At 42.8% G+C, this 72,089-nt stretch overlaps 1 protein-coding gene across 3 annotated transcripts; it reads right to left on the bottom strand.

The window, feature by feature from the left end:
* Positions 1-11,749: 11,749 nt before the first annotated feature.
* flrt2 (fibronectin leucine rich transmembrane protein 2) lies at positions 11,750-62,575 on the bottom strand. Of its 3 annotated transcripts, none has more exons than XM_035908705.2 (2): positions 62,104-62,575; positions 11,750-16,063 (listed from the first exon to the last, which is right to left on the bottom strand). In XM_035908705.2, the coding sequence occupies exon 2, from the start codon at positions 15,607-15,609 to the stop codon at positions 13,627-13,629; it is 1,983 nt and encodes a 660-aa protein (XP_035764598.1). In that variant the 5' UTR covers positions 15,610-16,063; positions 62,104-62,575; the 3' UTR covers positions 11,750-13,626. The 3 variants fall into 3 exon arrangements, with proteins under 3 accessions (XP_035764598.1, XP_006793033.1, XP_035764599.1); XM_006792970.3 differs by lacking the exon at positions 62,104-62,575 and adding an exon at positions 18,379-19,010; XM_035908706.2 differs by lacking the exon at positions 62,104-62,575 and adding an exon at positions 16,190-16,227.
* Between the last annotated feature and the right edge of the window lie 9,514 nt (positions 62,576-72,089).

Here is a 72,089-nt window from a genome sequence, read left to right as displayed (position 1 = left end):
AGAGTGCAGTATTTTCCCTCCACAGTATTAACACCTCCGCACTTTAATCACAAGCCACTCAGCACTTTGCAGAGCAATTGACGAGGTAAGGCGCTGGAGTGTTTTTTGCTTACATGTTTACAGGCAAACACCATCATCATCATCACCAAGTGTTTGACTAAGCAGATGAGTGAGGAACAGCGAGCCCGTCATAAAAGGATGGCGCTGATTGAGCGGTGTCCAATCAGCAGCTGCTTTTATTCCTCTGTGGTTTTCAGGGGTTGTCTGCGGCTAATGACTCACCATTGGAGTGCCTCCACGTCCCATGGAGAGATTCAGATCTGCAGGCCAAGCTTGAGCGCTATCAGATGCTTGTGTGTGAACACCAGTGGCGTCTGTAGCATATGCTTAATTGGCAGTTTGAGCCTCTGCTCTGCTGTGTGTTCCAAGTCATTAACATGTAATGTGCACTCCGGACCCGGGGCTCGTAAGAACCATTCCTAGTCGCCATAACATTTAAACAGCTTTAAGGGCGCACTTCCCCCAGCTGTGAGACAAAGAGCTTCTGCTTTTTGTCGTGCGCAGTCTCCTCTCCAGTATCGCCGTGTGAACTGTCACCACCTCTCCCCCAGCGAAAGCCTCCTTTCACTGCGTTTTCTCGTGGGATCGCGCTCCCGTTCGGGCCGCGGCTGTTTTTTGTCTCTGCTATTTACAGCAAAAGGGGAGAGGAAAGAGAGAGGACGGGGAACAGCGAGAGTTGTTAACAGCTTGTTAAACATGTCTGTTTAATTCAGCACCACTCTCACCCCTCGGCCGGCCTCAAATGCAGCGTTTGTCTTCTCTAATGCTAATGCACTCAGCTTTTATAGTGCAGATATAGAGAAAATCAATTCATAATATCTCGCTGTTCTGTGCTTTGAGTGGATGTGTGAGACTCTAATGAGCTCCCGATTTAGACTGAAATGTTTGTTTGGGGCTGGAAAGATTTGAGAGGAAGTAGGCAGGTTCAGGGAAAAGACAAAAAATAAAAAGGTGTTTAAGAGAATAAAACAGGCACTTTGATTCCCAACAGGTTTAGATATTCTGTGTGTGCAGGTAGTTAAAGAGAGGTGGAAACCTCAGCAGGACATTTACTGTATTCCTCAAAGTAAAGCGAATGCTGCAGGAATCATCAATAAAAACATGCACTGCAGCTAACACGCACACACACTTACTTTGTTAAAAATCATGTGAACAGCTTAGAGCTCATTAGCTACTGCAAGCTCCGGGGAAAAAGAAAACAACTATTGCATGACAGGAAATGAACAAAAATAATATTCTTCAATTATGTGGAAACCAAAATTTTCCGCATGATTTAGAATCAAAATGATCACAAAGAGATAAATATTTGGAAACAAGTGTCTGGATTTTTCCCTTTTCCCCTCTGATTTGGGAAGAAAATATAATCTCTAGTATTCAAAAGAGTATGTGGTCAAATTAGGGATACAGAGTATCTGTGGCAACAGTGTTACCTGCCAGGATTGCTGGATTACCCTAAGACCCTCCCCCAAAAATCTGCCTAAAGTTGGAGATGTGTCTTATAGAGATTTACATGATAATGTTGAATATTGGAGAGACTCATACATTTGTACTGTTCATGAATATTAAGAGACATAAAAGTATAGAAGGTGTCTAAGCCTGCATTCTTTTAAATGGTCAGCAGGGGGCATTAAAAAAGACTTCTGATTGGATAGAAGTATATGGACAAACGGAACTCCGCCCCCTGCTCTGTGACTTCCTTTACAGCTTCATGGGCTCAACAGCGAGTTTCCAGGTGATCCTGAATAAAACCTGAGTGTCATTTTTTAAATCAGCGTCATGCTAGAATCAGAAAGGAGAGCCATCCAGTGTACACTTTGATTTTAGATCAGCGCCCAATGGGAATGAAGAACACGCTTCAAACTGGGGCGTCAGTAACCAGTGCGTGAGATCATGGTGGCGCCGTCCATAGTTTTTATTGTCTACATTAAGAAAGCTAGCTGTAGTGCGTTTTCCTGTACATAACCTACAGGTGTATTTCAACAAGATGAATGTATTTATAAGCGTGTGCGCTCTTGGCTACCTAGCGCCCACTTGCAAGGTGTTAGGATAAATATCCTGGGTGTGATGTAATGTTTACTGTAAGCTCAGTGACTCCAAGCTGACAGGAAAGGCTAAGAAGTGTAACCATGACCCTTTGCTCATATCCACAATCTGATTCACAAACAGCAAGCGTGTCATGAAGGAGTCAGAGAGCGTGAGCTTGCATCATTGACTGCTACTGCTGCCAATAGGATTAGAGCATCGAGAGTGGACGTGATGCGGACGTGTGTTACAAACTGTTAGCCAATAAATGTGCGTCTTCATACCACAGATAATCCTCCAATCTGAAACACAGCATGATCAAGATTTACAAAAGAGATTTACTTTATTTATTCAGTAGAACCCAAAACGAGAGACTGAGCCCATAACCTCCACAGTGCATACAGAGGTAAAGACCTATAGACTCCTGCACAACATATTCCACATGTTCTCCTTAATGATTCATCATTTTTTATATACTGAAAACAAACACTGCCAGTCAGAACCAAAAGCTGCCATCCCACAGAGAGCGTCAGCGATGACGGCACTCTCGCAGCTAAACATAAATAGAATTTCTCAAAGTTAAATCGAGTGAACTGTATTTATTTAAGAATCCCTTCTTTGGATGCAGTTTTTGGATCAATTCAGTGAAGTCGATTACCAAGGACGTGCACAGCAACTCGTGATTTCTAACAGACTGTAAATGAGCGCACATCAAAAGCAACTTTCCTGTGTTACATCGACTGCAGATGTCTGCCTGGCGACAACCACTCAGCACTCTTTCCATCACAAATGGGGGAATGTTTTGCTCATCAAAGCCTTGTTTCTGGGCCAGCAGTACTGCAGCACCACGGGTCTTACTTTCTCCAAGGAGGGCATTTATGACTTCGGCCTGAAGAATGCAGCTGTGAACATGGAGTTCATGACTCGGGGAGATTATGTGACTCGCAACGATCCTCGCTGCGGTCTCGCATCGCAGTTGAGCACTTTCTCATGTCGCTGTGGTGAAACTTGGAGGCAGCTTTGTATGCAAACCTACATTAGCTTATTCGATAATGTACGTAGAAAAGTAGAAAGCTGACAAGATGAATAGTTTAAATATTGTTTAAATGAAACACAACCAGCACAGGTTGCTATTCATTCACCAAGCTTAATCGCCAGTTAAATCAGTTTTTGTTGCTGACTTATAGGGGTGGGGAAAAAAATGGATACTGTGTAGCATGGTGATATTTTGTTTGCTAATAATGTATCGATACAGGGACAGCAGAAATCGATATTTTGTTACAAAAACGTTTTTTTTTATCCTTTTTCTGAGCAAGAATCCTGACATTCCTTCACTGTCCAAATGTGTTTAACTTGTTTTTGGCAGCAATAAACATGACAGTTTACTTATTTTAATTTAAGACATGTTTTATTTTAATTAAGTTTAAAACTTTTTTATTTAATGTAAAATTATATTTTGTTTTAATTTACTTTCAAATTCTTCAGTTGCTGAAGGGGCTGCATAGTTTTCATAAACTGCATAGTTCAGAATAGCTGTAATTGTACCAGATGGTTGATTCAGTTAAGTTGGACTAGACTGTAATACAAACCGTTCAGTTTGTCAACAATCAAACTGAAATGAGAGAAAGACTGAGTGTGAGACTTTGTTATTAGAGAAAATGAATATTGATAAAGTTTACCTTTATGTACAGAATCTGAATATCGCAAAATATTTTAAAAAATTGCAATAATATCGTATCGTGGGATGTATGGTGATTCCCACCTCTACTGACTTACGTTTTTTATTACACTATTGGACGATTTCAAAGCAGTGGTTTGACCCACGTCACACTTGGGTGGGGAGGATGGATAATTATCATCATATTTTTAATCTTGTTCTGAGGAGCCTATTATAGCTCCAGAAAGGGGCAAACTGGCTAATATTATTTCTTTGTCTTTCGATTGGTCAGATAAACACAGCTGAGGTGAAACTCAAACAACAGCTAGTTAATGAAAAGTTTAGTCTCAGGATTTCCTTCCACTGGTGATATTCACCCTCATAGACGCTTCAACCCTACAGAGGTTAGATTTTCTGCTTCTTTAGGTAAGATGTTTCTAAATGTAAGCAAAAGAATAATTATAACTCATTTTCTTTTGTTTTCTCTAAATCAAAACTTCACCCAGGCGTCCTGCGTTTTGAGTCTCAGCAGCGCTTCAGTGATGTCGGTGAACCTCTCTGGGCTGAGACCTTGCACATGCTGAACTTAGATCTAACATGGAAACAAAGAGAGAGAGACCATTTCCTCCTGGTCACCTCCAGAAAGCTGGGAGAACTTTGCTTTCACTATTCATCACCGTCTCCATTCATTATGGGCACTACCAGACGGCGAGTAGCGCTCAAGGTCACAGCTGCTCCGTCCCACCTGGAACGGCGACTCCTCTGACCCACTGGCCCGGCATATGGAAGTGCTATCTTGCTCCGTGTGCTCCAGGAGAGAAAGTTAAACTTTAATCTGGCTGGCTACTGGGGAATTTGCTCAAAGTTTCCTTGGCAGGTGGCGTTTTAATTATTTAAAATGTTCACATTTAGTCTTGCCACAAATGACTTCTGAAGAACAACAACTCGAAGCCAGAACGACCAATTTATTCCATTTCGCCCTTCCTCCTTATTGTGATTGCTGCACATGCATAAACATCTTCTCTATTAAAAAAACTCATCCAGCTCAACATCATTAATATTGTATTTTTTTTTTAATTTCAAGCGTGCCAGACGCACAATTCCTTTCAATCAAGCAAACCAGACAGAGACGAAGTGCTGTTCAGGTCCAAGCCAATTATTCCTCTATACTTGTGTTAGAAGACATCACCTTTCTTATGATAACAGGCTCCCCAAGGAACCCAACACCGCAATGTAAGCTAGACAGAGAAATCACCAATTAGCATACAAATGCACACAAGTTCCACTCTGCACAGCTTCACGGAAAAAAGACAGTGAGCACATGTACATATATTGTGAGCTTGAAAAACAAGCTAAATTACCAGGTCAACGTGAGAGTTTTTACCTGGCAGTGCGACACAGAGCCGTGCTGTCACAGGCGTCCAATCAAAAGCAGTTTAGGCAGCGTTTCAAATACTGTGGATGCTGCAGTTTGTAATAATCTCTGTAAACTCACTGAGCTAGCGAGTCAGGTTACTTATGTTTCTATGAAACATTAAAACCAACATGCTACACTTCATAGATCTCAATAAATATACATGTTTTTCTTTCATGTGAGGCGCACATCCTGAGGGGGGTGCAAGTGAGTTGGCTATAGAAAGTTGAGACTGTGAGTTAAAAGTGCATTCAAACCTCTCAGCACACAATATGCATCATTAATGCTTCCACTTTAAAAGACGGGGTTGAATAAAGAGGGCCTACGTTTGTAAAATGTGCAACATTAAACTTCCTGTTGATGCACAAAGTGTCCAGATTTTAACACGAGGCCAAAATAAGACAAATAATATTAGTAGATGGCAAAACCTATTAAAATGATTACTAACCATCTTGATTCATATCTTAGATACAGTTCACTGCGATCTGCTACCATTGGCCGGTCCGCTCTATTATTGCCTCCAGGAAACTGCCGCAACACAAGCTGACCATTATAAGCTTCACAACTGCACCATTTGTTGCAATTGTTGTCTGGTTGTGGGTTGCATCACACTGTAAACAGCGGGGGCTGCTTTTTAGTGTGTCTGCACCTGTAAACACCACCCAGGTCAGGCAGCCAGACAGCAGTTTTCAGTGTAACCCCTCATCTTGTCACCAATTACAGTGCTCAGCATAGCTGGTGGGCAACTTTTCACAAGTTGTAAAAGGGAAGAAAACAGTTGATATTATAGAGAGTGCTGCAGTTTTTAAAGGCAAGTCTCCTCGCAGACACTAAACAGCTTGTCAGGCCTGATTTAATGCACTCATCTCAGTGCTGAAAATATCTTTATTTTAATGGCGCCGAGCACATTTTCTGTGCTGAGATACAGAGAAAGAAATAAAGGCTGTTTGCAGCTCACATGGCAATCTGGCACCGAAAAATCTAAATTCAGAAGGACAAATTGAATTTACATTTCAAAACGGTCCACTGATCGACAACCGCTGAAAAGACCACCCCGCGTTCAACCCCTAAACACTGCCAGAGGGATTCCTGCAGTGTCAGTGCTGCGTTTGCTTTAAACTCAGAACAACACATTTTAACGGCTGGCATCAAAAAGGGCGAGCACCTTCAGCAAACAGTGTTGCTTCGTAAAAGGGAAAAGTCTCCTTCACCTTCACGCAGGAATAATCACACACAGTGCTGCCTGTTCAGACCCATTTCCCATTCATTTACTTTCCATATAATTTCATCACACAGCAAGGTGATCCTAAATTGATTTGGGTGGTTTTTACTTTATGTTCATTGTGTCCACTCTTGGCAACCAATAGGCGGAGTCCAGTGACCCATTGTGACACACAATTAGCCCGACATATTGTGAAAGAGGCAAAGGCTTCACCTGCATTCAGGCTTTAATTAAACACTACTGAGGGCAATGAAAGACGGGATAACGCTGGAGCGCAGCTTTAAACCAATCAGTTCAATGTTAATTCTGCCAGATGTCGACGTTTGTAATACCTGGAATAAGATTGCTTTAATGACTTTTCCACCATATTGAGGCTGATTAGAAGATGCTTAAATGTGGATCACAAAGTAAGGCTGTTATGGAGCTTTTACAAGGCACAAAATTGAATATTCCTTTAGGGGAGCGGAAAAAAATAAAGCTACTCGGCGCTAACACCTGTTCACGGAACGATTCAAAGGCGGAAATTCACATTTGATTAGTTGCTGCCATATGGAATATGACAAACCACTTTCTTTGAAATGATTTACAGCATTCACAAAAAACATGTTCTAGAAAACTGAGCGTACCAACTCTGTTCCTAGTGAGTACTTATCTCTGGGTTTTCAGATACGTAATCACTGGGTAGGTGACCACTCAGCAGAGCTTACCAAATCAATAGATAAGATGGGTTGTAGCACAAATAAGAGTTTTTAACAAGAGATTAGTTTTCACAGAATAGTCTGTCCTTTACTTACAATACATAAGAGCATAAAAGAAATATATAACAGTGAAATGCTACTTAAGCAGCACTAATATTAAAAAATTTAAGTGTTATAACCCTATAAACTAATTATTATAACTAATGGCCAAGCAGCACTTTATCATAATAATACATGTTATAGGTTTATGCATATAAACGTCCCTCTATAATGCAGAGCGATACTGAAATTAGCTGCCAGCTAAGGGAAATAAGAGATCATATAATTAAGTTAGCAAATTTAACACATAAGGATATTTTTGTTCTCATTTGCATAACCTAACGTGATAATCGTGTGGTTAAAAATCAGATCAATTTCTACACTTAATTATGTGTGTTGCTAATTTCAGCAGCGTCTATTTTATACTTCAATGTAAAATATAAAGCAGCAAGAAAACAATAAAGTCAGTACTTCAAATATACCTGCTCGATTAAATCTAGGTTTTAAGCTCCAACACCGAGAAGCACCAAGTAACCTGTAACTAACACAACAAACAAGCTAAAGTATCGTTAGCTAATTTGACCAGGTTCAAATTTAAGGTCATGTGGTTGATGCGTCTGGAATCTGACATTTAATAAAATGCTATTTAATGTCATAACCAGACCACTGTAACAGCTGTAAACTGTTTTAAGTTATATAACAATAAAATTAGCCAAAATGAATTAGCTTAGCAAAATTTGACAGTTCTCAGTTCCATTTTTATTTACTCTGAAAAGCTGTTTCTTAACTTTGAATACTTTACATGGTTTGGACGTTTCTGTTAACATATAATTTTCCCTCCTGAAATTGTACTTTTAAACATTTGCTACATTTCTTGATGGCAGTTCTGATTTTTTTGCAAACATTTGTACACATCACTAAAGATTTTAATGATTAATCCAAGCTGCGTGAATAATTTCTTTATGACTAGCTTCACCTCAGTGAAGAAGCCAGTCCTGGAAAATGCACAGGGGGGAGATTATACACTAAATCTTTCAAAGCAAGAGTTGCACAACACAGAAAGAGGGAGGAACAGACAGCGGATGATCTGAATGCCAAAGCCTCGATTCTTTTAACCACTTGGCCTCCACGTAAAGCCGACGATTCCGCAATAACAAATCACATTTTGACATTTGGGGATTTTGAGAAATATACCCATTTCCAGCTCAAAATACCAGAGTGGCACACCCTTTTGTTTCAGCTGTGGTTAATTGTCATAGTGAATTAAGACTCCGCTAACGTGGGCTTCTTAGCAGGCTGGAGGTTACAGAGGCCACACTGGGATGCGGTCACGTGGAGGGAAAAAAGTTGGACTTTGGTAAAACACAGGGATTGAGAGATCGAGCCCATCCTGGGGTTTAGTTGTGCCATACAAGCAGAATAAGAGAGTCTCCTGGATTCTCCCCAGCTGAATGCTAAGCTGCAGTGGCTACGCTAAGACGGCACAAGCTTCCCATATAGAAATAAGAGGATAACTTGGCATGGTGCGCACAGCACAAATCTTTGACACAGAATTGCCAGTGTCTGACCCAAAATAGATTTCGCTCCGAGTGTTTTTGGGGAACATGTAGAGCAACAAGAATGCAGGATCACTCCAAAGAACACATTCACTTCTTTGCTGGATACAAGGAAACGAGTGATCGCTCAAATCCAATGGCTCTTTTATTTTCAAAAAGCTTCACTTAAGTATTTACAGTTTGTGCAAAAACATTTAAAGGTTTCAAGGACTTTACATTGTAAGTTCAACCTCAAGGCACATACATGGAACAACATCAATATTTCATCATGAGAACAGAAATTTAACTTTGGTTCCTAAGAAAACGTCTCGGTGTGGATGGCTAACGTAACACTGTGTCTCGGATGAGAAGCCAGAAGCCAGGATGGCGACGTATCCCAACATAGCCATTTTACATGCACTGTAAGTTTCCAGCCTACTTCCTCTACACCAAAGAAAATCTCTGCGTACGGTTGCCCGCGCTGCATCTCAACCGCGTGTGGCGATCGACTGGGAAGAAGAAATATTTGAAAGTCCAAACCTCTGTGTGATAACAAATGAACGGCTATGAAGCTAAATACAGTACATGCAAAAAATTCTTGAATGAACATCACTGGCTAATAGATATTTGCAGCAAAGGTTCTGCCTGCAGGAAGAAAAGGGCGACCTTCCACCTTTTCAATTTCACGTGTTCTGTCTGAGGTGACCTCTCAATGATTAAACGTAATTATTCCAACGTGGATCAATGAGCTTCTCGGCACCCTGAAACTGTAATAAGCCGACATTCGCAGCCGTGTGTAAATTCCATTGGCTATGGCACTGCAGTCTCTTGATCGAAATTAAGAGTAATGTATGCTGCAAAACAACCACCAAAGCCTCTTCCCAGTCTGGCTGAATCATTAGCAGTGCACCGCTTAATTTCTGGCACTATGGATGAACAGTCTCTTCGTTAGCTAGTGTGTGTGTCACGCTTCCTGTTAACGCCGTTATTGTTGCTGCAGTCGATCGGAGAAATGTGCTTTCTGTTCTTGCTGCCGTCTCTTTATGTCTCATGTTTTCTACTCCCCTTTCTTCCTCCCACTTAACTCCCTCGCTCTCTCTCACTCTCGTTAATTATTCATTCCTGCATAAAAGGTAAGGCAAATATCTGTCTCCGTTACACATTCACAGACAGGGGGAGATGCTAAATGTTGCAATGGATTCACCTGGCTTGCTTGATCGTGGGACTAAAATAGGGCTTTATATTTAAAATGAAAGAAAAAAAAATCCCAGCTGTAGCATGTTCAAGTGCTGCGTGGGATTATGGTCAGCTGTTAAAGCATGTAGCGAACAGTACATGGTGAACTGTCGGTTAGGTACCCAGCAGGGGAAAGCCGAGCACAGGTCAGGGCAGCCTGGTGTGTCTCGATGGACAGCATGTATTGGGTTGGCTGATATGTGTATTAGTAGAAAAAGATTTAAACAAAAAGTAGAGATACTTTGATAACCACAGAAGATGTAGAACAACTTGAAATAATTTTTAAAAATTATTTACATACTTGAATAGGAGCTGAGGAGTGAAAGACGGGGTTTGCCGTTTTACAAAGTTCACTTTTTTTGCTGAGACTGATGAGAAGACTCACATGACTTTCATGTCTGTATAGCTCAATTCAGTGATAAGCTAAAACTGTTAAGTTCAACTCACCATTTACCAGCACCAAAGCCAACACCACTAATGAGCACATTAGTTCACATTTGTTTTTAATCTGTGCAAAAATATGAAGTCTAAAAACAACATTTTATAGTAAATTTTTTTTAGCGTTAGCCTGAGCACGCTAGCTATTTTCCAGTTGTCAGACTTGAAGCTCAACTAGGATAATAGGCATCCAGTGACAGTGTCCCTTATAGTGAGCAGAGTAGTATGATTGTTCCTTTTTCACATGATTGATATTGTGATTATTTTGGCTAAAAATATTCCCAAAAAAATACATTTGGATATGATGACAAAAATAAATTAAAAAACCAGATCGACAAATCAATTCGCTATCAATCATTCTTAGCTTTAAATAACTTATCTAAACCACCTGCATATTAATTTAGAAGTTGGGGAATAATAGGTGGTTTCTTACTAAAGTAAGGAGAAGATTGATGCCATAGACACGAAGTTGTAGTCGAGAGCAGATGAGCTTAGCTTGAAACAGACAGGGCTACAGCTAATCTCGCTATGTCCAATATCTACATTAGATCACATTTGTTCAATCTGTACAAAAATTAGAAGTCTAAAAATGACCTTGTGGTTTTACAGCGTAAAAGACTTCATAGACTTGTCTGCGAGTGCAAACAAGCTGTTTACATGTTTTTACTTTCCAAGCTAGGTTAGGCTAGCTGGCTGCCGGTGCTAGCGCCTTTTTTTTAGCATGCTAACAGGAAAGTGGTGATAATTAGATGTTTTTAATAAATTTTACTGCACAACTATCATGACCAAAAAACAGAATTGACAATAATAATGTTGTTGTGATAGCTATAACATATTTGCTATTGATCCTTGTTCAAATATTGCTATGCTAGCTAAAACGCTTTTCTGAGAAAACAAAGCTACTGATTCAAATCTTGCTGAAATTATATATCTTGGGTTTTTGTTTCTTTTTTTGTGCAAATGAACAAAGAGCTGCAAAGAGTAAATCTGTGACCTAAACACACAACAACTGTACAGCAAAGAACAATTAGGCTACGTGATAATATACGATATTCTGAAATGTTACAAAAAGTTTTTATGATGAAACTCTAGTAGATTTTTTTTCAGCTAAACACTCAGAAAAAAAAATTGTCATTAAAATCTCTGTCATTAAAAAAAAATTAATGACAGAGATTTTATCTTTGAAAAAGAAAATTACCACTTCCATCTAAAAAACAAATGAATTTTCAATACGTAAAAATTATTTTAGGGTGACCTTAAATTACATTTTAAGATGGATGATTTAATTCATTAAAGTATTCAATTAAAGGTTGAACAGATTTTAAGCACTGGAATTGCAAACAGGCCAATTTATCACAATCTGAGCTATTGCTGGAGTCATAGGAAGAGTGCTTACTTTTAATCTCAACGCTTCGGATGGATGGTTGTGCCGACTCTGTCGGGTACAGTGCATTTGAACAGCTGAATCTGTGTGCCTCGCAAAGAGTTAAAAACTACCTCTCAGCATGAGCTTCGGGCAGCCATGTGAAAATAAGGCCTACATATTTCTCTCCCTTTTTTGGTTGAGGATTATGCGAAGGGGGGAAAGAAAAGGGAAGGAGCTCTTTAAGCTTGGCCCCTCAAAATAAAATCTTGTCAAATCAAATAAAGCTTCCTTAAGAGGTGCATAATGAAGACCTCACAATGGCACCCTCACATTCAATGCAAAGAGAAGCCACCAACGCTTACAAGCCGAAGGGCAGGGAAAGCGTTTTAACTGAGCCGTGCACAGATCGGAGCGAAGAGTTGGACGCTGACACGGGAAGGCAGACAGAGTGGCAATCATCCTCTCAGAGATGCTGTTGTGAAGTGAGCAGCTGCATTGTTTTGGCTGAGCAAAGCGTGAATGAAAAAGGCCACACTATAAGTGCGGACAAAAGGATAAATAATGAGAAGCTAGATGAAGCGCTCGGTCGCAGCGCAGTGTGCGATCATGGGCGGGGTGCGAGTCCATTGTTGTAATTTCCTAATTTATCACAAAGTCTAATGGACGATGGGACAAGGTTGAGATAAGTGGCTGTATAATTAGTGTTATGTGTGAGCCATATCAAAATTCATCATGCTCTCCACACACACACACACACACACACACACACGCATCATCTCATAATGGACCGGAGTGGTGAAAATCCATATCATTTAGCCAGCAAACACAGAAACACTGTTAGTTTTAAATGATTCCACATCATTAAGTAGCCCAATGAGCAAAAATACTCGACACAATGCTGTTCAAGCATGAGTAATGTTGTCTGGGTAATGGGCTCGGGGGAAATGGTGGAGGTAAAGTGATCTCTCTGGCCTGACTATGTACCACACACACACACACACACAAAACGCTGAGGAAAACTGCCCCCTTGTGGCCTCACTGGCCAAAACATTTGGGGGGAAAAGAAGCTGAGCGAACGAATGTTTCTTCGAAAGGAAAGGATCAGCACATTCAAGCATGATTTTAGAAACAATCATTTTTCCAGAGCCGTCCAAAAGCCACCAATTCTACCTGGAAACAAACAACAAAGATGCTTTTAGTGTTAAGGAACTTTCAGCCCAGGCTTTTCAACAACACCGATGATATTCCCAACCTGCACGGCCGTGCACAACCCCCGTCACACGCCACCACCGCCTACCTCTGCTCATTTCCTGCCTTGCTGCCATTAATAAGAACATGCACTTTCTTTTTTTTCCTTTTTAAACACGCCGTCACTGAACCAGCGCCATATTTCCTCTAATCAGCAGTGTTTGGATTTCCCCGTCTGCCGTGTTGTTCTGGGGAGGGTGTTTTTATTATTCTTTTGATTTTTTTGCAGGGTTTCAAAGTGTGAAAAGGTCCTATTTTTGCTTCTGTGGTTAGCAAAGGATCCCAGCCCTCCTAAAGCGCCCCCTCCCCCAAAAAACATTTCCAAGGCTAACAGCAATTTTTTTTTTTGTCAGAAGCTACACCCAGGGTGCCGTGATTGTACAAATCCATGTTCATGTACAGTACTGACCGTTAAAACAACTTCCAAAACCCTGCTGGTTATAAAAAAAAGAAACACTTGTATCTGTTTTTCTAGGAATAAAAAAGATAGCAGAGAATCCCACATTATTATCCACAGTATAAATTACATCGTAGACAGAACTTGGAAATATATATAATACAGTTATATTTCACTATAATTTTTTATATTTTTCAATGTCTAGACAAACAGTGTGTGTGTGTTTATGCAAGTCTTTTTGCTTTGTGTGTGTGTGTGTGTGTGTGTGTGCTGCTGTACTGAGTGTCTGCAGCATCACGTGTGGCAGAACTCTGTACTGGGCACGTTGCTGCTCTTGCAGTAGGCTATGCTGTTGTTACTGAGGTGACAGTCTCTAAATCCAATGCCCCCGTTGGGAGTGTAGATGGGCTGGATGCGGAAATCTCCCTTGAGCAGCTGCTCATTGTTCAGCGCCACTATCTGGAAACTGGTCTCAGTCATCTCCAGAATGGAGTTATCCTTCTTGGTTCCAGCCTCGCAGTAGTCGTCTTTTCTCCTGCCGCGGTTGTATTTCCACTTGGTCGAAGACGACCGGTTCTTCCTGTGCATGTGCCAGCAGAACAAGCTGAGCAGCGTAACCAGGACGATAAGAACAGCCCCTCCTATGATCCCAGCCATTAGCAGCGTGGAGCTGATGCTGTCCTGAGGAGCCTGCTCTCTGCCCGGAGGCTTGGTGGTCACCGGCGCCTTGGTCCTGGCCTCGGAGCATATAGTATCCTCCCCAGGCCTATAGGAATTAAGGGTGTCCAGGACGTGCACGCAGATCCGATACACAGACCGGGGATCCAGGTTGGTGAGGCTGATGCGCCGCAGGTCCCCGCTCACCGTCCTCTCCTGCATTCCTTCGTTGATTTGGCTTTGGCCCCTTTTGACCCAAGTGACCTTGTAGGCGGTGACAGTAAAGTAGGAAGCCCAGCTCACGTCGATGTTGGTGGAGTTGACCACGTGGAAGGAGATCTGAAGAGGGTCCTCGTAAGGAGGCAGGGGTCCGGCAGGGTTGTTAAGTAAGGGGGGCAGCGTGGGGGAGGGGGAGTCAAAGTAGTAAGGGATGGATGAAGTGATGAGGGTGGAAATCATGGTGGTGACAGGGGTGGTGGTGGGTGGGGGAGGGGGTGTGGAGCGGAGGGTGGGCCAGGGCGGCTGGTCGGGTTGAATGGGGCACTCGATAATATCCAGCGTGAGCTCTCTGATTGTCATGCCACGCACCTTCTCCGGACTCGAGCACGTAAACCCGCGGGCGTTGACAGAGGAAGGCAGCGATTTGAGCCACACCACCACCCATTTCACGGTGCAGTCGCAGCGCCACGGGTTGTTTCGCACTATGAGGTGCCTCAGACTGGACAGGCCATCGAACACACCTTGCGTTAGAGTTTGAAGCTGGTTGCTGGAGATATCCAGTCTTTCCAGCCTGTTTAGACCCGCAAACGCCGCCACGGGGATCTGGTCGATCTGGTTCTCCTGGAGGCTAAGTTTGACCAGCGACTGGCTGGGCAAGAGAGGAGGGGGGAAAGTCAGGGAATTGCGGGCCAGAGCCAACTCGCGGAGGGTGGCCAGGTCCTGGAAGGTCCCTGGTGCGATGCCCTCATCGGTCAGCAGGTTCCCGTCCAGCAGGAGGCGCTGTAGACGTGTCACATTCTGGAAGGCCTCCTCTGCAATGACAGCAATGCGGTTCTCATCTAACCGCAGCTCCTTCAGGTCTTCGGGAAGACCAATGGGAACGCTGCTTAAGTGGTTCTTGGTGAGGAAGAGGAGTTTGAGGCTTACCGCCTCCCTGAAGGCCCCTTCTTCCACCCCTACTGTGGAGATGGAGTTATCGTCAAGGTGTAGCTCCTCTAGTTTAGTCAATTGGGCAAGAGCTGCCTTGGAGATTGTTTGGATATTGTTCTCCTGGAGGTGCAGGACCTTGGTGTTTTTGGGCAGATTCACGGGGAATTCGTCCAGCTGGTTGCCGTACAGGTACACAGTTTCTACGGAGGCCAGATTGTGAAGTTCCACAGGGAAACCAGCATTGTTGATCTGGTTGTTGTGGAGGTAGAGGACCTTGTAGCCCTCCTGTATCCCCAGAGGCACTGATGTCAGGCTGCGTTCGTTGCAGTACACAAACCCTTTGTCACAACGACACTCTTGCGGACAAGAGGCACCTGGGCTGAATTGCATTTGGAGGCTTAGGATGACAGTCAACCAAAATTGCAAGAACGAAGCCCAATCTTTAATCCAGGGTCCAGCCAGAAACTCCATAGTGGAAAAACAAACAGGGGGGAAAAAAAGGCAAACCAACAATTAAAAAAAAAAAAAACTGGCGGGAGGGAATAAAAAAATGAAAATCAGAGAGGCAAATGACGTATATATCCACCAAAAACCAGACCCATGAAAATATATAAAAAAGTCCAACTAAGATTGTTAAGTAATGATGCAGTTAGCTGGGAAAAGAGCAGGAAACTGTGGGAGTAATCCTGTAAATGCTAGTCCTCAGCCGAAGAGCGATGGTCTCATTAGTGGTGGCCAGGCCTCTGACTGACTCCATCCATGCTGAGACATCAGACCATAGCAGGACTCTTCTCTCGCTGCTCCATGCAGAGCTCAGCCAGGGCCAATTTGAGCGCCACCGCAGGCTCCGCTCGCCTGTCCGTCACACACTGCTGGTCCCAGACCAGGGCAGAGTCCAAGGGGGGTGACATTTGGATCCAGAGACCTGCGGGAAAACAAAGAGAAGCTAGATGAGTATTTTCAGAGGTGGCCTGTTCTCGGAAAAAAAGAAAAGAAAAATAGGGGGCCTCCCTTTTCCCTCTGCCTCTTTATTTAAAATACAAACACATACCAACTGACTTCCATTTTGCTCCCACTCTTCCCTTCTTTCCCAAGACAGACAGAGGCACAAAACATTGCACTGTGGAATTATGCACTGACTATGTAAAAAAAAAAAAAAAAGACTGATAAATATTCTGAACAGCTCCTGCACATCCGGTTTCACAGACATAAAGAAGGCTTTTATCCCTTGCGCTCTATCAAAGGCGGTAATAGAGCACTGCAAGGACACACACTCGTGGATTCACAGGGTTTCTCAGCGACATCAGCGCTGCTTAATGGAAAACATGCTAAAAAGAGGCGAGGTTAATAAAGATAGGAGCTCTCTGTGTGCCAACGTGGACACGGAGGATATTTCCTGGGAAAAGAAAACAATGCCGAACAGAAAACAAGCTGCAACAGCCTCTTTTCTGCTTCCCAGCTGCCTGAGCAGATTCTCGAGCAGAGGTACACGGGTAAACACACGAGTGCTTACAGTAAACACAGCCAATTGTTTTTGCCGGTGGCCCGAGGAAGAGCTCGTTATTACGTGCAAGGCCTGAAGCTAACGTGGCCAAACTGGAGATTTTGAGGCTGTGGATGTTTGGAAAACAAAGACAAGGCAATCGAGGAACAGAGGCGCTGCATATCAGCTCCACCCCCCCTCGCGCCCCGGATGGAGTGACAAGCACAAGCTGTCAAAAGAAATTGGATTGGAAAATAATTTAGCCCCTCCACCTGCAATAAATGATCGATACAGGCTGTTTTTCACCTCGGAGAGGTTTGCAGTGAAGCACAAGGCCACTGGATTACAGTAGACCACCCCTCCCTAAAATCCATTATTCCAACTTTTATGAGCCATCAAATATTTCCCTGCCCCCCCCTCCTTACCATAGGTAGCTTTCAGCTTAACTGAAGCTCCACCCGAAGTCAGCGTTGGATGACACACAACGGTGGGAACGACTGGTTGAATGTTAAGCACTGCAACGCCGTGACTGTGGATTAAGGAGCCTTGCAGGGTTATGGGGCCCCTCATCATTCAGCGAGCTCAGAGGAATCTGTTCAGTTTAGGGGCCGTGTTCAACAACTAAATCCAGACTTGGTACATCAGACAAGCAGCTATATTTAGTAGAAGGAGGGGGGAAAGAAAGAAGAAGAAATCTATACGCCTTCACGGCTCCGCTTCCTTAAATTCCTCCGTTTGTTTGTTGACTAGATGGAAGCCCGCATGGGCTCTTTGTGGCGGGGATGGAGAAACAATCCTGTGACACACATCTGTGATCTACTTTTCTAAATTGAAAGAGCTAAATTTAATCAAATAAGCTTGGGGTGGTGGTGGTGGTGGGGATAAGCAACCACATGAGGCGATAAAATGTGCTGCCACAGCGGCAGAATCAACAGCAGAAGGCAGCAGCATCAAGATTACATAGGTGCATAAATAAAATGTCACCAAGAATCCAGATTCAGAGAAACACAGTGTCGAGTTTACTTAACACCACCAAAGAAACAGATCAATGAGCTGCAGTGGCTTGATAAAAAAGGAGAGAAAAACTACCCCACCAACACTCTGCTTTTTTTCCGTCTTGATTTTCTTTTTAATTTAATTTTCAGCCCAGGGAGCACAGTTTCTCACCACCAGATGAACGCTGTGATATGTGGCCAGGACAATCCGATTAGAACTGGATTTAGCCCCAGAAACGCAATTAAAAGTTTAAAAATGGATAAGGTATTTAAGAGGCGATAAGAGGCGGATCAGGTACACTTCAAAGGCTGCCCAGTGAGCGGTGTTCATTTGAATGAATTATTTCAAAGCGGGGAAGGGGGGGGGGGAGTCGAAAACCGTGCAGTGCACAGAGGGTGAAAGCCCCTTTACAAAAAAAAGAGGAAAAGAAGAAGAAAAAAACTCGGGTTTTCACTCGAGTGGGAAAAATGTGGTGCTGCGTGTTTTGTTAGCGCCAAAAACTCGATGAAATGTCTCATGAACCGCACAAATATAAACTGAACAACCGTTTTTCCCTTTCTTTTTCTCTCTAAAAGTGTCTGGGAACCTGAACGCCTTTCCTTACCATACGTAGTTCTGCTGGATGTGGGTTCGGTTACGCTTTCTGTGCTGGAATAACGAATTTCGAGTGAAAAGTGGTTCGTTTAAACGCAGCCCGGGCCCGACGTAAAGCTGCATTTTAACACACACTTTCATTATTGAGCGAAAAGCATCCATCGTACCTTTGCTGAGCCTTTATCCATCGCAAACCCCGCAACCGCAGTCAACTTTTCCCCCGTCTTTACGCCTCCGTCCTTCATGCGGTCCTGCTGCAAACCCGTGCGTAAAGCTCTGTTCGGCGACGCTGGTGCGAGTCGGTTCCTACGAGCAGCTCGAAGCCGGCGACTCTACGGAGGAGCATATTTGCCCGCATGGGTTATGTCCCCTTCTGCCTCCCCGTGTGTGTGTCTCGGATGTGGCTGCGAGTCCGTCCGCACTGCCGTCGGTACTTTTTTTCTCTCCTGCGTTTCCCAGCTTCTAAAAGGAGAGCTCCCTCCGCTTTGACTCAACACCGTGAGCGGCGCAAAAGCACCGGAGACAGCGGCAGGGGGCACTTCTCTCGCCTTCCACACTCTGGCCGAACGATGAGGACGCACTCGCCGAACTGTCCGCCGCCTGATCCGCCACGGGCCATGACGGCCAGCTGCGTCCGTCCTGTGCGCTGTTTTTGGTGGGGAGGTCAGACTTGCCTTTCAGTGCCTGGCGCAGCTCAGACGCGGACTCCCTGCGAGTTGTTTTCTTAGATGGATTCAGCTGATAGTGCGACGTGCCTTCTCCGCTCACCTCTCTCTCTCCCTCTCTCTCTCTCCTGTCCCTCCTCCCCTCCTCAGAATAAAGAATGCATCTCCTCCAGAGCGGCTCCGTGATGGCTTTAAGCCACAGATCCTCCCCGCTGCCCTCACACTGCAGAAAATAGTTTGTCTCTCAAACACACTCTATCCCCACACACGCTATTTTGCCCGGCCTACCTTAACCCTCGCCACTGATGTCAGATCCGAGCTCCCCAACCACACACACACACACACACACACACACACATTTACATTTTAATCACAAAATCCCGAAATTAGTCCCGGAGTCACATTCCCGGTGAAAAAAAGCAAAAGGAAAAAATCAGCATTTCCTTCTATATCATCCTGGATTTTAATTTCCAGTGTGGGGAAATGGGGCTTTCTGTTTAGCTACGGTGCTTCTGTGCTGTTGGCCCGCTGTAATGTCTTAGGCCTCTTTAACCCCTGTTCTTTCTGTGAAGTGTTCCTCTAATTAGCTTAAAGCTGGATAATTAAGCCCAAAAGTACGGCTTCATCTTTGCCCGCAGCCGCTCTCTTGTACTGCCTCAAAGCTCCCAGACAGGCGCTGACAGCCGCGGTAATTTCATCAGACTACATTGCACCCTGGCGTTAATACCGGCTCACCGGTGCACTGCTGCCGTGCCCGCGCACGTCCCCGGCGAGCGCGCATCTAACTGTAGTTGGCTCCTGTATCAGTGCGCCAAACTTTGCCTAATTGCTCACGTGACGCCTCTCCCACTCGTGCCCACGTAAAGTGTGCATGAGTGGGGACGCTTAAAATATATGAAACTCATACGTCACACACACTCATAAGTACAGTGAGGGTGTTGCAGCCTGGCTAGCTGTTAGTGACTAACAGCTTAAAGTGGCTAATGTTAGCCAACAGCTGGCCTGCTGTTGCCACACTCAGGTCCTGCTGTGAGATGAGCTTCTGACGCCATTTTTCTGAAGAGGTCTGATTCAGGTTGTGACTCATTCTCCTGTGAAAGGCCAACTTTTGTACTGTTTTTATGTTCGGATGAAAGAAATGTCAAAGCTACCAGAGGGAATAACCTTCCCCAGACGTGAAATGACTCCATGTTTTTCTGCTTCAAATGTGCGACATGTGACGTAGCATAATATGTTTAAAGCTAACTCAGTGTGAAGTGATTGACATGAAAATAACTGCCATGTCAATCATTATTACTATTAATGATAACTAATAAATGTATCACAAACAGCAACAATTTAAATGTGTCAGTCAGCTCGTATCCACGTGTTATTGTTGTAAGAAGGCCTGATTTACCTGTCTGTGTTTCAAATGTTTTTTTCAGTTGTGCACCTGAAGCTAGGAAAACATGCAAAGCTGCAAAACGCTCTTTAAATGGTTCAGGTTTGTGGTTAGATGCCAAAAGATAAAGTCAGGAGATGATAATGGACGGCAGAAACGAGGAGAAGCCACTAAATGAATCATGTCAACTCTCGCTTCACGTCAGCTTTGACAGGACAGGTTGGGCAGCCCACAGACATGTTGGGAGGAACTTTAAGTCAACAGAAGACAAGAAAAGCAGCAACAATAATATTTAAACAGTAGTTTATGTAAGTATTATGATTACAAACAAGATAAGAATTTTGTTGGAATCGCATGTTGTAAAATGAACGATCCCGACCTTTCAGCTCATTCTGCAGCACATTTAAAAGCTTTTTTTTCTTCCCTAATTCTGACTCTGGGGACAAATGTTTGTGTAATGCTGGGAGAGTGCAGGCTATACCGTTTATGTTTTTGTACAGATATATGCAGAGATAAGGACGAACCAGCCCCAGCAAAGATGTACAGATAAAAACCAACCAATGGGAAACTTCACAGAAACGGTCACAGGCAACTGTGATGTACTCGAGTTCCACGCCGTCGTAAAACATAGACAACATAATCGTAGACAGGCTCCAACTTTTTTAGGTACTCTCCACGAGCATTCAGGAAGAGCAGATCAGCGTAATCCTCTGAGTTTCCCCACGTGTGCAGACAAACGAGATTTATTCCTAAAAATAAATTAGTTCAAGTTTTAACTTGATTTGTTTTAAATGACACATTCTGATTTAAAATGACACCCAAATACGATGTGACCATTTCACTTAACCCCAATAATGGTTTTGATCTTAGGAAGCGCAGACAACTCCAATCCTCTTTGTATAACCTCCCAAATAATTTGCTGACTTTATGACTCTACGCTACTGTTAGCAAACGCCACAATGCTACGCATTCACAACTGCCAACAAAAATATAACTACATGCATATGTGGTATAATTTTTAGTTGAATTCCATTCAGTTTTATACATAAATCGCAACAACAGTCATCCCAAGGTAAGATAAAGACTCTAACAATCAGACGACCCCCTGTGGGGTAACACTTTCTAGACTGTAGGAAGGAAAAACACCCTTTTAAAAAGAAGAAAATGAGGCGCAGCCGTCGACGGTTGGGGATGAGGGCAACGAGACAGGACAAAAGACACACCGAGGAAGGGAGCCAGAGATTTATAATAACTAATGATTAACTGCAGAGTGGTGTCTAAACACAGAGAGAGTGAGAAGAGGTGAGTGAAGAAGAAGCAGTCAGTACTTCATGGGAAGCTCCCAGCAGCCTACAGCTATTGCATCGTAACTACGGGAGGACTCAGGGTCACCTGATCCAGCCATAACTATGTGCTTTATCAAAAAGGAAAGTTTGAAATCTATTATTAAAAGAAGACGAAGGACCTGAAAGCTGAAGGCTCAGCTCCCGTTCTGAATGAAATATTCTAAGTAAACCAGCAGCTGACATTGTTACAATTGTTACTATGTTACCATGTGATGGTGAGATGGGAACACCTACTTATAACTCTCGTTTAGCTCTAGAGGTGGGAATCACCATACATCCCACGATACGATATTATCACAATTTTTAAAAATATTTTGCGATATTCAGATTCTGTACATAAAGGTAAACTTTATCAATATTCATTTTCTCTAATATCAAAGTCTCACACTCAGTCTTTCTCTCATTTCAGTTTGATTGTTGACAAACTGAACGGTTTGTATTACAGTCTAGTCCAACTTAACTGAACGCAACCATCTGGTACAATTATAGCTATTCTGAACTATGCAGTTTATGAAAACTATGCAGCCCCTTCAGCAACTGAAGAATTTGAAAGTAAATTAAAACAAAATATAATTTTACATTAAATAAAAGTTTTAAACTTAATTAAATAAAACATGTCTTAAATTAAAATAAGTAAACTGTCATGTTTATTGCTGCCAAAAACAAGTTAAACACATTTGGACAGTGAAGGAATGTCAGGATTCTTGCTCAGAAAAAGGATCAACATGCTCTGAAGTCAGAGCACAAAAACCTTTTTGTAACAAAATATCGATTTCTGCTGTCCCTGTATTGATACATTATTAGCAAACAAAATATCACCATGCTACACAGTATCCATTTTTTCCCCACTCCTATTTAGCTCATGTAAGTATTGAGCCAAATATACAAAACAGTAATATGTTACTTTCCAATTATTTATCTACTGGAATTTATCCTGTAGTGTCAACTCTGTTCTCCAACCTTGCAAAAGCAGGCTGACTAGCAGTAGTTTGCTAGTTTCCCCGTCCTCAGTGAACTGCAGTCTAAACAGCAGAGTGCTGAAAGTCGTAAAAGGTTTGACAGCTGATTTGTGCCTGAGAAGGCAGAGAAACATGCAAACAGCATTTGTAGGCTATGATGTGTCTTTCATGAACAGAGGTTTACAGCGCGTCGCCTCGGAGGGCTAGCAAACAGATGTCAGAGGCAAAACCACTCTGATCCTGCTAGGATGTCATGCTAATTTATATTAGCTTTCACAGGACAGGAAAGAAATATAAATTACTAACAAAAGAGGAGGGATTCAAATGTCAGCTTTTGCCTTAGAAATACTAAAAGCTGTCAGGATCTGTGTGCTGCGTGAGGCGGAGCCGGGGTCAGGAAGCCGTTCAGGTCAGCAGGTGCGCCTGCCTTTGATCTTTGCCTCCATTTGCCAGAGAGCATTAATGATGGACTCGCGGTGACCCATTTCAACAATGCACATAAGTCACGAACAACCTTTCCAACAGCTCCCGCTTAATCACCCCCGTCATATCGTCCAGTCAGGCCTGTCCGGTGAGCACGTGTCGCTCAAGCCTTCTAAAAGCTACAGCTCTTCCACGAGATGATTCGGTCGTTCTCGGCGTTTGCCTTTCACGTTTAATTTTGCCCGCCGCGTCCCCGAGACAGATGGGCGGCCGTTGCGAGGCCCAGTCCACAACATTTAATTCCTTCATAAATCAAGCGTCTCCGCACGCCATGAATTATTGATAAAGTGAATTTAGAGGAAACAGCCTATTTTTATTTTCTCCTTGATGGACGTGTTTTGCAGCAGCGTGCTACGTTCACGGTCGCTGCAGCGCGGCGGTATGTCTCGTTGTCTCTCGAGCACACAAATGGGGATGAAATGACAGACATTTAGATGAGCAAAGGAAGGTGGTGGGGGGGGGGGGCTATGGGCAAATATGCTGAAGCCATTATCTGGCTTGTTAATTTGGTTTTGCTCGTTGTTGTCAAGCAAAATAACAGAGCAGAAGTCAGATGTAAAATGACCTGCAGAATAAATAATAATAGTCGCAGCGGATCAAATTCATCAGGATTCCTTCTGCATATGTTTGAAACGATATGGGACAAATGCAGGAATATACTGGACGTGGAAATTCCCCTTCAGTTGCCCAGAGACCTTCCCAGGGATTTCAGTTTTTTTGGTGTGGCGTATTTACTCTGCACGCTTGTGTACCCTGATAAAATGCAGATACACACATGACCCGAGCGCACATCAAAGCCTGCTCTGTCCATCTGCTCCTGTTCAGGGCCCCAAACAGTGTTAAAGGAGGGCAGAGGAAGGAGAAGCGTGGGGGGAAAGTCCACTTAGCTATGCAGATATGTTTATCCCATGGTTATGTTAGCTGCAGTCCCCGAGAGACATCATTAGCTTATCACGTTTCTCCCTGCATGAATTTACATCTGGACACCGAAAGGCACTTCAAAGGTGGCAACAACATCAGTGTTTAAAAACCTCCGTGCACGTATTGGCAAGATCTCTGAAAAGCACTAACTGTGGGAAACTACAGTGATATTGCGAGCTGTGATGCAATCGGGGGCCCGCCGCTCCAGATTCCAGTGGCTTAAAGAAAAATATGCTGATTAGGTTTAGAGTGGGAGATCAATGCGTTCATTAATTTCTCAGGCAATGTAATTATGTTTGCCCTCGTCGATTATCAATCCACATGCATCTAACAGCACGGCGCGACTCCTAGAAGGGCCGCTTTTTCACAGCCAAGGGAAATAACTTGGCCGACAACACGATGTATATTATTTCGCCAAGGAGTGAGCTGAGAGGAGGCAGGGGGCTGTGAACAAACTCTTTAACCCTCCAGATTCACTGCTTTTTTTACCACTTTTAATTTTTTGATCTTTAGATTTTTTTAACAGGCACAAACACAAAAATAAGCACACACACCTACACACACACACATAACTATAACCACAAGCTCGTGTATCTCTATATCGTGTACTCTAAATACTCAATTTCCAACATTTTTTTGTTAAATTCGTGGCTCTGATTACGTCATTTAGAGCATCCTGACATCTGAAACACGGGTTTCTCTTTGCCAGGAGCAGCCAATCAGAACAAAGGTTGGAAGATTAAAGGAAAGATTAGGAAACCAAAAAAGCTTGTTTTTTAAATAGCAGGTGATGGGGCGCACCAAGGTCTCGTATAACCAGTGTTGGTCAAGTTACTTGAAAAAAGTAATCAGTAACTAATTACCCCAAAAAGTAATCCCATTACTTTACTGATTACTTATTTTCAAAAGTAATTAATTACTTAGTTACTTTTTAAAAACAGGATTTACAACCTGAATAGGTGATAAAGTGATAGATCTTTCAGCCCAATTCTACTTTTTCTACATAATCCATCATACAAAATGTAATCAAATGGAAAAGTCTCTTTTTAAAACTTGTTTTATTAGTTTTAATCTTTTAACTTTATGCATCAAGCAAACATTTAATTATCTGCAACATTCTCTGACTGGAAGAAATTAGTTTAACATTTAAACCTATTTTCTGCACATTCCAGCTCATAAAATAAAATATTTTGTGTGTTTACACTCAGTCTTTCAAATAGATGCAAGTAAAACACAGCAGAAAATAAATAAAGTCAAAGACTAGCGGTCCTGTTGCTCTATTTTCACCTGTAAAGCAGGAGTGGGGTAGGCGGAGGGTTACCCTGGTGCAGGTGTGCAGCGGTCAGTGGAAGAATCCGCGAGTTTCTCTGTGAGTTTCCCATTACGTCGTAGCTACTCGGTGCTTGTTTGGAAGTTTAGGGGTTTTTCGCTGTAAAAAGAAGTTTTCTTCCCACGCACAACGGACACTAATGTTTTTGTCACTTTTTATGGAATCAAACTCAAAGTAAGGTCAGTACTTCCACGCTTTAAACGCTGCACGCTCATACTCTCTCTGCACTCGATATATGATCCATTGTTGATCTGCACACAGCTGTTGTCACGAACGTCGCACTCGCTTACGTCACTGTCATGAGACATTCTCGCAAAAAAATCACGGTTTTAGTAACACAGTGTTCCTACGGGAAAGTAACGGTAATCTAATTACCGTTTTTGCAATAGTAATCCCTTACTTTACTCGTTACTTGAAAAAAGCATCTCTGCGTATAAGGTAATGGGACTTCTTCTCATATAGAGCTTTTCTACTTTATAGATGTCTCAATCAATAATTCACACACACACTCATACAAGTATTTTTTTGTACGCCCGAGTGCTTTCAATCAATGACATTCGCACTCGTTCATACTCGGATGAACACATCAGGGCTCAGCATCTTGGCTAAGGATACTTTGGCTACTTTGGCATGCAGACCGGATCAGCAATTGAGCCGCCAACCTTCCGATTAGCCGCAGGGACCCATCATAAAAACAAAAGGTGAAAAAAAGAGGATTATTTTTAACTATGAATCATGCAAAGCTACTCTGGTACAGTCCAAGAATGAAACTATGGAGCTGGAAACGAGCATAATAATAGGCCCTCTTTAAAAGCGGAGGAAAAAGTCAAGCCCACAGCGTCCTGTACGAATCCAGCTCCACTGCATCTCCCTCTATAATGTCATGGGGGGTGTTTCGTGTTGGCATTTAAAATGTAAAAAGATTTATCGGCGAGGCATAAAAGTTGCTTTAATAAAATGAGCAAAATGGTCAGCGGAACTGTCGCGGCTCAATCAGGGTCGTTTCACGAGTAGCACCGAAGGCAGCGCGCTCTGAATTATAGGGGAGCCAGAGTGAATGCAGGGTCCTGACTGAATGCTGCCCTGTGCTAATGCCAGGCTGTAAAAACACTGACTTGACAACAAACAAGCCCCTGTAGTTCTGCTGAGGGAGGGATGGGGGGAGAGCAGCAGAGGAAGGGGGAGCGGAGGGAGAGAAGGGGCAGAGAGGTTTGAAATCAAAGGAGGTCAAAAGAGGACTGGTTCTTGATATGTGGCTGCCATGTCATCGCTGCCCTTCTACGATTTAATACCGCTGACAAGTGCCGTGCAGTGTCTAATTGTGAAGATAAGTGGCGGCTTTTTTGCTGACGTGTGCGGCTCTGTGCTGTGAAAAATATCTTAAAAGGTGCCGTCCACCCTGGGAAATCTTTACTTTAGTTTACACAACAGGTCTGTGATATTTATCTCTGCCAGTATGTTGCAGTCAGTGCGTCTCAAAGCACTACAGCAGTGCGATCTGCTCACAGAGTGAAAATACTTTGTTTCTTTCTTTCTTCAGTCCTCCAAAGCCTTCAAGACCATCCCGAATAAAAAAATATTCTGTTGAGCAATAAAGACGTAAGTAGTTATGAATCATTGCTGCTTTTTTGGCCTTGCTGTGGCCTTGTTGCTCCAACACTTTGATTGCTGCTGACATATTTTTGTCTGGAGCAAACAATCAAACTTTAATGGTCCTTAGAAGATTAATCATATTCATATAGCTGACTCGGGCTCATCAGCACAGACTCACTCCAATTGACTGCAACGGGCTGACAATATGTCTGCAGTTATTTGCAAACTATTACGAAAGAGTGTCAGCAATGAATCCGAGTCAGACCGTGATTGTTTGGAGACCGGTTAACCTTTTCAATCAGCTCGAGATCAAAAGTCACCCAACGGGTGGAGTGTGTCGGACACTCAACTTCCAGGTAACCATTTGTAATTGCCATGAACATATTAAAAGCCAAACTAGGAGAACTATTCCAGTAATTCCTTAAAAATTGAAACAAAACTAAATTATAGTTAATCATTTTTTTCCAGGGCAAAACGTGCCTGAAAGGTGAGTGTTCTGCTAATCTATGCTAACAGGTCAGTTAAGGATTTATGACACGACACACTCCGTTAATGGCACTCGTTTAAGATAAGCTAAGATAACTCTTTATTGTCATTGCACAGTCATACATGGTACAATAGTTTAAACCAGAACTAGTTGCTGGAAGTTCAGCCACAGAGAAACTTTGTATAAGAAGATGACTGCAGTGGTCAAAGGTGATTGTTGTCAGGTTGCTGCTGCCTGAAATTAAAAATATGAAATAAAAAAAAATTAAAATTGAACTTTATCATCTCAACCCTGTTTATAAAAAAATGCGTCAAATTTCCATGTATCCTGAACGATCCCTCTGAAACTACAGACACCAGTAATCACGAGTACGTTAGCTTTGTCACTGCCATGTGAGCTTTGCCTTATTAGCATTTCGTGTTTAGGCCAAGCCTCACGGAGCTGCTAGTATTTGCATTTTTAAAGATGACTTTAGGCAGTTTCTTCAGAATTTCTCATGGAGTAAGGAAGTTACTAAGAATTTAAACTGACAGGAGAACAGTGCAGTGTCATACCAGAGTGTTCAAAACACAGTTAAAGCCAAAAACTGTAATTTTAATGTAAAAAAAAAAGGGAAATAAAGAAGAGCGACTGCAGAATTTTTATTCTAATATTTCATGACTACATGTTTTATCTTCACGTTTGAGCCTTTTCTTAAACATCCCCCACAGCTCGTTCGATATTCCTGAGAAGAAATAAAACACCCGGCTGAAAAGCGTAAAGCAGGCCAACTTCGTGTAGCTGTTTTTAGCTAAAAGGCTTGAAGTGTGTTCAACTTTACAAATCCTGGAATTTCACTTTATTTGGTGAAAAATGTGCTTCCTCGCAGGATTTCCTTGACACAGCGCAGGCTTGTTAAAAACAGCCAGGATGTTTAGGAGTAAAAGTAAAAAGACCCGCGAGAGAGAAACTTACAAGAGATCAGCAGAGAAAGAACAGTGGAGGAGAAAAATAGACAGATGCCAGGAAGGAGCAGGTCTTGGGGTCACGCGAAAGATGGGCCTGATCCCACCTCCAATCCCTGCAGCTTTTCTTTTGTTTGAACTCACATCTGGGCTAAATTTCCCCTTCTGCACGGAGCATAGAGGAAGTCTGCTGGGTGGGTGGAAAAGGGTCTCAGGGCCGCTCCTGCCTCCCAGGCTAAACACTTCTAAATACCGTACGTCTATGAGTCACTGAACCAGGCACTGTACAATCCCAGACCCTGAATCAGTGCTCATCACTCCATGATGACTGATGCAGGCTGGTCACTCATGTGACACGTTAGCAAACGCCTGTTTTGACTGAAGACAGATGCAATCAGTTTACCAGGTTCAAAAGATCACAGCAGTTATCACACCAGAGACAAGGTGCAACTCGTGACTTATTTCAACACACAGGTCATGACGGCCTGCGAGGAGGAAGTCACGTGCACATGAGTCTATTGGCCTGTACACAAAGGGTTGCAACACTGATGAAACAGTTTGAGCTGCTTCTCTATGAGGTAATATTTAACTGCTTTATGGGAAATGTAGGTTCATTTCATACTAAGGACTGAAAGCCTGCTAGTGATTCAGTTTCAGCCGGACACACGCCCACGTGAGAGGAGAAATAACTTTGTAGAAGTGCAATAAAATGAAAAACTCTTAAGAAAACAGTTAAGGCCACTCCACTGATTTTACATAAGAGAAAACACTGATGTCTTTCAGGGTCGCCTCGGCCTTTGCCCAAAACATACTCTTTGTTTTTTAAAGAAGCTGTTAAATGAACATACGAATGATATTATTGGGTTGCATTATGGGAAATGTAGGATTTTTTTTGTCTGACTCATAAAAGTTAGAGAATCTAGACTTTGGCGGCTTTGATATTAGCAAAGCCAATGAACAAGTTCATCGAGCTGCCAAAACACAATTACAAGCTTGGTTTACAGTAAAGATGACAAATACTTTATGTAATAAAACACAAGGACTGCTACGCATCCAAAGAGCCCAGCACATATTTCTCTTTTTCATGTTGCACGTGAATAAAATGAAACTTTCAGTGTCTGAAAACGAGGAACTCAGCAAACTGGATGAGTAACAAACTAAGAAGATGAGTCTGCGCTGCAGCGCTGCTCTGACCACCAACTTGATTTGATCAGGTCTGCCCACGTGAGAGGAGAAAGAACTTTGTAGAAGTGCAATAAAATGAAAAACTCTTCACTGATTTTACATAAGAGAAAACACTTGGGTGATGTCTTTCAGGGTCGCCTCGGCCTTCGCCCAAAACATACTCTGTTTTTTAAAGAAGCTGTTAAATGGACATAGGAATGATATTATTGGGTTGCATTATGGGAAATGTAGGATTTTTTTTGTCTGACTCATAAAAGTTAGAGAATCTAGACTTTGGCGGCTTTGATGTCAGCAACGGTAAATGAGTGCAAGTTCATCGAGCTGCCAAAACACAATTACAAGCGTCCCATATGGAAAAGATATTTATAAATCTAATAAAGTTTTTATCTGTCTTGTGTGAAACTTGTATGAAAAGCATACAAGAGTGAAAACAGATATAAGATCCCTTGAAAAATTCTATAATGAAACTTGTATGTTTTGGATACTTACTAACAAAATATATGAAAGTAATGAGAAAGTGGCCACTTTCACGAGTAAATCATGTATGTTTTTACTATTTCTTTTCCATATGGGTTGGTTTACAGTAAAGATGACAAATACTTTATGTAATAAAACACAAGGACTGCTACGCATCCAAAGAGCCCAGCACATATTTCTTTTTCATGTTGCACGTGAATAAAATGAAACTTTCAGTGTCTGAAAACGAGGAACTCGGCAATAAAACAAACTGGATGAGTAACAAACTAAGAAGATGAGTCTGCGCTGCAGCGCTGCTCTGACCACCAACTATATTTGATCAGGTCTCAGCAGCTGCTTAAAGGCTCTGCCTGTGCTCGAATGACAATCTGTGTTTATCTTTGGCTTTCCCCTCCAACTAATTAACTAAATCCCCGGAACACCAAAACACCACAGTCCCCTGAACCTTTTCCTCTTCTGACAGCTGATTTATTAATGCACCGTTTCAAATTAGAGCCAAGTGGAGGACGTCTCGAGACAATTTATGCTCGCACGACCTGAGACACTTATTAATTGCTATATTTTAATTAAAGATAATTACACTACCTAAGCATATAATGGGGGTTTCATTGTAAACCTTCTTTATTTATATAACCCTGAGTAAAATGAAGAGATAATTGTTGTTGTCGTCCTTATTACGATCATTGCTTCCTTTTTTTTTTAAATTCAGCAGCTTAAATTATCCAAACAGTCGCGCACGCCAGGCACAGACGCACACGCGAAGGCTGTTCTTCACTTCCTCTTTGCTTATGTGCTCCCACGTCTTCACTTTCAGATTAAACACTCTGCCAATCTCTATTCCTCGTGGAAATGTTTAATTGCCTGGGAAGCGAGGAGACACTTCAGCCTGCGGTACGTCCAAAAAGTAGGCATTGCGGTGGATGTGCGAAAGGCTCCTATTATCCGTTTGAGCCCTCCTCTCGCCCTTTGGGTGTGGAAAATCCCCCGATGCGTGAGGCAGGACTTTGGATAAATTCAGATTACATCAGAAGGCAGGTGAAACGGCTCACAAAACAGTCAGCTAAAAATATAATTATGCTGTCAGACACCGCTAAGCTACAGCCGTTAATCCTCCGCCACGCCGATGCCGTTTGGTTGTCTTTTCCCATCGAGTGCCGTAATTTAATATCCTTATCCTGCGTCTTAATATACGTTTCTTTCCTCTGGTTAATTCATCATCATCACATTTTTTTGTTGCACTTTATTTATCTTGCAACAATCACACTATTGGACTTGGCGAGCTTCAGTGTAACCTGATGCGTTATGGTATTAAAACGCCTGGCAAGTGTTCTTTTGCTCTTATTTTGGAGTTGAAATTAAACAACATGTCCCAGAGATGCACATGCACGCTTTTTTAAATCTTCTTCTTTGCAGGATCCCAAAGCTGCTCGCTATGTCGTAAACACAAACATGAGATTTCAGTAAACGTGGTTTTGCTGAGGCAGTAGCCCCTTAAAACAATCTGCACTTCCATCTGGTCGCTGTGGTTTCTGCCCCTTGGTCTGGTCGCCTCCTCTCCCTGCCTCCCTGCTCTGCTTCCACTAACTGCCGCAGCGCGCCCACCCCGCTCTGAAAGCCGGCTCACGAAACATCCTGAGGGCGTCTCTAGAGGTGAACGCCTACACGAGAATTAGCACTCCTCTCAGGGTGCTTCAGGGACGCCCGGTGATTCAGAGCGTCTCGTCGAGCCTCTTCTGGCCTCGCGTCCCGTGAAGAGGGAGAACAAAGAGGCTCAGCGAGAGAGGCAGAGCAGAGCGATCGATTCGAAGGGATCTGTTTTCATCGCTCATCCCTCGCTGAGCAACAGATCACTCCTCCTTTCTTGCTCAGGTGGCACGGGGCCCGACCCCGGCGCTGCCACCCTGCCCAGATTAATCGAAGCATGCTGTTGTAAATGAATCACACATGGCTAATATCTCCCCACTTTGCCCTCTCTCCGACACACACACACGCCTAGCGTCACCTATCTTCATTGTTTTTCTATTTCGGGAACAGGCGACTTCACCGGTGCCTCTTATTTTCTAAGGAAGTGATTCTCGATGGAGGTGTGAGTGTAAAGGTAACCGAGGTCAGGTGCTCGCTGGGTTGAGTTCACTGTAAAATTCATGACTTTCCCTTTTGGTTTTTCATTTGTCTCTTTCCACATCTCTCGCTGCTCTTAACTTGGCACAAAGCAGATTAATTGCGCTGTCCTACAAAAGGTAGAAATAAGCCAGCACACCTGCCCCTGTTGCCACTGCGCATTAAGATGAATACATCACGGATTTGTCTTTATTAGTTATTTATAAGACCCACTGCCCAGAATAACAGCGCTAAAGGACAGGGACGGAGCGAACAGGCGCCAACGGCGTTTTTTAAGTAATACGAAAGCGTTGACCACAGTGACATCAGCCACAGCGTCCTGCCAGCCGGCTGCATCGGACTCGCGTCGACACGGTGGATCACGTAAACGTCAGGCGTCATCGAGGCGTTACATCCCCCGGCAGGATGTCTCTTCTCCCTACTAACCCTTTGTTTTGTCTAGGCTCCACCTCCTCTGTCCTGATTGGATGCTGCGCACAGTCCGGCTAATTGGTAATCAGCAGAGCACTACTTAAGGCCTGTGCTTCTGTGCTCTCTGGCCATTTCGGTTGCCATACCTGTGCAGGCTTGCATGCCTTTGTATCTTCTATGAGCTTTGTTGTTTTCATGTTCAGACTGCTTGTAGGGGAGAGCTGCCTTTTGTTTTGACACCCTGTTTATGTGTTGTTAGGTAGGTTATGGTTATATATTTTGTTTTTAATTGGAGTTAGGTAAGTTTCTTTTATTTCTACATCAGGGATGTTTTCTTTGTTATGTTGGCTCTCCCTGACGTTATACCTCAGTCTGAACCCAAATCTAGTGATGTGCGGATCGATCCTGAAATATCGATTCCTCCGATACCAGTCATTTATGTTCTAGAATCGATTCTCACATTAAAATATTGATATTTTAGTAATTTAGGGTTAATTTGTAGTTTATCATTAACAGGAACACAGTGGACAGAAACTATAACATTCGGATTGTCTACATTCAAAGGAACTACTTCCTCTTCCGCCTTTCATAGTCATGTGCGAAATACGGCTGTATAAATGTCTCGCAGCCCCTTGGCGCGCACTCACAACAATGGCTGATCGTAATTGTGCGGACGTATTTTACCTCCACAAACAGCTGAGTCATGGTTTGCGATACATGTGGCAAAAAAGTGCTCCAAGAGTGAGGTGTTGTGGCCATACTTTCCCAACCTTGAGACCTCAGAATTAGGGAGACATTCAAAAGGGCTGTTGGGGGGGGTGGTAAATACATGTTACAGTGTTTATTTATCTGATAAAATACGTTAAATGTCACCGTTATTATTGGCCGGCCCGGAAACAGCGGGGGTGTCCAAATTCAGAGGCTGCTTCCACCTGAGGACCCGGCCTTCGTGGTCTAAAGAAAGCCGGGTAGTAGGTCACGAGCTCCCTCGGTGGAGTGAAACTCAGCCGTCTGCTCGTTGCTATCTAAAATATAACCGGGCGCTGGTGTAAACTCTCGACCGTCTCACACTTTCTTTAATTAGTTTTCTGTTTGATGTTTATTCAGCTGTGTGAAAACCCCGGAGGAACCCACCCGATGGATTAATAAAGTTAAATTTAATTTAATCTAATCTAATAAATTTAATCTCAGCCAAACCGATTTACTCACGAACAAATAAAACACTGAAAAAGCCAAACAATAACATTTTTAAGTTATCAAAGTGACTTATATATCATGTTTAACCCGAGTAGCGAATTGGCTGGGCTGCGCTATGAATTCTGCGATATGGTTTTTCAATTTTGTTGTCCAGGTGGAAATTCGGGAGAATGGTGGCTCCGGGATTCTCCCGGAAAAATCGGGAGGGTTGGCATGTATGGTTGTGGCAACATCACTAACCTTGTCAAACACCTCAGAGTAAATCATATCACAGAATATGAGGCACGTATGTTGAGGTGAACTGAAGAGGAGGAGAGGGACAGGTGCTGCTAGGGCGAGACAGACGTTTCTCACGGAGTCCTTTAGTGCTGCAGGCAGGCAACGTGTTCAAATAGCACAACTTCAGTTTTTTTATTTCTATAAGATGAACTCTGCATTATTAAGTGATAAGAACAAGTAATCTGATGTTCTGTAATCATTATGACGCTATAATTTGAGATACAATAAATAAAATAAGTTTTTGTACAAAGTATCGGTATCGGATCAGTATCGTCGATACCTCCCTGAATATTACTTGGTATCGGCTCGGAAAGGAAATCAGTGGTATCGCACATCACTACCCAAATCCATCACCAGCATTAAATAAACCTTCTAAAATTACCATCTTGGCTCCTCCTTCTCTGTCCACCTTTATGCTCGTCCCTTCAACCCCCTAGACTAGCCAGGGGACGTAACCAGTGTTGCCAACTTGGCGACTTTGTCGCTATATTTAGCTAGTTTTCAGACCCCCTAGCGACTTTTTTTCTAAAAAAAAAAAAAAAGACGTGAAAGTGCATATCGCTTTTACTCTCAACAAGCAGCGGGTGCTGTAACGCAGTCAGTTCTTCTTTTACTGTTATGCTGTTTTGTGGATCAGGTTTAAAACTACTTATAAACACACACACACAAAGTAACTCCACCAGAGCGCCTATTTCGGGTCACTTTTGCCGGTCCAAGCCCGGGTAAAGGAGCAGGGTTGGAATTGTGACATTAAAAAAACAATAATTGCTAAAAGAAATTTAATTTGTAGTTCTAAATAAACTCTAAATGCATTTAGGACGTTTTTTACTCACTTTATGTCTCTTCCACGATGTTATTTCTCTCTCCAACAACGTAGGTTACAATTACATTAGCATGACCAATTATGCAAATTAGGTGATGACGTCATTTAGCGACTTTTAGGACAACCAATAGCGATTTTCCTTACTGAGGAGTTGGCAACACTGGACGTAACAGAGGCGATGTGACAGGATTCATTTGTCTGCAGACACGAGTAATTGTAAAGTTTGTTTTTTAAGTTGCTGTCGGCAGTAATACTGTAACGTGTATTATTATCTGTCCAGTGTTCATTTGTAACAAACATCCTGAGAGTTGTAAACAATAACAGATCGAATTAGGAGCAACATTAAAGGGGCAGAAAAAAGCCTTTTCCCCAATTCTGTTCAGATTTTTGGGACAATCAATTATCTGATATTGTGAGAACGAAGGCTGGCTGTGGTTTTAATAAGATAATTACATAAAACAAAAAAACACATTTTTATAACATTTTTACTGAAAACTAAAAAAATAACAATCAGAAAACATCAGTAAAAACAACTCAGTCATGGACCGGCCTCCTCAGAGCCCAGGCCTCAACATGTAGAGCAAAAACAAACAGTCAACGGCCAAAGAAAATCCCAGAATGCATCAAATACCTCGACTGTAAAGTGCTAAAGTATCTGAGATAGATAATATTTTATAATTGTAAGGTCTCAGTGTGACTGCGATGTACATCCTGAGGGGAAAAAACACATTTCAAAGACGTCACCAGTGAAAAGCTGCTCTTGCGAACAGTTTAAAAAAACCACCATTCCCACTTATCAAATTAGATTTCCAGGCTCTGCAGCACAGGAAGTGTTTACTGCCTGTGAGCTAATATTTTATACCGACTCGAGATGTCTGATGGCTAATGAGAGCGCAGACTTTCACAAAAGCCACAGTGCCCCGTTGGTCCCCTCTTATCGTCACACTCATCACGGCGTATTCACTAACTTGGCAAAGCCCCTGATTGCATGGTTAGAAATTCAAATGGTGGATGTATCGGGTTTGATATGAATATTATGTGGTTTGCCCATGGGGACAATTCCATTTGTAAGATCTGCTGCCTTTCTTTGTTTGAACCCCTTTGGATTTGTCACTTTGCATTAGCCTTAAGAGGTAAAGCTTTTAAATGCTCCCAATAATGGAAAGCATGCTTCGGCGGGGACACCGCTATGATCTATATCAAAGCCATCTGGAAAATAAAACTTGCCTGCTTGCCTTTAAAAGTGCGTTTTGTGCTCAGTAAATACTTATCTCGTGATAAACGGGCAAGTTAGCAAAAGTGTAAATGTATTTACGATTTCAACTATACGATGCTAACGAGCTAACTTTGGGCTGCAGTACACTAAACCCTTGTGTGCACCAAAACAAAACGCCTCTTTTGAATACGCTCTCCCGTGTCCTGCATTAGAGCGTGCCTGTTTTTTATTAAACGCCACCTTGATGGAATGTCATTTGTACACTAAATGCTGTGTTTCGGCTCCCAGCGGCCGCTGCCCGCATGCATTTGTCAGGGCGAGCCACTTGTTCAACACGCCGATGTGATTAATTGTGTGTCTCTGCACAGATTTACACTGATAGCCCCTGCTGTCAGAGACCGCGTGCACGGACGTCTCTACAACATCCACAGTGGCCTGGAACGGTTAAACAAATGGCCGCGAGGCAGAGCGTGCTCGCCGGGCACCGCTGGGAGTTTGTAGGTGCTCATTCCACACACTGAACTTCTTTGTTCTCCCGCCGACCTTCATCCAGACACTTTTATTTGACAACAAGGTGTGCCCCGCAACAGCCGATTGGAGCTGATGTCCCTATGCAGCTGCCAGGGGTGGTGATTATGACTGTCATAAAACAGCCTTGGCTCCGTCTCCCTGGTGTATAAGGGAGGAAAAACAATAGCTGGCACATGTGCCTGACCAAAAAAACAAGGAAGGCAAAAATTCCCCCCGTGTTATTTAAAACTGTTAAGAGCTAGCAGGTATTTCTCATGACTATCTGCTTTCCCCCGGGTATCGGGTATCTTCAGGCATAGTCTCGGAATGATCCGGAAAGGTAGGCGGAATGCTGGGACTGCACATGGAAGCATTTTAGACGGCTGCAGAGCAGGCGTCCACCGGAGAGATGTAAGACGAAACATTGCTCAATGTCCTCTTCAATGTATCTCTTGGAAAGAGTGTTAACACATGTTTGGTTCCTGGACTATCTAGCCCTGTGTGTGTGTGTGTGTGTGTGTGTGTGTGTGTGTGTGTGTGTGTGTGTGTGTGTGTGAACTGCCGTGTCACAGCGGGGGCTGTGCACAAATACGCCCCTGGGACTTCAGCTCTGGCGTGGGTCCAGCTCTACTGATACATTAACAAGAAGAACTTGTTCTTATCAATGGGGCGCTTTATTCCTGCTGTACACACACACACACACACAAACACACACACATGTGCGTCCTCCCTGATCAACACACACAGAAATGCAAACATCAAACATTCCAATAAAGACACACACACACAACAAATACAGCCAGCTGACTGATGCACTCGCAGACAAACAGACAGTAGAGCACATAAACTGGTCTCAGACTGATAAACACACACACGGACAGACGGACACACAAACACACAGTCTGCCAGGACAGAAACAGTGGGGACATCAGGAATGCCCTTCATCACAGCACCTCACACACACACACACACCGCCTGCTTGTTGTTATTCCCAGTGAGGTGAAACTGAATCTTTCAACTAGAAAAAAATATGCAAAAAAGACAAAATGGTAACAAAAAGTGCAGATTTGCATAGTTTACACCAGCGGTGTCGTAGTGTTTGGGTCAGTGTGCAACAGCAGAGCCAGAAATGTTATTTAGTTTGTAGCTAACGCTCTGTACTGTTGGTGGAAACAGCCTGAGATCGATCCTTTTTCTGCTATTTACCCTAATGATGGTGTCAATACTAAAACAAGACTTTAGTCAACTTGAAACTTTCAATGTTGATCCATCCTCCGCTGTTTTTAAAGACTATAACACGAGGAACAAAGAACAAGCTGGCTGTTCCACCCTTGATGGGCTTGATGGAACAAACAATTAACCCCATGAGACCAAAGTGCCCAACCCTAAACATAACCTCGTGCTTTGGGCAAAAAAAGGACTTTTTAGGGGAAAAAGGTTGAAAAGTTATTGATGTCTTTCATATGTTGTAATTCAGCAAAGATTAAAAAAACGAGCTAGTATCACAACATCGATGGCCTCAGTGATTCCAGCCATGGATGTTTACTGTGCACCCAGATGGGGATGTTGTTTTGTATGTAAAACTTTATATTCAACTTTATATAATACTGCATAGTAGGGGTGGGGGAAAATGGATACTGTGTAGCATGGTGATATTTTGTTTGCTAATAATGTATGGATACAGGGACAGCAGAAATCGATACTTTGTTACAAAAAGGTTTTTGTGCTCTGACTTCAGAGCATGTTGATCCTTTTTCTGAGCAAGAATCCTGACATTCCTTCACTGTCCAAATGTGTTTAACTTGTTTTTGGCAGCAATAAACATGACAGTTTACTTATTTTAATTTAAGACATGTTTTATTTGAATTAAGTTTAAAACTTTTTTATTTAATGTAAAATTATATTTTGTTTTAATTTACTTTCAAATTCTTCAGTTGCTGAAGGGGCTGCATAGTTTTCATAAACTGCATAGTTCAGAATAGCTATAATTGTACCAGATGGTTGATTCAGTTAAGTTGGACTAGACTGTAATACAAACCGTTCAGTTTGTCAACAATAAAACTGAAATGAGAGAAAGACTGAGTGTGAGACTTTGATATTAGAGAAAATGAATATTGATAAAGTTTACCTTTATGTACAGAATCTGAATATCGCAAAATATTTTTAAAAATTGCAATAATATCGTATCGTGGGATGTGTGGTGATTCCCACCTCTAAAACATAACCTCGTGCTTTGGGCAAAAAAATGACTTTTTAAGGGAAAAAGGTTGAAAAGTTATTGATGTCTTTCATATGTTTTAATTCAGCAAAGATTAAAACATGTACTGTTAGAAAGACGAGCTAGCATCACAACATCGATGGCCTGATGTTTACTGTGCACCCAGATGTGAATATTGTTTTGTATGTAAAACTTTATATTCAACTTTATCTAATACTGCATAGAAGCTTTCAGTATTTTCTACTTAAAAAAATGCACCTTTTGAAATCGGATGATTCTTTGTGACAGAGCTACGTCTGACTTCGACCTCTGTGTTTGTATCAGCCTGATAGAAATTAATTGTGTCAATGCACACAAAATAAAGGTTTTCACTTTGAAATGGCAAAAACATCCACAGTTTGAGACAAGAGTGTGAGCTTTGTGATTTGTATGAATTAAGTTGGCCGTTTACCTCAGTTTGAATCCCACAGACAGATTTTTATAATTCAAATGTTATTAGTTGTGACTGAAAGAGACTCAGTTAAATAAAGAAATATGATCATTGCCATGACATGAATCCTTCTTGCTGCTGAAATAAATCAGGTTCAAAGTCTTGCTGACTCAACAACTATATGACTATTTCACATGTTTCCATGAGACTGTTGATATTTAATGTGAAAGAGAAAGAAAGGAAACTCGGCCTAAGATCAGGTCACACTTATATATTTACCATACATGTCCACACGCACCCCACTATTTTTTTTTACGTGTTCTGGGTCTTTTGTGGAAACGTCAATGCCACTTTACACCAGTGAAGCTTTTCAGAAAATCCTTCCAAAGTGAAAACTTTTGCATTTATATGTTGACAAGGAAAAACTGATTTTGGTGCTCTTGACGTCATTTTGTGTTTTCAAAAACAACAAAAGAAAATTCTGGTTTAGAAAAAGAAAGGCGTGTGGAGGTAGCCGCAGTGCTTTGTTGCTCTTGGCTGGTCGGAGCTGGTCGATCCAGCTGTGTCCAGAGGCATTAAGGTCCTTGCACATTGATAACACCCTTGGAAAGCAAATGGCATTTGCACATTTGTCTGCCGTTGCTGGGAGTAATAGGAGTAAAAGCAGGGAGAGTGCACATCTCTGTCACCTCCTCGGCTGCTGCTGCCTTTAAGGTGAAGAAGTGTGCAGCCATCCGCCGCCCTGATAATGCCTCGACATGGCCTACCTCAATGACGAGGCTTCCTCTCAGAATTTAATTATAAACCTGTTTTTTCTTCCTCTCTCGCTTGTTTGGCTGCCGACCTCTCATACTTCTTCTTCCTCTGCAATCAGCCCTCTTTATTCATGCCAATAAAAAAGCCGTGATGTTTTTCTTTTTCCACAGCTCGGACTGCTGCCCACGTGCAGCACTAACACAAGTACGCTGGTGTAAAATAAAGCTTCCACTCTCAAGCACCAAGGCCAAACGCTGCATTACTCACACTCTGGCACTTAATGAAGAGCACAGGTGTGTGTGGAGGAAAGGTGCTAATACCTTTTCCAACCAACTGCTCTATTTTTGCTGGAAACGTGTAAAGGTGCTGCTCTGCTGCAAGAAACCTTTTGCTTTTTTATCTGTTCCGCGCGGCGCCTTCCACCCCGGATGTCACGTTTCTTTTTCTTTTCAGAAAGCGTTCAGAATCAGCCCGCCATCACTCACACACGCCATCGTTTCCTTTCTTCATGTGACTTAATCGCACAGCTCATTATCGTATTTAAGGCTGTTTTCACTCGTTGCGTTGCGGAGCACTTTTACGACGCACATACTTTCAGTTCGTCTGGTGAACATAAAGTGTTTGCCGATTGCACACAATCTCTGCATCTATTGTTGCAGCACAGACGTGGGTTTGATATGCAAACTCAGTGCAGCAGTTGTGGTGCTGTGAAGCCGCACCAGCACACAGTACATGTGATGCTGTAAATGATGGATTAAATGAGACATTCATGGCCAGTTTTTGAACAGGAACCTGTTTTCTGGGAGGTACGACGACCCACACGAGACTTTCTAACTGATGTGCTTCTGTTTGAGCACTTAGACATAATGATCAGGTCCTTGACCGTCTAGATCAGCGGTCCCCAACCCCCGGGCCTCGGACCGGTACCGGTCCGTGAGTCGTTTGGTACCGGGCCGCGAGAGTTGAGGCTCAGGTGTGAAATGTATAGTTTTCAGGGTTTTTATCGGTTTTCAGCGTTATTTTGTTATCGTTTTGATCGTTTACTCGGTTTTCCTGGGTCTTTTCACGTGTGTTATGAATAAATCTTATTTTTTTCGGTACCGGTACTAGTTTTGTTTTGTTGTATTTATCCGCGACACCTTAAAGGCCGGGCTGTGAAAATATTGTCGGCATAAACCGGTCCGTGGCGCAAAAAAGGTTGGAGACCGCTGCTCTAGATGATATTCTGCCAACGTCCACATGTTTCCCTCTGCAACAGTTAATTAAATGAACCGATTACACACACACACACACACACACACACACACACACACACACAAGGCTGCCGCTCTTTCTTCACTCATGAAAGAATACATAAAAACACAAGTGGGAATCAGATTTTCACTTTCGTGTCTCTGTGCAAAAATCGTTATTTCTTTTGACAGTCAAGCGTAAGCTACATTGTAACTACTGCCATGGCAACAAAGATAGGTCGCCTCATTACGGTGTGGTATACTTGCTGTCCTTAACAAAATTTTTAAGTGTTAAGGACGAGTGGTGACATTACGCTCGTTCCTTCACTTCACCGTAATTTCAAGATTATCCTGATTTTAAGAGGCTGATATAAAAGTCTGGGTCAGGTTAGCTTTGTGTCAGAGTGAAGTGACGATGACGAGGCTCGCCCCATCCACAAAATTCAAAGTGAAACACAAACACATGCCAGCATTAAGCACATGCTTGTGGACTTCGATTAGCCCCAAGAAGACTTCATTTATGAATCACCTTCGTTAAAGTCTGGACTGTTAGTTCCCTTACCAAAATTTTCAATGTTCCCTTTTAGTCAGCGTTGGCAACTGGAGCGTTTCAGCTGACTCGCTAACAACAAAACGCTGGACGCTTTTAACTGACATGCTAACTTTAGCTACTAATTAAGAGTCCTTCAGGGATTGTGTCGATTAGAAAGAGCGGAGGGTTTGGGTACCTTCACATTTCAAACTAAAGGAGCATCTGTTGTTCAGTCCCATATGGAAAAGAAATAGTAAAAACATATATGATTTACTCATGAAAGTGGCCACTTTCTCATTACTTTCATATTTTTTTTTTAGTAAGTATCCAAAACATACAAGTTTCATTATATAATTTTTCAAGGGATCTTATATCTGTTTTCACTCTTGTATGCTTTTCATACAAGTTTCATACAAGACAGATAAAAACTTTATAAGGTTTATATATATCTTTTCTATATGGGGTATATGCTTCCAAACATGTGAGCTAACTTTTTGTTAACTGCTTATTAAACATCTTTAGCCAATCAGTATCTTGTTTCATAGTCAGACTCACCTCACATCCAGTTTCATAATAATTTAAATAATAATACACATTATTATTTAAAAAAAAAAAAAAGTGGGCAGGGATAGCTCAGTAGGTAGAGTGGTGGCCCCATGATCGGAAGATCGGGGGTTCAACTCCACTGAACGGCTACCCTGAGGTACCCCTGAGCAAGGTACCGTCCCTACACACTGCTCCCCGGGCGCTGCATTGGTGGCTGCCCACTGCTTCACTGAGTGAATGGGTTAAATGCAGAGGAGTAATGGAGTAATTTCCCTATGGGGACTAACGCATACACATTATTATTATTATTATTTAAGAAATAATAATATAATATATTAATATATTATAAGAAATAATAAAGAAGATCATCTCAAGGATTCAAAGCAGGACAAGTCAGTGGCTGATGCTACAGCAGACAGGTCCATGTTTTAACTATAAAAGATGGACGGCCTTTGGTTTCAATCAGCTGAGATTTAATGGAAACATGTAAAGGCAGCACCGTGTGCCAAATCAACTCAACTCACTGGAAAAAAGTGAAAAATGCTAAAACTAATTTACCTCAAATGTATCTGTGAGGTGGTTACTTTGTGTCCCTCCATTGTTCTCTGACACACAGAGTGACACTTCTGCCAAAGGCCTCTCTTGATGGCTTTTGCCCTCCAGAATTTCCTGAAGCTGCACTGGTGTGGTGGAGGAGCAGCGTGGCTCTGCATCCATACAAACCATGCCCACAGCCCCAGTAATGCCTGAAGCCGGAGTTCTTACAGCCAACTGGCAACATAAGCACAAAACGTGGGGACGTCTCCGAGTGTCAGTGTGATGTTAGCAGCAGCGGCGTTGCTGCAGGGAACATCCTGCCATCTACAGCCACTGCAAAGCTAGCTTATATCTGCATCTGCAGGGGACGAATAACCCCTCAGTCTGATGTCGCGATGTCGATAAGAGTCGTTTGACAGCATTGGTCTTGGTTCTGCATGATTTTAAACAGTACATGTTCAGATCCATTTTCACCCACAAAGTGTCATTTTTATATATTTCAGAGGAAATAAAAACACCGGCTTTGATGTGGTTTCTTTTTCTCTTTTGGTCCCCCGCTGTGGTTGATTCCCCTCCCTGAGCTTGGTTCTGGGAGAGGTCTATTCCCGTCTTCCTTCCCATTGTCACCAAGTCCTGCTCACAGGGATCATCTGATGGCTGGGCTTCTCTCTCTCTGAAGCTGTATCCCCTTTACAAGATCAAATACTACGAGGAAGTTGTTGGGATTTCATTCTTTCGGTTTTGTATTAGACATTTAGGTGATATTTATTAAACATATATATTTAATCATTATTCCAAGAGCCCGGCGTGCACACAGGTTCTGCCTGGGGACACATTTTGCTCGTTTTATACAATTTCTGGGAAAAACAAAGCAAAAACATATAGCTGACCTGGTATTTGTTTAAGTACTTTTCCAATTGAGTTTTCCTTCTGAAAAGCCACTTAAGGCTTTTATGAAGGCAACTTGTCATGCCTCTAATGCCTGCAGTGCTTATGGGACGAACTCCCCAAACTACACCTCCTTTGAACCAGTTTAGTGCAGTGATCTCTGCAGCCGAGTCAATAAATAGGAGCATATTACTTTCTCTCTCTCTTTTTCTTCCTTGCTAACTCTCAGCTCCCAGAGCTCCCTCCTCTCTGCACGATCCAATTTCAGCCCGACGGAGGAGATCCTTCCTCGGGGCTCGTTCAGATGGAGGCCGCGGGGCCGTTTACACAGAGGAGCGAGAATGAGGGATTTCTAATGACTCTGCACTCTGATAGTCTTCCAGTGGTGCCCAAGGCCTCTTGCCAAGGACCTTCCAGCTTGACACAGCTACTCATCAACTGGTCGCATAACTCCAGAGTGTAGGCAGAGCACAGGGAGGGCTCTGAGTCCTGGAAGCTCAGCCTCGATGAGAGTTGGGGTCGTTTAATGATCCCAGCAGCTTTAGAAAACTCTCTCCCAAGGCTTTAAAAAAAACTTGTTGTTTAAATGTCTGAATATTTTTGGAACTTTTTATTCCATAATGTCCTGAGGGAACTATTCAAAAGACAAAAAAAGGTTTCTTTTAATTTAGCAGGGACTTAACTTCTTATTGCAAATGTAATCCATGAATAGCAATAGCTGACCACAGTGGTAGAGGAGGGTGGATGCTCTGTTTGCTTAAGGTGGCAGATTCAGTTATAAACTTTGCAAGATTTCAGTTTTGGAGATTTTTGCAAAATAAAATAAAATCAGTATTTGTAAAAACACCTGAAACAATCCAGCGTGACGTAGAAAGATTCACCGTAAACAGGAATCCTTGTCTGTGTTTAATTTCACGTTTTGATCCTTTAAAATACAAAGGAGGTCAGCAGAGCTGTTTTTGTGTGATTTCTTTCACTGCATTCCTGGTGAAGTTTACTTTTTAAACTTTTATTTCATTTTAGTTTGTTTTGGTCTAAAAACCTGAAGTATCAGGATTTAAATTGATTAGCTGCGGCTCCACTGACATCTCCGTCTTTCTGCAAGAAGCTTAAAAGATTTTTTATTAGTTTGTTTTTCTTGGTTTTTTATTAATTTCCTCATTTGTGTGTTTGGTGTCGTTGAACTGTTGTGCTGCACCTGTCACTGATGACTTTGTTTCTACGACTTTATTTTCTTTTGCATTGTAATGATCATTATTTGCACAACTGTCCAACAATTTGCCGTTTTAAAGGATCATTTTTGTTGCACTGTCAGTTACATTTCCAACATTTTCACCATCTCCAGCTGCTTTTCACTGATCACACTCAGTTTACTGTGTTTATAAATCAGCGGACATCTTTCAGTTTGTGCCCTCAAACTGACATCGTTTCATTTAGGATTCAAACAGCCGACACTTCCAGCTTCATTCACACGCTGATGTTCAACAGACTCGTTTTTAGCACGTGTGCATAAACAGCTATTTTTCCACTGTTTAAGCAAAAACCTGAACTTCAACTGATACAACGTGAAGCAGAGTCACAGGTTCAGATTTTGCTTTTGTATCAAATTAATGGTTATTTTTATTTTTCCCATGCAGAAAATTTACTGTCAGTTTTGCTGTTAATGAGATCGTCCCAGCTACTGAATTACAGAAGGTGGGAAAAATGATGTGTCTTACGTCTGATCAACACTCATAAATGTGAAAATAGTCATTTACAAAATCACTGATCATTTTTCAGTAATTGCTTTTCAAGTTGTTTTCATATAATAATGCAGTTAGCTCATCCTGTCACACCGACCAGCTGCTCTGATCACAGGAAACCACAAACTTCGTTTTTCAAACGAGATTTTTTATGTAAATTTTATAATTCTCGTTTAATTCCATATAAATAAAGTGAAATGAATTCATCACAAACTAATCAGAATATATGTGTGTGTGTGTGTGTGTGTGTGTAGAATGTAGCAAAGGGAAACTCAGTTCTTTTCCCCAGAAACACTTTTAGTCAGTTTTCACGTATTTGATACTTTGTAACTTTGTAACTTTGAAAAAAAGTATCAAACAATGTAAATGAGTCAAACTTCAGCCTCGCACTGCTTTACAAAGAAGAAGAAGCCGTCACATGGATACAATTTGATACCATAATGTTACAGTGACGTTTCTAACATGTGGGCAACGAATGAAACGTTTTTACAATTCAATTAAAAAAAGAAGGCGTTTATTATATATACCTCAACAGATAGACGGGAGTAGCTGGAGGTCCAACCCCTCCATGTGCAGCCTCACCAAAAAAAACAAAAAATGAATGACAGTGACCAACGAGGAATCTACGAGGAGGCCCAACGACGTGGCTGTGGACCACATATCTGATGGTGCTGATGGGCCTGACGGAGCTGAAAAATGAGAGAGATTAACACAAAGGTCAGCACCACCATTTGTTTCTCCTAACCTGCATCAGTTGTGAACCTAGTTACACTTCCAGGCTTATTACTGTGACACACGGGGCCACAGACCTCGGCTTGTGTGCATGAATAAGTGTGGAGTGTTCGGGGAAAGAAGAGCAGCACTTGACCCTCCGTCGTCTCTGGGTTTAGTCATATTTCGCCGTCGCAGTCACAGCCGAGCTGAACTCCTCCTTCCTTTACTACATCAACGTGTCAGAGTCAAAACATCACACCGCAGGCACGCACAAACACACACTTAGACAGAATGTCACTGTGATGTGGGTTCATCACCTCGATCAAGAATGCTGCAGCTCATCCTTTCAGGGAGGGAGTGAACACACACACACACACACACACACAGTTTGTCATCTGGGCATACTAAGATGTACACGTCTCTACAGCATTCATCCCTTGACAGTTTGGCTCCACTGACATTTAACCAAAGCAAAACAAATTCCACTCATGAGTGCGTTTTCAGTACACATGGAAAAAAAAAGTGTAAAGTGATACCCGGAGTAATGTGAGTGTAAAAAGTCCCCTGATAATAAATACAGGCAGGATGGAAGCAGCAGAACAAAGCTCCTCTCGCTGATGTGTGCGCCTGAAAATGAGGCCGTTTTGTTGCGAATAACGATGCGGCTTTCCACAGTTTACAGGCTAATTTGAAAAGGGACTGTTGTGAAGCACGACCCACCAGGAACCGCGTGGTTTTATTCCTCATCAGAGCTGCTTTTTAGAGAAACGGCTTCCCTAAACCGCTTGTTACTTTTACATGTCTGGGTCCATTTATACGAACGGTCCCTGTTGTGTAATTTTTCCAGTTGTTCCCTCCCCTTTATTGCTCGTTGCCCCCACTCTTTTTTTCTCAACACCATATGCGAGACGCAGGCGCGTCCCGGGATGGAAAATTGATTATAAATAGCTGATGTGAGGGATCCACGGTAATGATGGCGGCGAGTGTTCTGTCCCACGGCACGATGTCACCACAAGCTATCAGCTGCCGCGGTGCAGCACTTTGAAGCCGCCCGGCGCGTATTCTCCAGAGGGCTCGCCTGGGGGTCAGCTAATGGGACCACTGCCATCCTGCCTCTAGGCTTTGGAAAACCTCCCCCCCCCCCCCCCCCCCCTCCTCCCCCAACCCGCCTTCTTTCCTGAAGACTTGGTTACAATAACTCGACGAACCCAGATGGGAGGGAGCTCTGTCTGTGTGAGGAGACGGAGTAAAGGTGTAAGCAAGCGGCCCAGCGCGCCCGGAGCCAACGCAAACCCACTCGCGCCTTGGAATCTTTCAATTTGCCCGCAATAAATTGCAGTAGGAAGCAATCGCATCGCCGATGTGCTGAGAGGGTTGAAATTGAAACCAGCACACTCTCAAACAGAGCAGAGCCATGTAGTCTTGGCTTTGACTGGTTGAAGAAATGGAAACAATTTCTGAATCCCTGCATCTCCCCCTCTTGAGAATATGCTTATTCTCCAGGCCACGAAAAAAAATGTTTGTTAGGCTGAGCACGCTCGCCAACTGATTAACGTGTCAAGTCGCTACCTCGGCTTATTTTTTCTTGCAAAAAAATATAAAAATACAGCGGCAGCAGCAAGTCTGGCAACAAAACGGCTTTCAGGAGGCTGCTGGATCAAATCCGCACGATACTTAAAACATGCATGAATGTGCACACGTGCCTCGCATTTCTATACGTGTACCCTGTCATCGACGTGGCCCGGGTCAGTTGACGTAACGTGGAGCTAATATTGGACTTGCTGCTGTTCCAACCTCGCCTTCTTTGTGTGGTGAGTGAGTGGTGGTCAGCTCTGTTTACTCTAACTGCAGGTGGCATCGGTGACATGCATTAGTTCCCCTCTGCCCCCAGAATGGAGGAGCAAATGTGAGCGCGAACCCCCCCCCCCCCCCCCCGGCTTCTTCTGAGCTACAAGTAAAAACGTGGATCGAATATAATAAGCGTCCAATCCGCTGCCACGTAGCGCCCTGACCGGTAGCTCCGGCTGTTGTCGCAGATACTTTGGCCTCCGATGGGCCCAAACTCGCGTTGTTGTCGCGTTCCCTCGCGCTGCCGTCCCCGCGCTCTCTTTTACGCTCGGGTTCGCCGCTTTCACGAGACAAAAACAGGCGTTTGCGACCTTACAAATACAATCTCTCACAATAAGCCACGGTCTGAGCTGAGAGCTGATTCGAGATTAATAACATCGTCAGTAACATCTTGTTCTTCAGAGGGGAAGCGATATCATATTTTTTTGCGTCTCTCTCACAAAAACAACTTGTGTCAATAAAGGCTTAATAAAAGATCCCTGCTTGCTCGTGCAGCGTGCGGCTATCAGATAATGCCGTGCGTGTTTTATTGGGTGACGGACAAATAAAGAATAGCAGAGCGGCGTGTGGGAAGGCAGACACCGGTCTAAAAGCCTCCATTCATCCCTGAGTCATGTTTCACGGGGCCTGCAGTTTCAGTTTGGAGCGTAATCTCCTCCAGATGCCCTCGCGGGGGGGAAACAGCCCCCCCGCCCGCAACGCAGCAAAAACAAGAGCCAGACCTTGATAATGTAATTGATTTGCAAGTTTTCTCTTGTAGCTGTTTTGACTCTGCGTCCGCGTGTTTACTCGCGGCGTCCGCTCTGTTTGCTTTCTCCTGTCCGCGCGTTCCGATCACAACAGCGTCTCCTTCCAGTCATCAGCTCCAGCCGGCTGCTGCTGCTGCTGCACGGGAAGAACAATGGAAATATATGCATAACCCTCCGCTGACACGGCGCCTCGTTTGAAGTGGGATTCACAAACAGATCCCCCCCCCCCCCCCTCCTTGCATCATTATTAAGGATATTAAAGTGCTGCCTCTCTCTCTTTGTCTCTCTGACTCCTTAACACAAACACTCAAGCCGTCATTTGCAAAAAAAAAAAAGCCAATTACATTTCCTGTTTTAGAAACCTTTCTCCTGTTTTTGTTTTTTGGGAAAACAAATATAAACTGGGACTTGTGAGAGGAACGTTTCCATTATGTGAGAGACTCGCCTGCAGATAATGATAATTGTATTGCAAATAATAACTTGTCGCTTTTTCAGGGAATAAAGGAACGGCTTCTGGTTTTCTAACCGAGATCGTGAGGTGTAGGGATGGGTATCGTTTAGGTTTTATCCAATACCGGTGCCAAACCGGTACTTTAGAAACGGTGCCGGTGCTTAAAGAATGGAGAACACAAAATTGGTCCAAAAACCTCTCATGTTCAGCTGTTTTTTTGTAAAAAGATAACAATGTTAGCCTTTTCTGCAGCTATGGGGCATATATAGTATCACTCTTGGCTGGAAGCAGCTTAAACAATGGAAAAAACACAAACTTCGTCCAAAAACCTCTCATGTTTAACTGTTTTCCACTTTTTCTTTGGTACCTACCTGGACCCGCCTACTATCCTCGAAACGTAAAATGATTGGCTAGAATCTAAAGTGTATCACAGCTCAGGAAAAAAAATGCACCGAAATGTGCGCTGCTTTTCGGTCTGGTTACTACCGTTTATGTCAGAACCGGTGCGATACCAGTACCCATCCCTAGTGAGGTGTAACATTTACATAAAGCTGAACATCATTTAAAAAGCTGAATTAGCAAGTTTTACTTATATTTATTTTTTCTTAATGAATGCCTGAGGAGAAAAGTTTCAGACTTTGGAGCGAGTTGGATGAAACGCCACAGCATGAAGATTAGAAAGAGCGAGCAAATTCAGTGAGGAGCAAATTCAGCCTCTGAGAACCTCCAAAGCTTCGCTAATTATCTTCCAACAGCTTCATGGGCTAGTTTTTCAAATTTGACTGAATGGCAGAAACAGCGAGCGGTGCTCACTGGTGCCTCTGAAGTTACATCGTGTTAGTAAATGTGAGGGTCAGCTGAGAGAAAGCTCTTCCTTCTTTACAGCAGCGGCTCAGTGCAGGATGTTTACAGCGTGGGCCAGTTTGGCCTCTACTGAAGACAAAGTCGAGCCAAGAAACAGAGGTGAACAAAGTCAAAGTGAAAAATAATTTCAGCCTAATGATGACAATCCAGTAACAAGTGAGGAAACAGCTCTGCACTGGGCTGTAACCCTGTGGCCTCCCCACCAACACAGCCAAGCAAACTGCCAATCATGCGAGGAGCTGCATCTGCTGCATGTCTATAGTAGTAAATAACAATGTGTCCTCAAAATAGGGTTCAAAAGTGCCAAAACATATCTCGCCCATCCCTTGGTGTCACATATGGAACCAGAGAACCAAAGGCAGGAACTGTGGACGATGTTGACACGATAGCAGCTGCACATCCACGATGTAAATCCACCACATCCCAAAGGTGCTGGACTGGACTGAGATCAGGTGACTGTGCAGGTCATCTGAGTCAGCAGCAACACTCGGGAAGGCTACGGTGTTCAAACAATGCTCACTGATGGTTGTGTGGGAACATCCCAGCAGGTCAGCAGTTTCTGAAATAGTCGTCTGGCACCAACAACCGTGCTGCGTTCAAAGTCACTTAAATCCCACTTTTTCCACATTCTGACGCTCGGATCGGACGCTGTGTTCCTGAAAACTTTATTGGCTGATTAGATATTAACGTTAACAGGCAATGAAGACATGGCCCTGATAATTTAACTGATGTTTGTATGTCACAAGCTGGTTTTTACTAAAATGAAAGCTAACTTAGCGTTAAGACTTTAAACTGATTCCTCACGGTGATCAAATTGCTGGTTATCACTGATGTTAAATCATCTAAAAAGAAAATCACGCTGCCATGCACAACTGCACTGATTAATTAGCGATTTAATAAATCAATCTAAAGTCTTTGGTGAATTTTTATTCCATCTTTTAGGTTTTCTACCTTTTTGTCATCAGCCGAGTGTTTTCGTGTATTTTTCGAGCTTAAAGAACGAAAGCAAACAAAACGATCTTGATCTTTCAGCTGCCGCCTTTAGGGGTCACCACAGCGAATCGTCTGCCTCCATCTCATCCTATCCCAGCACCCTCCTCTGTCACATCTGCATGTTCTTCTTCTCTGTGCTCTTCCTCTTCTCCTCCTGCCTGCCAGCTCCATCTTCAACATCCTTTGTCCAATACATCCCTTCTCCCACGTCCGAATCATCTCAGCCTTGTCTCTCCAACTTTGTCTCCAAACCACTCGACCTGAGCCGTCCCTCTGATGTATTCATTCCCAGTCATGTCCATCCTGGTCCCCTCCCAGTCAGCATCTTCAGCTCTGACTTGCCACCTTAGCCAAACCATAAATCACAGCAGGTCTCGCTGGCCTCTTGTAAACCTTCCCTTTCACGCTCGCCGTTACCCTTCTGTCACAAATCACCCCTGACGCAACTGCATTCCCTAAATATTATCTAATCAATTAAACGACTCGGCCACTTTGCAGCACTCAAACTCTCCAAACATCCATGTACACAAACAGGCTGAAAACCGCCTGCACCAGGCCCAACTTTACACTCTCCCATCCTCTGAGAGGGATATGAATCTGTCCTTGTAAAACACAACTGTAAATATACATAGATGAAATTTACAAGCCAATTGCCTCCTTGGACTTGAGTCAAGCTAATAAACACAGAGAAGGAGGAGAAAAGACGAGCAGGCCCTCGTCCTATCTAGGCCAGTCGACCGGGAGGCGTGGCGAGGGGTGGGCTGCGCGGCTCTCGCTCCGGGCCAGGTCTGTCGAGAAGGTCATGTGAAAGTGGAATGCGGCGGGGTCGGTTGCTCGCCAGAGGCTGCATTCAGTCACAAAAGCTTATTTTTTTTAAAACAAAGTGAAAACTGTACGCCACCTGGGAGAGATTATTCCTCACTGTTGTCCAGGTTTATTTGAATAATTGAGTTTCTGAAGCATGCGAGGCTACATCGCCACGGGGCAAAGATCTCAGTGTTTTATGCTTTGTTTGTTTTTTATATTTGGCGGCGCATTGTTTCGACGGAGTTTAACTGACATAATGTGAGGCTGGGCTTTTGCATGCTGCATAACTGGACAAACAATTACCTAGCAATTACTGCGAAGCTTTTGAGATAGAGAGGAATGCATCGCTCAGCAGGCAGCTGACAGCGTGCGCTAACTCAGCAAGCGACATGCAAAATAGGAAAATAATGGCTCAGAGTGCCAGAAGTGAAGAGCGTCGGTCCAACGCAGAGACACACGGCAAACATGAAGGCTGCACACGAACAGGAAAAAGCGATTTATGTAGACAGAGAAAGGGAGCACGTGCAAACATCGAGACACATCTAAAGAGAAGTGAACATGACTGAAAGCAGGGCTGGAGGGTGGAGGGGGGTCTCAGACTAGGTTTGGTTTCATTGAGAGTGATTCGTGCATATAAAGAAAATGACTCAATGTTTTTCCCACACGACAGGATTGTTTCAGTTCGCTGCGTCGTCATAGGTCACAAAGTTGAATAAAGACAAAACTTTAAGGTGAGTAAGAACAGAAAGGCGCGACGCCCATGAGCTGTTTAGTTTGGACCTTTGTTCTCACCCGCATCAGTCGAGGGTTTGGGTGCTGCAACAACAACATGATGTCATGTTGACTGGTAAGGAGGAAGAATGGGGGGGGGCAGAGGTGATAAAAATGTGGGAGGTGAAGAAAACGGGTGACGACGTGGAGTTTGTTATGTTTGTTTTTTGGCATCAGATTGCAGATTGTAAAAGTCACGCTGTCGGTGGTTGGGAATCCGATTCAAATCAAATTTTAAACGACTTCGTGCCCAGAGCCGCTCGAATCACATCTCCAACTGTCCTTTACGTCACTGCCAGCGCCTAACACAGAACACATGACGGTAACATCACACCTGGCTGCAACTGCTGGAGACCAAGGAGGTCTGCGAGATTTTATTTAAGTAAAAATACGTCTCTATAAGTCTTGGAAACCACCACCTTTGGTGTACTGTGTCCATACACACAACAAAATAGACCCCTGCTGTGCTGAGATGTTGAGCTTTTTGGCCAGATGTTAAGATATACGGCGCGCTATAGTTCTGATCTCGCCCGCTCGTGCAGCTTCAGGTAAAACAGCCTCCTTGAACGAGGAAAAAGCCGAGTGGGGCCTGTGTTACTGTTATTAGTGGTGCCTCAGTGTTACCGTTAGCATGTCACTGGTGGAAATGGAGCCAATTTGAACAGCTTTAAACAAATGATGCAGTGAAGTGGCAAGGTTAGGTTATTAACACCCTGGAAAACGCTGCCAGAAATGCAATCGGTTTCAGCCTCAAAGTTACAATGGCATCGACTTTGGGGCAACTTTATCTTTGATAAAGAGGCGTCAACGCCCAACGGCGATGTGGCAACCAGAGCTGATGGGATGTTGACGAGATTTCAGGAGTGAATTTGGTATCTGGTATGGTATTAGTACCAGTTAGAGACTGCGCCCCGCCCAAACGTCTACACAATCAAGCATGAAGGTGGAACTATTATGCTTCGGGACTGAGGGTGCAGGACAACTTAAACACAACAAGGAGGCCATGAACCATAAAATCTTGGGCAGAGCAATGAAGATGGGTCATGGACGGATCTTCCACCAAGACCCAGATCATAAGGCAAAAATGAAGTGGCTAAAGAAGAAGAACATTGAGCTCATGGAGCGGCCCAGCAAGTCTCCAGACCTTAATCCTATAGATCAGCGGTCCCCAACCCCCGGGCCTCGGACCGGTACCGGGCCGCGAGAGTTGAGGCTCAGGTGTGAAATGTATAGTTTTCAGGGTTTTTATCGGTTTTCAGCGTTATTTTGTTATCGTTTTTATCGTTTACTCGGTTTTCCTGGGTCTTTTCACGTGTGTTATGAATAAATCTTCTTTTTTTCGGTACCAGTACTAGTTTTATTTTGTTGTATTTATCCGCGACACCTTAAAGGCCGGTCCATGAAAATATTGTCGGGCATAAACCGGTCCGTGGCACAAAAAAGGTTGGAGACCGTTGCTGTAGAAAGTCTGTGTAGAGAGTTTAAGCTGGAGACTTTAGAGAGTTCGTAAAGATTCGTGAACCAAACCTTCATAAGATGTTTGCAAAACTGTTGACCAGGTACAAGAAACATCTTGCTGCTTGCCAACAACAGTTTCTCCACAACCGAACCTACATTTTGCGAGTTTCAGTTGAAACTTGTTATTACAACTTTAAATATAAAGCCTTGAGCTGTAGCAGGATCACTGCTGTTAGATCAGAGGAGAGAGGTTTGAATGATTTTGACGATTTTAACCACATTCTTTAGAAATATAAACATTTGTTATTTTTTGTCATCAAAAAAGGAAGTTTTGCCACATAAACGCGAGTCCATTTTTGGAGTCTAATGTAAACAGTTATTTTTAAAGCCTTCTGGGAAGAGGTCTGCTGAAACAGCGAACCACTCTGAGCTATCTGAGATGAAGAAAGAAGAAAGCGGAGCAACAACCCGGTAAATGTGAAAAAGATCAACGCCATCGCATGAAGCTGAATAAAAAGATTTCATGGACTGAAATGAACTCGGAGACGAACATTCCTGGTGTCTGATACGACCCGCATCACCACGACTACTGTGGTGTGAGACGATTCATCGCCCGTATTCATCTCATCTGCAGCCTTCTGTTTTGGTTACATTTGAGAGAAATACCCACTCCCACACTTTCTCAGTGTGTGTGTGTGTAGCAGCGCTGCTGCCACAAAAACTAATGCTGATAGCTCTGCGATGCCTGAACACCAAACGCAACATCGCTTGTAAATGACAACAAGGATTTCACAACTAAAGCTCAACTTTGAGGAATAAATTGAGTTTTTATGAGGTGTGAACATAAAATCTAAGATAAGGGGGGGACATGAGGGCGGAGGGGGGGCGGCTGAGTCCTGAATGCGTCAGCAGCATGAAGCCTGTTAAAAGTTCAGTGTGACTGGAGCAGAAAATCAGGGAGTGCAGCTCCGAGTTGTGTTATGTACGCCTGCTGGCAGCCCTTCTGGCTGGCATTCGCCGGCGCTTTTTTGGCCACTTTCAGAGGTTTCCAAAGCAAATAGGAACGGCTCTGCTTACGCGCCATAAAACCTGTCCTCAATTATAGGCAGCGCTGTACTCAAAGGGTAAGAAAGTGTTCAAAGTACTTCAGTAACTTCAGAATACGCTGAAAATCTATAAGTTACATTTAAATGTGGAGTATCTGTTTTGGCCCATAACAAGGTATTATGATGCTGGTTTAGGCGATACTCCGAATGTTGTATACATTATTATTATCATCATTATTGTGTGGATGCCTCCACACTATTGAGTTCCTGTTTCTCTTTATTCTTTATTCCACTATATTCTAGTTGCTTCCGTACGTTTTTTGGCACTTAACTACTCCCTCAGTTTTTATCCGATTTTCGCCATTAAAACTTAATTAAAAATTCTGCTCTTTCTGCTAATGCCGGCTATGACTTTTGGTGCTCATAACTTCTATACTTTTTGAGATATTGAATTTTTTTTTTGCAATATTTTTTGCCCATTTCTGCCACATTATCAGTGGGGTCACTAGTTTCCCTTGCCCGGTTGACCTGTGTTTTAGCTCAGTGAGATGAGCAGCCGTTCTCAGACTGGGAGGCTGGGGTTCAAATCCCGCTTATGGCAACATTTCTTTCAGTTAACAGTTAAACTTTTTTAACTCTTTTCAGCAGAAATTCTGCTCATTCACCTTATTTGAGCAAAATTTTCAGCCTTTTCACCTCTTATCAGCACAAATCTCAGCAGCTTCTGCTCATTTCAGCAGAATTGTCAGTCTCTCCACCTCGTCTTTGTGAGAATGATTTTGGCTCAGTGAGATGAGTAGCTGCCTTGAGACCAGGAGGGCCAGGTTCAAATCCTGCTCAGGGCAACATTTTTTTTTCACCACTTTCAAGCAAAAATTTCTCCGTCTTTACCCCTTTCAGTAGAATTTTTTGCTTTTCACCACTTTTCAGCAAAATTTTCTGCTTCTTCACCTGTTTTCAGCAGAGTTTTCAGTTTCTTCACCGCCATACAACTTTTTGCAACTTTTCATCTTTTTCATCTTTTTTCAGCAGACATCTTCAGCGTTAAGGCATCCACACAGCATTTTCGCAGGAAATGCAAATTTTTCTAGTTATCATCATCATTATTATTATTATACATTATCTGTAATTTAAAAAAAATAATGACGTTGCACATTTCATCAGGTGTGGTAGCACCTGAATATAGCTGGAATATACTAGATTGTTGTTAAGACCGGGGATCAGATCTGTGGTATTTATGTCTGTGGCATAATACCATAATAGCTATACTGCCTGTTCAGAAGCCAATATAGCAGTAAGCACCACAAAAGTACCGAATGCACTGGCACACATGTTGTCCCATCACTTGCTGAAATAATAGCTTCAAGTGTCTGAAGACTTCCTGCCAACTCTCTGTACTCATACTGCAGTTTAGAACCATCGTTAAGTGTTTTACAAAGGAAGCGAAGGAACAAGAAAAAAAACAGATGTAACGTCCATATCTCAGCTACAACACGTCCAATTTTTCCGATCAAAACTTATTTTGTGGTGAACAACTTCACCCTCAAAATCACTCCAACAACTATGAGACTAGTTTGTACTCAGAGAGACGGAGCGTTAGCTTATCTTGCTTAAGGTCGCCATGACTGCAGTTAGATGTTGTGCTTTTTTTACAGCAGTCAGCTGCAGCATGCGTGCCCCGTCATTCACTCTGCTACTCTGTTCATTTAAAGATTGCTGGGTTTCTATCGGCAGCACGATGCACAAAACACAGAATAAATGGAGGTCTCACCTCAGAGGTCTGTAGCCCCACAGGATCTGCTGCCAGTGTATCATTGCCACCACACGATACCCCCAAAGGGCCCGTCCTGATGTCCTGATGTGCTGCTTTGGTCTAAACGCTCGAAGGTTCCAGCTTTAGACAAAGCAGCATTTGCTGAGTCCTCGGGAGGTTTTCATATTCTGGCTGAACTCTAGTTGTGCATTACACGATGGACGCAAGAAGTCGTTGTGAGGATGTATAATGGTAATTACATTTTTCAGTTCAAACCACCAAAACTGACTCATCAGAATTCGATTTATGCAGTAATAACAGTCAGCTGGTGGATGGATTTAGATCCAAGAAGAAGGCACGAGGAAGCAAACAGACCCTCAGGGCTGCGCTAAGCATGGCACATGTATCCTCAGACACATTAAGACATCAGGGCGGGAACGAGCCAACAACCAAAAATCACAACTCTTGAAGAAAACTAACAAAGCCAGTTATAGAACGAAGGACTTACAAAAACAAGTCTTTCTTTTTCTTGCTAACTACAGCGTGTGACCAGTCAGCTTTAATCCAGAATCCATGGTCACATTTTCTACAACTAATATTCAAAATGCCTTTTACAGCCACAGAGAGAGACGGAAGAAGGGCCAGACTGAGATGACTCTTCTGGGTGTTTACGGGGTTTCTTTGTCCCAAAGTGGTTTGAATTGTTTTCCAGAACATTGTTCCTGCAGCAATCAAAGCTGTGACTTTCCCTTTAAACTGCTCCGTAAAGAACAATCAAAGGTGCAGCTGAATGTTGAGTCACTCGCTTTGTGAAAAAAACAAACCGCGTTGGTCACCTCTAATCATCAGATACATTTGATGCAACATGGCGAATGTTAGCGCCCCCACCACCAAAGAAAGAAAAGAAAATCAGCTGCTGTTCCCTCATTGGTTCAGTTCTGCTCGAATCTTTCAGAGGTCACGGCTGCGGCGCGTCTCTCTCTGAACGACAGGTCCCACATTAATGGGGCGCCAGCGGTCACAAGTGGGAGATTATGAGTGTTTGATGAAAACAGCTATTGGTGGGATTTATCATGGGTGATGTTGACTCAGTTCGACCTCCAGACGTGCGTGTGAGGTCACTGTTGCAGCTTTGTGTTTTTGGGGCTTTTTTTCAGGTACATCGGTCTTTACGGTACGTTAATGTCTAAGCCGTCGACTATAATCTAATGACTGCGCGCAGGTATTATCTTCCAAAAATATACATTTTTCTGAACTCCCGAGTCATGTTTGTTTTAATGGAGGCAGAAAGAATTCGAGCCCGTCGATGGGACAGAGGCTGAAATGCAGATGTATACACAGAGACGTTTTTTATAGACACTTAACTCTAATTAACCTTCGTTCTCCTATTTGCCTATAATCACTTTATCCTCTGGTATTTGACTCTATTTTCCTTTCGTTCACGAGAGGCCATGTCCTCCCGCTACATGCCCAAAACAGTGAGACGGAGTGAGAACAAGCTTCTCCTTGTGTCCGATCTCCCAGTCGGCCGTAGAAGCAGCCTACGGTCTTCCCTCTCCCTCCCTCTCTTTCTCGCTCTCGTCCTTTCCTGCTCCTCCATCACTGCATATCTGAGCTCTGCCCTCAGGCTGCGTCCAGCACCAGACAACGTCTGATTCATGCTTTGAGTCGGCCGCTGCCGTCAGCTGACTCTTCAGTGCTGCAGGTTTGGGCTTGTATAGGATTCAGTCTCCTGTCAGGATGTTAATAAACGAGAGTCTAAATAAAGTAATTCAAGACTTCTTTAAAAAAAACTGTTTTTCTTCACTGTCATTTCTAACAGTCTCAGATACAGTGAGACATTCCTAATGTCAAAGTCAACTTTTTTTGCAACTAATTGTATCAAATGTTTAAAAAAATAAAATAAAAAATGCGTCTTTTATCCCCCATGTTGTAGAAAACACACTGCAGCTGTCGAATGTGTTCATACTGATGTGTAAAACCCTTCTGCTGTGCCCCAAAGCAGTGATACTGTGGAGGTGAAAGCGCTCACTTTAACCTGAGCTCCAGAAAGGTGCCTGCTGAGCTGTCAACTGACACATTAAACAATGCATACTTTAAAGAACTGATGCAGAGATGATGATGCAGAAAATTTGCAGATTTGGAAAGACGTCAGTTCCTTTAGACCACAGGTGTCAAACTCTGGCCCGCGAAGCCATACCAAATTACTATTAGAGCTGGCCTACTGGTATTATACAGCTAACATATATATTGTTTAGTATTAAGCTTTGCTTGTTCCATATTCAGTTTTTCAGCAAAACGTGTTTGAGTCCATAAGAAAAGATTCATTCTTATATCTGGAAGAATAAATATATTTCAATAAATATTAACGTTAGCCCGCAACTTTGTTCCAGTTTTGAATTTTGGCCCACTGTGTATTTGAGTTTGACACCCCTGTTTTAGACGGACACGTTACACTTACGCTTCATTGCATTTAACAAAGACATCAAAGTTATTTTACAGTGTAAAAATGATATGGAAAATTATGGAGCCTCGGAAATGATGTTTTGTAAAAATAAATAAATAAATAAGGTAAAAAAGTTGAACTAACACCACCTTGACCACTAAAATATGAAACTCGTGGTTACATGTGAAGCCATCTGTAGTAGTAACTCAATAATAATCTGAATAAACTCCAGAAGGACAGACAGTATAAAATACTCAAAAACACTCAACTGTCTTCTTCTTATCGCATCACTTTGATTCTACTTACTTGACTTTTGTTTTTTCGAGGGATTTTTTCTCCATGTACTGTTAAAACTTCATAAATCATAATGAAATAAGATTTCTTTGAAATGTGTTTTCAGATCTTTGTTTGGCTCAAAGGTTGTTAGTAAACCAGAAACCAAACGTTAGCTAAATGTAACAACAACAGGTGATATATAAAAACTGCTGAAATAATTAGCAAAGAATTTTAATTGTTTATGTAAAAGTAGTAAAAAATTTCAATAGAACTGTAAAAATAAACAGAGCACTAAAGCTCATATTTAGTTTAAATAATTAGCTAAAAATAGGCTAAATACAATAATTGAAATGGTAAGCTAAGAAAGCGTTCATGTTTCAAACACTCAGTGTAATACACGACTTCTATTAGCGTAAACGTTTTAAATGGTTAACCCAAAATAACAGCTCAGAGCCGGTAAAGACTTTGGCTACAAGGGGTGGAGGAAAAAATGGATACTGTGTAGCATGGTGATATTTTGTTTGCTAATAATGTATGGATACAGGGACAGCAGAAATCGATACTTTGTTACAAAAAGGTTTTTGTGCTCTGACTTCAGAGCATGTTGATCCTTTTTCTGAGCAAGAATCCTGACATTCCTTCACTGTCCAAATGTGTTTAACTTGTTTTTGGCAGCAATAAACATGACAGTTTACTTATTTTAATTTAAGACATGTTTTATTTTAATTAAGTTTAAAACTTTTTTATTTAATGTAAAATTATATTTTGTTTTAATTTACTTTCAAATTCTTCAGTTGCTGAAGGGGCTGCATAGTTTTCATAAACTGCATAGTTCAGAATAGCTATAATTGTACCAGATGGTTGTTCAGTTAAGTTGGACTAGACTGTAATACAAACCGTTCAGTTTGTCAACAATCAAACTGAAATGAGAGAAAGACTGAGTGTGAGACTTTGATATTAGATAAAATGAATATTGATAAAGTTTATCTTTATGTACAGAATCTGAATATCGCAAAATATTTTAAAAATTGCAATAATATCGTATTGTACGTTAAGTATTGTGATAATATTGTATCGTGGGATGTATGGTGATTCCCACCTCTACTGGCTACAAGTTCAAACAGTTAAGAGAGGATTTTGCATTTTAAACAGACACTTTCTAAAATTGTTACTTAAACCCAACAGATAAAAAGTTAAAACAGCAAAAAGTAGCGTACTGAATAAAAGCTCCAAATCAGATGCAGCCTCTCAGAACGCTGCAGCAAACTTGACCCAGTGACTGTTTTTAAAGCATTACTTTGCAGTGAGTTAAAATACATATATGTGGAGTGTTTCCTGCGAGCTGTTTGATGACTCTGCATGAACAATATGATTCTGAAAATAAAATCTACAGGGACAAAAACAGCAGACATATCCAGGCTACTGCTACACAATAACTGTGAACATGTTAGGAAAATGAAATATTAGAGGTCATATGTTGATGCTGGAGAGGTGTGTGTCACTATTCTCTGTATGCTGCAGCCTTATGTTTCCTCATTAATCACGTTCATTGGCAGTTATGGTCTGGCACTTGGCGTTCTGGAGGTTTGTTAAGTAAAAGCCGGTGAATAAAACAGCTTTGTAAATGGAGTGTAATCAGGTCAGCTTTCCCCAGTAAAGAAGAGGAAAAAGCTTTTGATGATAGAGATGTCATTATTTCCAAAGAAGCGTGGAGTGTTTACCTGTGAGAGGCAGAGGAGGACTTCACACCCATTTAAATAATGAGACCATTGCGAAAGATGTTAGAGATAATTGTTTCTATTTCACCTCAGACATTTTAAAAGTTATTGCTGGTATGCTCACAATTATTTTCAATCGCTTCCTTTTGCTGGAAAAGGAAGAGCACAACGTAAGCCGGCCCTCACCCTGTTCTGAACGCTTTCTTCTTTGTCAACCAGCCCTGCAGAGGCTGTGGGTGCACTCTGTTCATCACGCTCTTTAAAGACAGTAATAACAATAATGTGTACTCAACCTTTTATTTAGCGTCTCCTGCAGGCCACCCATTAAACTCATCAGCCCTGTTTAAAACTTTGCTTCAGAAGCCATTCGTCATCCCAAAGGTTGACAAGACAAGTGCAGCAGGTCAGGAAGAAGCACAGCGAACAACGGCCATGAGAAACATTCAGCCATGAATAATGCATGCGTGGAAAACAACAATAACAACTTCTGAAAATTCATTTTGGCTTTCAGCTGAAGATGCTCTCACATGAAAGGAAAAAGCGCCGTTTTGCCAACTTCTATGCAGTCGTACTCCGAGCTCAGCTTGAGATAGACACTGATTAGTTTAATTATGTGCGCCGTGATTGGGCATCTTAATGGTTCTCATCACAATATGAGACGTGACTTACAATGATTTAGAGCTGTGACATTTGTGATAAAGCTTTGGGAAGAAATCTGCTATTTTTCTTCTTTTCTTTTTTGTTTACAGACACTAACACACATCCAAACACACACACACACACACTTACCGTCTCTAAGCACTCGGTGGTCGTAGCGGGGTCAAAGAACAGAGGCGAGGAGCCCTCACGGCGCTACGCTCCCATGTCAGCCCGGCTCACAGACACCGACGGGCTCGTTAACTCGAGAGCTCGCTGAAGTGTGTCAAGAGGAAACTGCAGGCACAAGTCAGTCAGGCCGGCGAGGAGCAGGCAAACGAGGCAGACACAAAGCGGAGAGAATTCAAAGACGCCAGCAGTTTCTTCTTCCTCGCTTTCTCTGCTGTAACTTAACCCCCCCGAGGAGCTCCGGCGAGCAGACACACACAACCAGTTCCAGACCTGTCCTGCTCCGGCGGCGTGCCTCTCCCCTTTTCTGCCTCTCACATTTCTCAGGGTTTTTTGGTATCATTTAACTCTTGATTTTCGATGAGCTCACCGCGGGCTCGGGTTTCAGCGCCTTTTGCTGGAATGCGAGGGCAGTCTGGAAGAGGCGAGAGGTGGCGGGGAGGTCAAAGGCTACCGGGCTGTAGTGCAGAGGAATGGGGACGACGGGGGAGTCCGTCATCCCGGGGAGTTCCAGCGGATGGATATCTCGAGAGGGGGGGCCCCGGAGAGCCGAGAACAAAACAGGAGTCTCAGGGGTCACGGGTTACGGATGTTGCCGGCAACATTTGACATCTCTGGAGGCTACAGACTTCAGGAACACCGAGTACATTTACACGCTCACACACACACACGTTCATGTCTAAGTGCCAGATTTATTGCTCACTTAGGGGCTCGGGTGTTTTCCTCCGGGACAAACGCTTTTTTTCTTCTGCTGTTTTCATATTTTGAGCAGCGTTGGGTCAGAGGCACGAGTGTGACCACAGTCAGGAGAATAATACGGTCATTTGCATAGTGCAACTTTAGCAAGGATTGTGAGGAGCAGGGATTTGTTTAATGCCCCCTAGATCAGGAGCTACACCGCAGATTAAGAAGAACAGGTAAAATATCACCGTGGCTTAGCCAATAAGCCCAAAATGCACATCAGTGTTTGTAAAGACTCCACCATTAAATAGAAAGTAGTTCTGTCCCCGCCCTGGAGTTTCTCAACCAGATGTGAACTAAACCCGTTAATGCTGTTCTTCACACATGGCTTTACAACAGTCAGGTGTGGGATTGTTACAGACTCAATAATTCACTTTGTTTCTGAAAATATGCAACCCCTGGGTCTCGATGACTACTTAAGAGCACGGGAAGAAATCAGGTCAAACCCTATTTTCAGTGGAACTAATTTACAAACCCCTGGAGGCTGAAATCCCCCCTTGACACGTTCAGAGTGCACTCTGTCTGTGTTTGAGAAATCTTACCCACATGTGTCCAGAGTATCGATCCACCTGCAGCTTTGATAGAAGTGTCGTAGCTGCAGGTATGAATCTCGCCAAATTAAGGTGATCCACAGGGCAGCTGACGGGGACCACGGCCCTTCTCGTTCCTGCAGGAAGCACTGAAGCAATACTGATGTCTTAGCTGTGCTGCTGCCATGCAGTCGTATACGTCTCTGTGAAAGCCTCTGAGCTGACATCCTGTGAGGTCCCTGATATTGTGCCCGGATACATTAATAAATTAATGGGGAATAAATTATTAAAGCTGTAATCAAAGTGAGAAATATTTAGCAAGTGGATGAAATCTGTCTTGTAATTACAGAGCCTGAATTGATTTTCACCTCTCGCATAATGATCATAAAAACTCTATTTTTAACCTTTTTTTTTTATTTCTTTCTTTATTTTATTCCTTATTTAACAAACAAAGAGGAAATCTGCATGAACTGTGTCTGTAATAACACATTTATATCCAAAGGCAACCTTAGCAAACTGTATGAACAACGGCTGTCTTTTTATAACGAACAAGTCCATAGATGTTTTCAATAGTTTGGGTGAAGCATATGTATATTTTTATTATTATTGTTATGTAAGTAAATTAATGCAGCATAGCAATGTTATCTGTGTGTCTTTTGTGAGCTCGGTTCTGTTGGAGGTTACTTCCTGTCAAAAGGGAGTTTTTCCTTCCCACTGTCGCCAAGTGTTTGCTGATGAACCCCAACAATCAGACGACCCCCTGTTATCATATTGTGAAGCACTTTGAGGTAACTGTTGTTGTGATTTGCTGCTATATAAATAGAACTGAATTGAAATGTTCTGTTTAAACTCTCATATTGTTGTAAAGGCCAATGAACAGATTTTTCTGTTGTCAGGATTTCATATTCTTAGGCCGCCATAAAAAACAAAAAGGCCACTTTTAGCTTGTGGCCAACTTCAGGGTGAAAGCTTTGGCCATATTGGTGCAGTTTCATATGCAAATGCAGAGCTGCTGACAATCACCGGCACCTGTTTGGTGGCACGTTACACTTTGTGCTAATTATATGCAGTTTGCTGCACCTGCGGTGATGCTGCAGAGGTGTGAGCCGGGGTTAACTGGACAACACAGCAGAAAAACAGAGATAGAGAGAGCAAAGAAATTCTCTCAGAGAAGATCAAACTATATTCCTGTGTGAAACAAAAATAATGATAATAACGATGAATCACAGATGCAGCCTGGCGTGTTTACTCTTCCCCCCTCTTCTGCCGGCCCAGCTAACTTTGAACTGCAGCCCTGGAAGCCGCTCCAGTCGCCGGGAATGTGTGGTCTTTATTAAGGAGAGGAAGTGTGCGAATGAGCACCGCGGGCCCAAAATCTCAGGAGTCTTGATCCTTTTCCCCCTTGTGGCACTTTTTTAATCGCTTATACTGATAGCAAGTTTGTGTACGAGGCCCCGCGTGTCAGAGAAACAGGCTGACGGGACACACACACCCCTCACCCCTCACCCAGCCTCCCTCCCCTCCCGGTCTGTGTAACATGCTGAGGACTGAGCTCATATACTGTTTGTGCAGATGAGTGTCGGAGCGGGCACACCCTCTGCGGGCCTGTTCCCATGGGAACAGCAGTGATAGCGAACAGCTTGTTTTTGTGGTTTTTGGCAGTGTTGCCACTGCTGGAATACTGACAGGCGCTGGGGAGGTCTGATATGCAAAATCTCTGCCAGGTAGGCTTTATGTGAGAAGAATGTTTTCTCTTTGACTTTCTCCTCTGTGTTTCTAAATCCACGCTGAGCTATTCGGTCACACGGCTTCGCTGGAATTCCACTTTTTTCCTTGTTTTTTTTCCTTCCACCTATCGTTGATCAAACGGCGCTTGTGTTTCAGAGCTCGCTCCACGCCACGAGCTGACAGACTGAACTTGTTCTTGAGGGTTCACAATCCCCCCCCTCAAGGTGGATGCGAGATCGGTTTTAGTCAAATGACTTCAGGTTAGTGTTACACGTCTCTGCACGCTTGGCCGACACACACTTGGCTTCGCTTCTGACCTTTCTGTGTCTCCGAGGGAATTCCACACAAGCTGAACAGGAAAATGTGTTTTGGGTTTTTTTTTTTAAATCACATAAAATTTCAAACGATAACATCGCTGCATGGGTTAGCTGACTTCATTAGCATATTTGTAATCCGAAGCCTTTTCAGGAAGAAGCAGAAGAAAAAGGGTGAAGACGTGGACAGGTTTAAAACTCATTTGCATCTCAGCAGTGAATTTGGCGAGCGTGGCTGTGCCCACGTCCTGACTTGGTAGGTTTATGAACAGCAATGAAAAGAAATCAGCGTTGGCTACACAGAAAAATCACTCGCCATCTGTGTCCAGGAACAAAGAACAAGCATCCCCCGCTGACCTTCACGCATCAAACACAACTGCAAACCTATATTCAGCCTTTTTTTGCTTTGTTTTGATGTGTTTTCTTTAATAGAAGACCTTGAAATGAAATTAAAGCGCCGTATGTTTATTGTGCAAATGACTACCTCTCTTTACCGTATTTGGATCCCTAAATGAAAACATTCTCCCAGAAACTCTTCGCCAGGGTTCTCGCTGAGAGAGCGACCGGCGCAGAGGCCAGCAGACCTTCCTCTCCTCTCCTTCCTCCCTCTCGCCTGGGACGGCTGGGTAATTACATCATTTGGAGATGGAATGAAAGCACTTTACAAGCGAATGTAAGTGAAATGCTTTATTGCTTGTGGAATTGCCAATTAAAAAGCAACACCTGGAACACTCAGCTAAAACAGCCTTCTCCCCCCATGCAAGGCCCAAACCGGTCGGGCCCCCGGAGAATGTTTTTCTTTCCGTCTCTCACGCTGTCGTTATTGGTGAAAAGGTGCCGACAATGCACCTTCACATTGGCTTATATAGACCATAAGTCACCAAAGCCTGACGTGCTTTTAAATGTATTAATAAAGCCCGTTTCCTGGGTAGAGCGTATGGCAGGGCTACAGTGTAAATCTGCGTGGGGCACGCTACTGAGAAAGAAAACAGTGGTGATTCTCTCCAGCACCCAGTCTACAGTAGGTACCCCCCATCCAACACACACAGTCTGCACCAGTCCCAGATGTGTTCATGCTCTGATCTGTTTCCCCCACGAGAGCGAAACTGAACAAACAGAGAGGTGGAGAAAAGAAAAATGTCTTTCATATTCCACCGCCGCTCCTCCAGACCAGCACAGACCACACTCGGTGCTTTACAAGAGACTCTTGTCTTATAAACCTTGTCACCTCTTTAGATGAATAGAATTATTTCAAGGCTCTTTCATCGTTACACAAGCCATGCTTTCATCTGCAGTCCACAACCGCACCGTGCTCGGGGCTTTGGGCGTTTGCTGTGGTTTGCTTTGAGCTACATGCTACAAGCTGTCTAACATCTTACTGTGAACATTGGAGCGTGCTAACTTTGGCTGAGTTGTTAGTTTTATTTACTCCCTGAACAAAGTAATACACTACTCTTTACTTTTGTGTTACATGCCATCATGGCCTGTGTGATTGCCGGGTAAAAATAGAGCAATAAGCTCGCTGTGTCTGCACGCTTTTCTAAAAAACACACTTACAAGAGCTTTTATTTATAGCCTGCTAAAGTGCATCGTATGGACAAAACCTCAGGGCCACACTTCTTAAACTTTGAATGCAGGTGTTTGCAGTCTCATGCTTTTTGGCGTGAGTTTCCATGGCAGCAGCTCCCATAGGTGTAATGTGTACGGCCCAGTACCTTTGTACACACAGTGTATTACCACAAAACTGAAAGACCATGAAGCACAAAAGCTGCAGTGACAGCAGTGTGACTGTAACAACAAGTTTAGTTCAGGTTTTATATATATATATATATATATATATATATAAAAATATATATATATATATATTTTTTTTTTTATATATATATATATATATATATTTATATATATATATATATATATATATATATATATATAAATTATATATTTTTTATTTATAGGCGCTCTCTGCACCGGGGCTGTGATCGACCGTGGCTGCTGGGGCTCTGGGGGTCCTCTCAGCCTGGCTGGGGGGCTTCTTTGCCTCCCTCCTGCTGTGTGCCCAGCCTGGAGGCTGCGGTCTGTGACCGGCTTCCGGTGCAGACGGCTCCCCATGATAGTGTTTCCTCACTTGGCTCATGCGTACCCAGTCCAATTTTACTTTTTAAGTGTGCGTGTGTGTGTGTGTGTGTGTGTAGGGAGGGAGGGGGGGAGGGGGGGCTGCTTTTAACCATGTAAAGCACTTTGTGCTACATTCTTTTTTTGTATGAAAAGTGCTTTATAAATAAAGATTGATTGATTGATTGATTGATATAAATTATATATATATTTTATATATATATATAATTTATATATATATATAAAATATATATATAAATTATATATATATATTTTATATATATATAATTTATATATATAAAATATATATATATATATATAATACATATATTTTTAAATCACAACAACAGCACAGCCTCTTTATTTTGTAAAGACCCTACAACTATAGAAATCCAACCAATCAGATGACCCTTATCAAGCATTTGGCGACAGTGGGAAGGAAAAACTCCCTTTTAACAGGAAGAAAGCTGAACCAGCCTCAGCCAGCTGGGCTGTGAGGGGAACATGTTCGTCTCTGCTTTTGTTACCTTTTGACGCTTTGGCTGATTGGTGGGTTGAGCGCACACTCTGTGTGTTGACATAATCAACACAGGAAGAGTCTGGACGTATCCTCAGGCAACCGTGAACGGCTTTCTGAACGTGTGGATCAGCTCTGGCTGGTGCTAAAGGAAGATAAACCCTCTGTGGAGCATGAGTACAGTGTTGTTGACATTTTAAATCATCATTAAAAGTGTTTTTTGTAAACATGCGTCCCCCTCAGCTTTGTCTTGGTCCTTTGCCTGGACAGTAGCTGACACATTTACCACATCCCTGCTTCTGGAGCTCCCTCTCCGACCACGCGAAGTGTCACACCCGCAGAAAAGATTAACATCAGCCCATAGCGCCACGACGACAGTGATGCTGACAGTCGGTACCATGGCGACGGCAGTTATAGGCACACATTTGCTGTCAGAAAGGAGGCCCTATTTACTTTGCAAATGTCTTTACCAGAGGCGCTGGTTTATTACTTTTGAGCCTGACTGACATAGTCTTATGGAAAAATAAATTGGCAGAAGCACACTTGAATCATGGCACAGCGCTTATGGTGCCGGTTCGGTCCCCGAGGAGAGAAATGAAAGGAGATGGATACTCGACGATAAGATGTATTGTCATGAATGAGAGCAAAACCCTGAATAGGGCTCGTAGCCCCTTTGTAGCTGCAGTCAAAGTGCCTCTTGCACATTCAGAGCCGGAGCCGATGATAATGTGCTTCTCGTGTCCAAATAATGGCTGCCGTGCTTTGCTTTGCTTATAAGAATCTGACTACACGTTTCACCAAGTCCAATGTTATCGCTTGTTAAACCTGCATACATTTCATATGGTTTTATATAAAAGCAAAGTGTCATGTTTCCTCCTCGTGCATTCTCTTTCTTTAAACGCTGCTGGGGGAATGAGGCTCTTTCATGGATGGTTTACGTCAAAGTATTTGTACAGTGACTGGTTTAAGGCAATTCCTGTGCAGTGGGAAGCGCGCTCTCAGCTGAAATGCAACAATTGTAAGAGGAGCTTATCTTTTGATGAGCCATGTGAGAACTCTATTGCCCAAAACCATCTGGATGACACATAAATGAAGCTGAAAGCCAGAATCCGAGTAACCTGAAATCTAGCATTAACATGCCCGTTGTATCGCATTTTAATCACACATAAGCAGGAGGATGCACGGACGTGCTTCTCAGTGTTTTGTCGAACGAGTAAAACAACACAATTAAATAAGCATTGAGCAAAGCAACTACGATTTGTAAAGTCATCGAGAGGGACACGCACATGCTTGGAAACGCAGAGCAGCATGTGTTTATGTTAGGCGAAGATTAGCAGGATGTTTGCGTTCCAAGCGACGGAAGTCCAAACGTATGTTGCTGCATCCGTCCATTAGAACTGAATATGCTTCTGACAGCAATTCCTAATCTTTCTCAAGTCTCCAAGTGTGGTGAATAAAAGAGAAACTGCAGTGACCCAGGCCCATAATGTCTTGATACATTAGCCCTGCACTCTGAGCGTGCCTGGCACCATAATGCCCCACCTGTAGCGCTGCAGTCTGTGCCAGCAGGTCTGACTCAGGAGTAATATCCATTTTGACTTGCTGAAATATTCATTGGCACACCTTGGGTGTACCGGAGGAGGTGTATAGTGTGTCAAATAAGGATATGGCAGCAGTGTTCATCTAACCCTGTGGAAATGCAGGCTAATCACAGTGAATCATCATGAAATTGGACTTTGAATGTGATAGCAGGATGGAGGGAAATCTGTTTGACGCACATTGTGAAAAATACCTTTCACATTTATGTTTTTAGTCACCGCTTTCAGGAGCAATTTAAAGGGTTCATAAAGGATACATTATGGCAGGAACTGAAACAGGTATGTATTTTATAGAAGCCAACATCCACTGTTTACTCTGACTTAGTGGCTTTTTTCCTCCATGTAAAAGCAGCTGTGACAAAAACTACTCACAGCAATCAGCCACAACATTAAGACCACCTCAAATATTACATCGATGCCAGGAAAGATTCAAACCGATTTAAATTATATAGCACCAACTCACAGCAGCAGGCAGACCCTACAATAATACAGAGAAAAGGGCACGAAGCACTTGGTGACAGTGGGAAGGAAAAACTCCCTTTTAACAGGAAGAAACTTCCTGCCATCTGCAGTGGCTGGTTGGGGGTGAGGCTTAGCGTCCGAGGGGTCTTATCCTATTGTGGCTGTATTAGATCTGCATCAGTGTTTGGGTATCTGTGTAGCTTTCACATGCCAGAAGCCAAACTGCTTTTCAAGGTAACAAAATGATTAATAGCAGTGGTTTTAATCTTTTGGCTGCCTGAGTGGATTTTACCCTTACTCACTAAAGTAGCTAATTATAGCTTTCAAGCACCAACCACGAGTTAATCACCTGAGAATCCTTTGAAGGAAAATCTCTGATTTGCATTGTTTGCCATCCTTCTTCTCTATATTCACCAAATTAATTGCTGCCCAAGGGCAGAGAACTAAACGGAGAAGAAAGTCTGAAGGGGTCAAGGGGTCGTACACCGGGTTACACAGGACCAAAGGTCCTCCAGTCATATTGCAAAGGGCAAGTTTCCATCCAACTCTGTACTGCAAACTGAAATGTAATCTACAGAGAATCTACCTTTTCATTCACTGCAAATAGACTGGACGGATAAACATAAACAACAGTGCTGATGCTTCAGTTTGGTGCCATTAAACCACAGCAGGAGAAGAAGATGTAATTAGATGACACAATAAAAAAAAAAAGCTAGACCTCAAAGGATGGAGAAAAAAATATGACGAAAATATTTCGATTTGTTTCATCTGAGGAAAGTTGTGCTCCTCTCATCGCTCCGCACATCTCCACAGCTCGGTGTGTGCCAAGATTCTTCATCCCAGCAGTGAAGCAGAAGCTTTTGTGGATGTTTAAGCAGCATTCATGTCTCGACTGCACTTTGTTAGATTTCATTTATATTTACTTATAAATAAAGAGGTGGAGCCAAGCTGGTGGCTGTCTTGGTTGCCAGATACTAAATTCTGGAAATTCTGGCATACCTGATGGTGAAGCCTGATTGTGTGCTTAGCACACAGAAGTACAGTTACATTTCCTGACAACTGATTTTCTAGAAGATCACGGTTACATTTATCATTACATTTACATTTACTTTATCAACAATTAAATAATAATCTGTTAGCTACTATTACAGAGGATTCATTTAAAAAACGTATATATAGTATATACCACATGTGTCTTCTTGGTGTGTTTCTGCAGTCATTCCTAAAAATGCAGAAATAAAGTGAAAGTAAAGTAAAAATGTAATATTTCGACTGTAGCAATTTGCATTGCAAAAATAACAAAGAATAAGAATAATAAGAATAAGAAAGAAAGGCCACCATAGAGTCAGTTATGTATCGTAACAACTCTTATAAAAATAGTCTGGCTCTGCACACGCGTCAGTCAAAAACACCTTCGAGTGTCACACAAGATTATTGTTTAAATAAAACATACAAAGTTTCAAAGGATGTTTTAGTAAAGCAAACAAACAACAAACAGATTATATTAAATATAAATAACACATTATTCTACTTTCAGTCTTTTTCAGTTCAGTTTATTTTACATAGTAAAGTAAAAACCCTGTGAGCTCGGCAACAGTGGGGAGGAAAAACTCCCTTTAAACAGGAAGGCTCAGGGAGGGGGTCTCATCTGGGGGGTGAAGGAGAGGAAGATTGAATGTTTGGTCCAGTTTCCCACAGCTCAAGGAAACACTGGCACATGTGAATGTGTTTCTATTATATGATTGTGCTGTCTTGTTGTTAAACTTCACATGTATCATTATAATAATAACAACGAGGCTCAAACTGAACATTTGAAGTCAGTGAAAATTAGAGTGAGAGTCACTGTGGAAACCAGATTAAAGACGAAATCGTAGAACAAAAGAAAAAATGAAAACAACCATAATAAAAACTATGGAGTCACAGCTTGAACAGAAGCATAAATAAC

This window comes from Neolamprologus brichardi, chromosome 15 (genome assembly GCF_056152115.1).
Source record: "Neolamprologus brichardi isolate AB-2024 chromosome 15, ASM5615211v1, whole genome shotgun sequence".
NCBI classification, from domain to species: Eukaryota; Metazoa; Chordata; class Actinopteri; order Cichliformes; family Cichlidae; genus Neolamprologus; species Neolamprologus brichardi.
This window is presented reverse-complemented; position numbering and strand designations above follow the sequence as displayed.

Bases quoted from the DNA above. Each gene is read 5' to 3' on its own strand.
- flrt2 (XM_035908705.2), bottom strand. From the start codon at position 15,609: ATGGAGTTTCTGGCTGGACCCTGGATTAAAGATTGGGCTTCGTTCTTG.